The sequence below is a fragment of the Schistocerca americana genome, chromosome 5 (assembly GCF_021461395.2).
Source record: "Schistocerca americana isolate TAMUIC-IGC-003095 chromosome 5, iqSchAmer2.1, whole genome shotgun sequence".
NCBI lineage: Eukaryota > Metazoa > Arthropoda > Insecta > Orthoptera > Acrididae > Schistocerca > Schistocerca americana.
Window position 1 is genome coordinate 495,937,828 of NC_060123.1, and position 72,089 is coordinate 496,009,916.

A 72,089-nucleotide genomic window follows, 5' to 3' on the forward strand; every position below is an offset into this window, starting at 1 on the left:
GCTCGGCCACAGCGGCCGGCTAATCATTTAAATATACAAACGTACTCCCGAAATTTCTTTAGTCTACATTCATTATTTCGTATTCTTGCTACCTTTTCCTGTCATTGTATGATATCGTTTTACTTTTAGATTTACTGTACTGCAAGATACATTCTGCAAAGACCCTATAATTTCATGTGAACGCGGAATTGTTTACCCGTAAAGTAAATCAACGCAGTTGATTTTCAAATGACTGATACGTACAGCAGTACTCCAAAAGGAAAACCAGGTGCTCATTAAAATGTTCGACTGCAATTATTTTATGCTTGAAGGCAGAGGTGCAATGAATGCAACAAACACTGAAATCTGCGAAATGTACGTGGAAATGTGAATCCACGATCACAAGTACTGCTTGGTTATCCACAGAGAAGGAAAGGAGCGAATCGCGTCTCTCGTTCCAGCAAAAAGCTGCATCTTCAGCATCATCTTTCCGCTCTATGTACGCACGTAGTCGTGCCCGTATATTGGGCTGTTACTTCTCTGCGACGGTTGTGTTCTGCCATAGAAACAAATAACGAGAATATTTCACAGGGCCTGAAAGAGAACGAGGTGTTTGCCTACTTACAGATACGTTAACGAGCAGCCTTTCCAAATTACTGACGTCAGTGAATGGTTTCCTGGCGTCTAAAAGTGGAGAAACCTTTTTTTGCTACAGCGATAAAAGCAGATCTTGAACGAGCGTCTCATTATAAATCGTGACCCCCTCAGAAATAATAATTTCCGAAATATAGTGCCTTCTAGAGAAGGACAAAGGTAAGTTGTATGCATTCATGCAAATTTTCTGTCGTCGGCTGGCACTCAGTAATTCGTGACATTTTAAGGTGATGTATGCGCGGCAGCACATTCACCAACATGCCGAAGAAGACTATGCAAAATTTGGTGGCTATGATTAAATCGTGTACACCATCATTTTCGATTATTATTCCTTTTTTCTGGATATTCTCATGATACCTAATATTTTTAAAATGATTTAAGCATTCTTGTTCTCTTATTTAAACATAAACTTTCCTTCTATTACGCATTTTCATATTCCGACCACAATTATCGTTACGTGTATTGACCACTCTTCCTCATGACGACGACCTCACACTTATTTTGAGAAAGTGGGGCACTGTACGCCTTACCTTATGCAGAGTGAGATATGTGTCCACCAATTACAATACCCTAAAAATACTAATCCTGTTGACAAAAACGACAATTTTTAAGCAAAAAATTGATTACAGTTAAAATTGCAGTTATTAACAAAATTCAATAACTAGGGAAAAATATTTGGTAAACTAATTAGTATTTGTGTCTAAAGACAAAGATACTTGCTTTTTATTCTTTATGATTTACTGGACCGGTGTCGTGAACATGCAAATCATCAGCTGCCCCATGAAAATAATATATTATAAATATGTGCCATAGGCTAGATTTATGGGAGTTGAAAGTGTTTATAATTTTGTGTTTTTGGTGTTAGACTGTTTATTACTCAGATATATCTTACGTTCAAACCTTCATTGAAATTTTTGATGCTCCATTAATATTACGTCGTTTCTAGCACATTCCCACGTTAGTACACATGAATCTAATCGTGTTTTACTATTTCAGTGGCATATTTTGTTGAGAAAAACGACAAATACGCCAAAGATATCACTTTTGTATATTAATGATCAGTTTAGCTAAGGTGTGCATTCTCCATGTTTACATCGTCCGCTGCAAATAAAGATGTAAAAATATAGTTAATATAAAAATAAAACATGGAAATATAAATACATAGTGTGAAGTCTGTCATGTTTAGTTTAAAAGGTTGATACATCTTTGGACGATAATATTTGTAAGAAATGTTGATACAAATATTTACTCGTTTAAAAACTACAAACGCACAGCGACTTCTCTAACAGATAGCCTATAACATGCCTGATTCATTACTTTTTTGTATCTTCTATAGAACTGCTAAGAATGATCGTTGCCTCGATATCGGTTCGCTAAATAAAAACATATAAAATTCAAACTCCGTTGTTTCTATACATAAATAAAAATGTTATTTATCAAGTACATCAAGGTTCAAGACACTTTGAATGCAAAACATTTGAGACATATCAGTTTTCTTACAGCTACGAAGGTGCAAATGTGGAATGCGGAAGAATCAAGAAACTTGGAAAATATAAGTCATGGACTACTGTTAAAGAGAAAAGTTATTCCTCTAGCGAGAAACTAGAAAAGCATAGTAATAGCGCACAGGTGGAGTTGATAAAGGTTTTAATAATCTTCTTCTCCATCTTGTGTAACATCTTGGTGGCAATTTTAATGTACGCCTAAGCGCCAAAGAAACGGGTACAAGCATCCATATTCAAATACAGAGATATGTAAACATGCAGAATACGGTGCAGCGGTCGGCAACGCCTATATAAGATAACAAGTGTCTGGCACTGTTGTTAGATCGGTTACTGCAGCTACAATGACAAATTATCAAGATGTAAGTGAATTTGAACGTGGTGTTATTGTCGGCCCACTCGTGTTCCCTTCATGGCCTCACAACACAAAGCTTTAGGCCTCACCTGGACCCGTCAACACCGAGATTGGACTGTTGATGACTGGAAACATGTTGCCTGGTCGGACGAGTCTCGCTTCCAATTGATCGTGCGATTGGACGTGTACGGGTATGGAGACAACCTCATGAACCCATGGACGCTGCATGTCAGCAGGGAACTGTTCAAGCTGGTGGAAACTCTGTAATATGTGGGACGTGTGCAGACGGAGTGATATTGTACCTTTGATACGTCTAGATATGACTTTGAAAAGTGACACGTACGTAAGCATCCTATCTGATCACCTGCATTCATTCATGTCTACTCTGCATTCAGACGAGTTGGACAATTTCAGCAGGACAATGTGACACCCCCACTCGTCTAGAATTGCTACAGAGTGACTCGAGTGACTCCAGTAACACTCTTCTGAGTTTATGCACTTCCGCTGATCACCAAACTCCCCAGACAAGAACATTATTGAGCATATGTGGGAGCCTTGCAGAGTGGTGTTCAATAAAGACCTCCGCCCGCTACTACTCTTAGAGATTTATCGACAGCCCTGCAGGATACATGGTGTCAGTTCCCTCCAGCACTACTTCAGACATTAGTCTGGTCAATGCCACCTCGTGTTATGCCATTTCAGCGCTCTCGTGGGGTCCCTACACGAAATTAGACAGTGTAACAATTTCTTTGGCTCTTTAGTGTTACTATATCATTTCTTAGAAACATGCAATTTGACGGCGGCTTCGGCTCATTGTCTGCCTTAAGACGTGATCTGTAAGCCGTATAGTGGGGCACTGGGTTAACATACCAGTTTCCAGCCCCGTATTTGCTTCTCAGACTTTGACGCCGCTAATCCTCAGTTAACAACAAACAATGAGTACAAAATGTTTTCCATTAAATAAGAAAACAGAATCTAACATTCCCTCTAATATACGTAGCTGCGCAACAGACACTGTTCACTAACTACAAAACGATTACGTTAATGGCTGCGTGTAGTACGTGCAAAACTAGCACTCTTTCGTCGCACACTGACATGAATATTGTGCTTATCATTTATGTTAAGCATATCGCCATCATGGAAACACGACCAAAGGAACGAGGCAGATTTATTGTTGAAAGGAATTACACCCTCCTCGCTAGGAAAGTGAGGGCTTGATCTTTCATCCCTTGTGTCTATTATTAATCTGTTAGCGTACATTATTTACGCTAACTAACTGAAAATCTATTTTTTCATCAGTTCATAATGGAACGTCATTTTTTAACTGCCGTAACTTAATTCATCTCCAGCTCATTATCATTAGCACTGCAGCTTCGTTGTCAAATCATAAAAGAACTATCCGGATTGAAGGTGTTTTTTCACTTTCTAATTCAACTGTTACTTCAAGAAATTGTTTCAGGATATCCACAATTATTGCTGCAAGCTATCATATTCCTTTAACCTGTAGGTGGAATTATTTCCTGTCACTAAAGCGGCAACTTAGTTATACTAAGGGTGTAAGGACTCTGGTATAATTGCTGTTCTAACGCGTACTGACCTCTAGTTTGAAAGATGTTTGTACAGATAAGCAGATATCACTTTTGATCGTGTACCGTATAATGAGAATACAGTCGAACCGCTACGAAGTCTACAGCCAGCTGTATTTATTGTTCCTGGATTGTTCATAGCATCATTAAACATGAAGTTATCTTCATGGGCAGTGTGGCAAAGGGCTATGTTAATACAGTCAGTAGCACAAGGACGTTCGTGATTTTCGAAAGTTTTCATCATATTCGCTCCCTGGTCAGAAACAAAAACAAAGTCATGCAGTATGTCTGGCGAAACGTTCCAATCAGTCATACTCTCTCCTACTTATTTACTGAATTTTCTCCCACCTTAACGACCATGATTTAAGTTACAAGTGAAATATTACTCACTAGAGACCAATCCAGAGACCAATCCATGTTTACGTAATGTGCTTGAAGTGTAAAATAATGCACCTGATTGTGTGAATTAGTTCACATGTAAATTGTAGCAGCATATGTTTTATTAATACATTATCTAATAAAAAACATTATACTGCTTCAGACTGCATTAATCTCTCCTTTGAGAACGCTGCTTATAGTAGAAGAACTGGTGACTAGCTGCGTGTATGCTATCGTGGAGCCCTTAACAGATATGCAAGTTAGTGTGCAAAATCAAGATGTTATAAATCACAATTTCTAAAATCATTGGGGGAAGTGGCAACAAAACGACTATTCACGTTGGTGTGTAGAATATATGAGCTGGCGATATACCATCTGACTTTCGTTAAAGCATCATACACACAATTCCGAAGACGGCAAGAGCTGACAAGTGCGAGAATTATCACACAATCAGCTTAACAGCTCATGCATCGAAGCTGCTTACAAGAATAATATACAGAAGAATGGAAAAGAAAATTGAGAATGCGCTAGGTGACGATCAGTTTGGCTTTAGGAAAAGTAAAGGGACGAGAGAGGCAATTCTGACGTTACGGCTACTAATGGAAGCAAGGCGAAAGAAAAATCAAGACACTTTCGTAGGATTTGTCGACCTGGAAAAGGCGTTCGACAATATAAAATGGTGCAAGCTGTTCGAGATTCTGAAAAAAGTAGGGGTAAGCTATAGGGAGAGACGGCTCATATACAATATGTACAACAACCAAGAGGGAATAATAAGAGTGGACGATCAAGAACGAAGTGCTCGTATTAAGAAGGGTGTAAGACAAGGCTGTAGCCTTTCGCCCTTACTCTTCAATCTGTACATCGAGGAAGCAATGATGGAAATAAAAGAAAGGTTCAGTAGTGGAATTAAAATACAAGGTGAAGGATATCAATGATACGATTCGCTGATGACATTGCTATCCTGAGTGAAAGTGAAGAAGAAATAAATGATCTGCTGAACGGAATGTACAGTCTAATGAGTACACAGTATGGGTTGAAAATCGGAGAAAGACGAAGGTAATGAGAAGTAGTAGAAATGAGAACAGCGAGAAACTTAACATCAGGATTGATGGTCACGAAGTCAATGAAGTTAAGGAATTCTGCTACCTAGGCAGTAAAATAACCAATGACGGACGGAGCAAGGAGGACATCAAAAGGTGACTCGCTATGGCAAGAAAGTCTACTAATATCAAATACCCGCCTTAATTTGAAGAAGAAATTTCTGAGGATGTACGCCTGGAGTACAGCATTCTATGGTAGTGAAACATGGACTGTCGGAAAACCGGAACGGAAGAGAATCGAAACATTTGAGATGTGGTGCTATAGACGAATGTTGAAAATTAGGTGGACTGATAAGGTAAGGAATGGGGAGGTTCTACGCAGAATCGGAGAGGAAAAGAATATGTGGAAAATACTGATAAGGAGAAGGGACAGGAAGATAGGACATCTGCTAAGACATGAGGGAATGACTTCCATGGTACTAGAGTGAGCTGTAGAGGGCAAAAACTGTAGAGGAAGACAGAGACTGGAATACGTCAAGCAAATAATTGAGGACGTAGATTGCAAGTGCTACTCTGAGATGAAGGGGTTAGCACAGGAAAGGAATTTGTGGCGGGCCGCATCAAACCAGTCAGTAGACTGATGACCAAAAAAAAAAAAAAAAAAAACATAATTCAGATTTTGGGCGGCTGAAAATTGAACTGAAACCTTACAGGCCGGATCTGCGTATATTACCGACAATATGGCGCAAGGCGGTGTGCTGATGACGGCAGCTACTCCTGGTCGGCTCCGCCGCATGGAGATGGGCTACGCCGTAACAACCGATAGAAGAATGAGCGCAGAGAATCATCTGTTTGTCCGTTGGCCGGACAAGTGTAACTAAGAATGAAATTATTCTGCACCAATGGCGACAAAGTACGCGACCGACTCCTGCAGCAGCCAGGAACTAGGTCGGTGAAATTCGCTTCCGACCCAACCCCAGAGAACGACTGCTGAAAGCCAGTTATGGCCTTACAACAAATTCGTTTAGACTCTCACTATCATACTCCGTTAATTGTGGGGGCTACGTCTGTCACCTATGCCATGAAGCTCGGCGACCATTTCTCTGAAACGTCCCAAGAGTAACACAGTCGTGGCGTCGAGTTGGCACTTTTCTTCTCAAAATATGAAGCATTTCCGAGAAAACTCCCTCAGCCATTCTAAAAATACCGAGCGTCCGCCGCTCTGCCGCCTGAGAGCCTACTTCAAAAGCGAAAGCCTTCAGCTACAGGTTCAAACTCCGTCCGCAATTCCCCGTGACTAGATGTTCAGTTCGCTGCTATTGTTATCGATTGGTCACCTAACAGCCTAAAAAATCCCTCTGATCTCCCACGTGAAAAGAACTGTGATTGTATGCATCCTATTCCCGATCATGTACATGCCACCACACAGCAACCAAGTACCTACTTTGCACGACAGTATAATGCGGTAGCGAAATTACATTAATTGCTTGCATTCAAATATAAATTTCAAAAATGCAAGATGGGGTGGCCTAATGGTCCTACAGTATGATAGTCCTACCGTCTTGCATTACCCCACCACTCACACTAGGTTTTTATGTAGTGTCTGTGCCTCACTTCCAAAATGGGAGTAGTGTGAAAAATCGCACCTAACTCAGGAGTTTCACAACATGCCCAAAGGAACCAAAGGGCTCAATAAAGAAACAGTGGTGAAGAATTGCCAACCCTCTATCCATTCATCATTAGACAGCAACATGCGGACAGCCTCTGCGATACCACATTTACTGAGCGAGCTCGCCAGCAGGCTTCTGCCCAAGATATTTGGAATGAGCGTGCCAGATTGGATCGAGCCCTTACGATTAATGAGCACAAATAACAAATTACAATAATCAAAACATCTACTTGTGGCAGTAATGAAACACCACAGACGTCCACAGGGAAACAAAGAGAAATGGAGACCAACACACAGTCCGGTAGAATCTCCGTCTAAGGAAGATATTACCCACGAGCAAGTATCCCAGAAAAACGACTGTATAGTGTATAATCAACTAATGTTGATCTAGTTGATCTAACGTCCAATCATGTTCATTCATTCGAAAAACATGTGATGAACAAGAGTTACATATCAAACGTAGACATCACCAAAGTAGAACAAAGTAATATAATAAACTGCATAATGGTGAAATGCTTCCTACCTTAAAGCGAATACAGCATGATGCACATAGAGATGTGGCTTATGACAGAAATTAATGTCTAAAGTGGTAGAGTTGACGTCTATGAGATTATATAACAATAAGAGCGAACGAGATATATTAGTGAGAACACTGAGTATCTGAGTATTTCATGGTTATTATGCACAAAGAAAAGACATTTAAACATGTAATTAAATGGAGAGTTGATTAATGAAAGACATAAAAGAAAACATAATACAGTAATAATGTGCCAATACAGTATGTACAAATGAATATGAGTTGTAACTAGGTTGTGTTTCATTCGCCGCACCAGTCGCATGCTTAGATAATGACTGTGATGTAAAGCATTTTCCACACGCTTATCGTAGCACAAAATATTTGTCATACACAATGTCTGCGTATAGTGTGGTTTGTCCGGGTAAAAAGCGGGCGAAGTCATGTCGAGGCGCGAGAGGTGAAGAGACGAAATGGCGTGCAGTCACATGTACCATGCGCTGAAAAACATACTGGAGCGTTACAGCTATCAACCGCACAGACTCTCATCAGACGGCTGTTTCATTACAAGACATAGCGGAACAGGTGACCCACTACTGCACTGATACCGTCATCTCCGCTGCATGACAATATGTGCTTCCCCATCTGGTACACTATTAGCCATGCACGCAAATTGGGTGCGTGGTCACTCATTGCTTCCGTTCATTTCTCTGACCGCAGGCCAGTGTGTCAAAGGATGGGCAAGGTGCATCGGCTGATACACCTGGACGTTTCGCGTCGACCCTTCTTGTCCGCTTCCACTGGGGAGAACAGTAGTCCTGCAGTGCTGGCGAGTGCCAGCCCCCACCGTGGGCTGTGGCACCGTCGTGTCTGGCACGACACGTTTCTATGAAGAGGTCTCGCTACCGTGTACGACAAGACTTCTCATCGACAGCGGAAGGCTTGTGGCCAGGGATTAGGTCACCTAGGCCGCTCGAAGAATTTCTGCGACCACGCACTGCACTTAAGCCGGCCGCTCAGGTATTCTCTCCCTCCAGCTCACGCTTCTTTCGATCGCTCGGCTACGGAGCCGCGCGACGTCCCTTCTCGAGCTCCATTGTGGATTACTATACAGCACCGATATATTCCGTTTTTCGTGCGTTGCCCACAGCGCTTACAAATATGTTAAACCGTTGTTGAACTGAGTTACATATTTCAATTTACAAGTTCGGGAAAGCAAAATAAGAAAAAAAACTACATATACTGTGGATCCCACTATTTCTCACTCTTATGTGATGCAAAAAAGGAACAAACTGATTAAAATGAGACAAGGATAACTCATAGATATCTAACAATGAACATGACACGCAACTTAATCCTAGGGTGTGCCATAGCTAGTGAATCACTTTCTAAGGTGCGCAAGGAAAGGACCTAGAAGTGAAGGGTAGCGGGGCTGTCTTTTATTACTAAATTAAAATAGCTCTGGTGATTAACGAAATCAGAAATCCAATGCTACCCGGCACCACCTACTTCTAAAACTATTCTTATGAATTCCATGCATAAAAAATCGATAGACAAGTGAATAAATTAAACATGCTTTTGTAATTACCCTAGTGCAGCTAATAAGTAAGTATTGTGACTAAAATATATATATATACATTCTGACCTTCGCTTCTCTTCCGTGAGAAAAGCACCTGTGGATATAGTTGCAACGTATCTCTCAAACATACTATAGTAAAAAAGCAGAATGGACATAGACTGCCACTTTCATCGACATGCCCGAAATTATAAATGAGTATATGTGTACGCAAGCTGAAAACAAATGGAGGTGAAGTAATACCATTTTCTTCTCGTTCCATGTTTCTGAGCTGACTGCTGTCCCCATCTTGCTGCCGCAATGGTGGAAAATTCCTTCGTGAGATGGTTTCTGAGAGTCTTGGATCTATCTGTGGTCTGCAGGTTGCCGATTAGGGTGATTTGATTTCTCTGTAACTCATAAGATACTGTCAGCTACGAAGATCCACTAGATCCTATAACCGATCCAGTGCACACGAAATTTGCCAACCGTGCAAGTTATTAAAGAAGGTGTGAATTGATCGAGTCACAGATCTGGTATCAGTATAGGATAGTATAGGATACTGGCACAACGAACAAGTCCCTATCGATCACGATAAATTGTCCATGTGGTCAAGGGCATTGTGACATAGTGACAATCACAAAACGGTGGGATGACCCTTCGCAGTTACGGTGAACACCTTCAGCATACATCTAAGGAACTTGGCACTCCCAAAACTGGCGAGACCTCATGCTCCTATCTAAAACAATTACCGATAACCCTGTGCATTTGTCACGAGGGCGGGCAGTCTGAGCACCTTAGCATCATAAGCACAAACAGAAACTCAAGGGATGGACCTATGCAGTAATGAGCTGTCGTATTCATTCGAAACAAAATTAAAAGTATGTCACGCTGCCCAAGCGTGCACCCATATCTCACCCATTTACACTCTTACACAGAACGCCTAAACTGCTGAACCAAAACCTCTGACAAAGCCTAGGACAATTCGACTACAAACACGACAGCCTACAGGAAACGGAGTAGTGTCAATCCCTATGAAGTAGACAGTCGGGATATTTAAATGTTCAAATGTGTGCGAATTCCTATGAGACAAAACTGTCAAGGTTATCGGTCCCTAGACTTACACACTACGTAAACTAACTTATGCTACGAACAACACACACACACCCATGCCTGAGGCAGGACTCGAACCTCCGACAGGAGGCCACTCTGCGCGGCTTGGGATATTTGTCCACTACAGAAAACGATGATTCACATAACCAACCCTGACATGTGCACGAATTTTTCCAGGGGCAGTGTCTGACATACAACTGTCATTCACACAAAAGAAACAAAATGAGAACTACAGAAACATACAGAACAACAACAAGAAACAGAGATAATCTAAATACTAAAATGGATCCTATACTACACACAGTAAACATTAAAAAAATTTCGCGGAAATGAGAATACAAAAACTAGTACCATCACCCAAAAATAAAAACAGCAAACGACAAAGTTCCTGTTCTAGAAATGGTCTGACGTGAGTCACAAGGTAGAGGCCAATGGACTTCTTCGACCGTACAACTCCAGCTCCAACGAGTTTGCGCGAGCTATCTTCCATATAGGAAATGACCTGTTGTAAATGGAGAAAACCTTGTCGCACTCCTGCTTTGTTTTATTCGTCAGGTGAAAGGACTTGATAAGTACTTTGTCCCCGATACGAAATTCCAGTTCTCTCACCCCATTATCAGCATATGTCTCTCTGCTCTACACTGTCGCCTGAATCCGTTTAATCACGATTTCAAAACTTTTATGCTTCACGCGAGACCTGTGTGGGAAGTCCACAATTCTGACGAGGTCCACAAACTGCCTGTTGCGCAGTACTGTCACTGGTACCAGTGCAGTGATTCCGTGCGGTGCTTCGTTCAACACATTCCGGAAATCTTTCAGGAAGATATCCCAGGTGATGTGTTGCCTTCTGCAGTATATCCTGCGGATCTTCCCCAACCCTTTCGTCACCAGTTCCGAATGCTTCGAGCTCGTTTGGTGGGAGGATATGCAGACCGCAGATACTTTATGTCTCCTTATCGTATCATTCCACAACGACTCACGGAATTGCAGACCATTGTCGGAGTAAAATCTTTTTGAAAGGCCCTTGAAACTGTCAGCGCTGTCGCCCTCTTGAGTAGGGTTAAAGTGACGAACTTGGACGGTTCAACAACTGATGAACCAATAGCAGCTCTTGGTCTCGGGTAACAGTCCAATGAGGTCTTGGGCCATGAGTTCTTTCAATTTGCGGGATACAATGGTGTAAAGCGGGGTCAGTATACTTGAAGTGGTGTGCTTAACTTTCTGGTAGTGCTTGCTTACTGACGGAACTCGGAGGATACTCCGTCACAGATTGTTGAAATGACCGATCGTTCCTAATTTCAGGAATCACTTCCTCTCCCAGAGTGACCTTAACTGAAGTGTGTGTGCCAGTTAATATTGTCAGCCTGGTGTTTCGGATAAACAGACGCCACACTGCCTCTACCGAATAAAATCTCTTTCTGGAGGAATTGTCTGATGACAGTCTCTCTCTGGTCCTCCCATTTGTGCTTGATCTTGACTATTCCTGAGTCCTTACCCTGCTCTTTTCTTATGTCCCTCATGGTAACTATTAAGTCTTCTTCTCAGGCAACCTTTCCCATAAAGCAGAGACAGAAATGGCCTCCCTCGAATTCCTCATCGTTGTTCTCAACGAAGCCAATCGGCGACCGAGACATGGCGTTAGCTATGATGTTCCTACTGTGCTTTATATTGATAATCTGAAATGAAACTCTTGAAGCAAGAGTAATCATCTGGTGGGCCGCTTATTTAGCAATTATAGCGTGAGAAGGAGTTCCAGAGGTTTGTGGTCCATATAGACCTTTGTCCTCTATATAAAAAATATCTAAATTACTGGAGTCGCCACCCCATAGCGAGTTTTTCCAGCTCGATTACGGAGTAGTTTTTGTCACTTTTCGTGAAGACGCGGCTCCCAAGCGCGATTCCTTTGCCGGCCGCTGTGGTCGAGCGGTTCTAGGCGCTTCAGTCCGGCACCACTCTGCTGTTACGGTCGCAGGTTCAAATCCTGCCTCGAACATGGATGTGTGCGTTGTTCTTATGTTAGTTAGGTTTCAGTCCCTTCTAAGTCTAGGGGACTGATGACCTCAGATGATAAGTCCCATAGTGCTTAGAGCCATTTGAACCATTTGAGCGATTCCTTTCCATACAGGATTTCCACCGTTCGCATAGTTTTGGAAAATCACGTCATGTCTGGTGTAAGCTATTTGTCACCATGTAGAAATCATCCGCGAGGTTTGGGTGTGGAGGAACAGGTACCTCTAGTAAGGCCAGTATAAGTGCCTGGAACTGTAATTCGGCCTCCTTGTCCCATCCCCAGGGTGTATTCTTTTCCATTAGTACAGTAAGGAGTAGACAACTCAGTGATTCAGTGTGGGTGAATCAGTGGTAGAAGTTGATGACACGAAGCAACTGTCGCTAGGTCTTCGGGCGAGGGTAATTCACTACGGCCTCAGTTTTTTTTTTTATTCAATAATTTCTGGAATAAATGTTCTAAGAAATCAACTTTTGTCTAACCGAAACATGAATTTTCAATGTTGGCTGTAACAACGTGTCTGTTGAAGGTGTTCAACAACTCTCCTAGGCCCACGTTGTTCAATTTGCCGAAAGCTGCCGCGCAGATCGATCGGCTAGAAAGCTGACACACCGTGGAAGATCTGAGGGAGTTCGTCCAGTCTCTCTCGTCTATCGGTCTCTGTTTCGTTTGTCGTATTGATTTGTCAGGAGTCGAAAACAATGAGCATCGTCCGGTCTTCCTTATCCACTATCTTGACGGGTTTGTTGTAAGCAGATCTCGTCACTTCTGTCACCCTGTCTTTCGACAACTTTGAGTTTCAGAGCCAACTTTTTTCCGATACACATACGGAATGGCGTAAGGCGGAACGAAGAACTTTGTGTACTATTTGATGCGGAACTTGTAGACAAAATTTCTGATTACGCCTGGCTTTCGCGTAAATACTTCAGTCTTTGTCAATAGCAAACACTCAAGTTCCTTTTGTTCTGTAACCCCTATGTTGCGGACCGAGACCACCTTCTCCTTGTTGCTCTCCTCAGTTTGCCGTTCTGTGCTTACCTTACCTTGCTCATGAACATACTCAGGTTGGATGACCGCTCTAAAACATCCATCGTCCACTTGTGTGTGTGTGCGTGTGTGTGTGTGTATGTGTGTGTGTGTGTGTGTGTGTGAGAGAGAGAGAGAGAGAGAGAGAGAGAGGTAGGGAGAGACGCCTAATTTTAGGCTATTAGCTAGTAACTGAGCCCGAATAGCTTGTTCGTCAAAATTTATACGCATTTTTTGCTTGTTAACCGTAACCAAGCATCTTCCTACGTCAAGAATTGCTTAGCTCTCCCATCCTTATTATGAATTCAATCGATAGATTGGAAACCCCTAAGAAATTTGTATCCTGACGGTGCCCTTGACAAATTCGATTCTGGTCTGCAGGTTCACATTATTACCTGTACCTGCCATGAACGTTTTATTTAAATTGTTTTCATTGCGGGAGTCGCACAGTTCTTGTCTTCCGCACATCGACGGAGCGCCTGTTCTAAATGGCGGTAATACTGCTCTCGCTTTCAAATATCATGCTTAACTCTACATTGACTTTTGTAACTGTAATTACTGGTTGTGGATCCTCCCTCGATGATCATGTCCTTTTATTCCGTAAGCACTTCCTAACCGATTACATTTATGTGGTTCTGACAAATCACAATACAGAGTTATCCTGAACCGTCTCCGCATGTTTCTAGCGTCAGCTAAGATTGTCACTTCGCTGTTGCAATCGACTGAAAGACCCCCTCAGGGATCAGCATTCGTTAGCTGGCTACGGTCTTGGCGACTCCGGGATTTCTGATCTTTGACTAAAAAGTGCTGATAGTCCTTACTGTGAGCTCTGGGCGTGCTTCAGCGACCACCGTGCACTATGGCAGTGTAATGATGCTTATCATAAGGAATTGGTATCTTGGCTTCACTGTCCAGATCGCTAGGATGGTAAAATCCTCTATAAAATAACCCTCAGTCACAAGGTGTGCTACTCGCAGATGAGATGCATGGCTGTTGAGGTGGAACAGTCGGTAGTGGGCAACCTCTGTGGAACCAGCCGCGCATCAGTTGTATAAGGCTTAACTAGCCACGTGGGGCTCTGTCTAGCTGGACTTTCATATACCTAGCCGCTCTTGGGACCGGTATGGAGTCTTCGAAATTTTCCCTTTCTCTTCCTAGCGGAAAGGTTGGGCTATGGGAAGACACCAACACCCATTTCACCAAGAGGACACTCGTAGTCAGTCCTCCTGACTCAGTCAATGATAAGAGAAGTCATGCCGTTTGCAGGATGGGTTTACAATAGTTAAAATAAAAAGGGCAGTTTCGAGGAGGAGGAGGAGGAGATTAGTGTTTAACGTCCCGTCGACAACGAGGTCATTAGAGACGGAGCGCAAGCTCGGCTGAGGGAAGGATGGGTAAGGAAATCGGCCGTGCCCTTTCAAAGAAACCATCCCGGCATTTGCTTGAAGCGATTTAGGGAAATCACGGCAGTTTCGAAAGAGTTTCACAAATCTACGTACAAAAATGTTTAGAGGGCATTGATGGAATCTTCAAATCGGTCAAGCATTTGCGAAATGAAACCCTGCTGGTCAAAACGTCCAGTTCCAACAAGTGATGAACCTCCAGAAGCTTAACGTCTCGGGGAGTATGTAATTGCAACTGAACTGCGCAGCACCTTGAACCACTGCAACCGTGTAGTTACTTGGAGGGATCTGGTTGGCATTCCCAAGAAAAACTTAAGGCTGAGTGGTCCCAGGAAGGTATTATTCATTTTCAAAACATTATGAAAGAATTGGATGGCGATCATGTCAAATTAGACTTCTTTATACTTACATTTTACAGAATCAAACTTCCAGATCATGTCAAGTCAAGTCTCCTCCTATTATACGGCCGTATTTCCCAGTGCGCTATTTTAAATGCCAGCGTTTGGAGAATACTGATCTTACTTGAGTGGGGGAAGCCACTTGCGGTAAGTGTGGGAAAGACGCCCAGAACAGAGAATTGTATTCTTCTCTTCCGAAGTGTGTCAACTGCTCTCCGTATCACCCTGTCTGGAGTAGGGACTTCAGTGTCCTCCTCGAAGAACGGAAGATCCAGGAGATAAAAACAACAAAGCGAATCCGTAATGCTGAAGCCAAAACGAACTATAAGGCCGTGAAGGCGCCCCTTTTTGTTGCCTCTTTTGCTTCCGTTCTCAAAGAGCCAGTCCACAAAACCAACACCGCTACATAAACGAAGGTCAACTTTAGCAAGTGCGTTTGTCCATGCACTTGTGCTGCTGCAGTTACCTCGATGCCTACCTGTCACCCCAGAACTTCAGAAAAGGCAGTCGTTGCTGACTCTGTGGAGCTACCAACTCCTCCAAAGAGCAAGTCTTGTCCACTGTCCAGTGCTGCTACTGCCACTTCCGAGTTTCAGGCTCCGAAGCCACATCAGACAATAAAATCAAAGTTCAAGAATCGCCCACTGACAGAGACAGGAAGTACACAGTCCGACCATGTCAACGTCATCCTCTCTGACCTCTCTCTTGAATCTTGATGTCGGATTGGAGCAATCATCTCACTCAAAGACTGTGCCTCCACACATTGCAGGCTCCCCTGCCTGGCAGAAAGTCGGGATGAAAGTGCTACACCTGTGACAGATGGCTCCAATCCTACAGTGGAACATTAATGAGTTCAAGAAACATGTAAAGGAACTGATAGTCTTCCACTCTATTCTTTTTCCCTGTTCTAGTAAACCGTTGCAAAATGTCCCCCCTGAAACTCTCATCAGACTCTTGTTCTTTCAACTTATCCAGGTCTCTTTAATTTCCTACATTTTTTGCAGTTTCTTCAGTTTTAATCTACGGTTCCTAACCAATGACATGTGGACAGAATCGACATCGATGCCTGGGAATGTCTTACAATTTAAAATCTGGTTCTGTAATCTCTGTCTTATCCTTATATAATGTCGAAAGCTTCGAATATCTCCAGGTCCCTTCCCCATATACAACCTTCTTTCATGATTCTTAAACCAAGTGTTAGCGATGATTAAATTATGCTCTGTGCAATAGTCTACCAGGGGGCTTCCTTTTTCACTCCTTTCCCCCAGTCCATATTCACTTACAATGATTCCTTCTCTACCTTTTCCTACTGTCCACTATCAAACGCCGATCACAATTAAATTTTCGTCTCGTTAAACTATATGAAAAATTCTTATGTATCATCATACATTTCTTCAACCTGTCCATCATCTGTGGATGTAGTTCGCATACAAACATATACCACTGTGGTAGGTATGGGCTTCGTATCTATCGTGGCTACAATTATCCGTTCATTACGCTGACTCTGTGTTCAACTGTACAGAAGCTCTGTTCCTCCAGACACTGAATTTCATTCATTTCCACTACATCTAACTTCAACCTATCCATTCGATGTTTTTAAATTTTCGAAGCTTCCTGCACGGGGAAGGGATTTCATGCTCCGAACTGTAGAACGGCAGTTTTGTTTCTCCTGATGACGACATCCTTCTAAGTAGTTTCCGCTAGAAATTTTAATTTCGAAGTGCTTTCTCTCCTGAATATTTTACCCGATAGGATTCTGTCATTATTTAACCATACAATACAGCTGCCTGCTCTTTGTTTGCAGCCGTTCGTAGTACCAGAACAGCAAGGCTGTTTTGATTGGTGTTACAAGGCTAGATCAGTCAATCACCAAAATGTCGCCCATGCAAGTAGTGGAAAGGCTGCTGACCCCGTTCAGGGGCCGCTCAGTAGGTATCCTCCGTTGTCGATTCACCTGGAGTACAGCTAACTATATTGCTGAGGAACACAAGCCATTCCAGTGACGGCAAGGTCTGTGGAAGACGCATCACACTAATGTGAAACGATCACTTGTTTAAGATAGTGACTAACACAACATCTTTAATTACATACGACGAGGCAGCTAGACAATACACCCCAAATGTATCCAGAATGAATAAATATATTGTGGTGCGGTTTCAACCAAGTAATAGCAAAAAATAGGGCGAATTTACTGACGTTCGCAAGTACTTTATATCGTATATAGTTCTATTTTCAGTTACTGATTTCATAATTTTTCTAAATATGCCTTTAACGGCGATTTTTTCTACTTTTTTTTTTTTAAAGATGTCAGTTTCGTCACCTTAACCTCGGTTGCGGATGAGATGTCGAAAGTAGGTGGATAAGATGTCGAAGGAAACCCCAAATGAATAAGCACAAAAATCATTTGGTTTTAAGCGCTTTAGTCGCATACATATGCCTTACGCTTTGCTTCTGCAGCAGTGAGACCATTACAAGCAGCATTTGGAAAAGTGAGAACAAATATACCAAGTCTCTAAGTGTTCCCGTTCACATTTTTTTTATCTCTTACGACATGAACTTTTTTTTATAATGGGTCTACATACTTTTTTCTATGGCATTTGGAGAGGGCTTCTAAGAGAACTTAAACGACAAAAATGTATGGGATCTGATCACAAAATATCAAGATGATAGCACCGCGGTCCCACCGTCAGAAGAGGAGGTTCCATAAACGTCTTCCCTACAGTATCAGATGTAATCTTGCACGTAACTCAGGGGTGATTCACTTGTGCGCTTTAAGCCCATCAGTCTGTGTAACAATCAGACAATGTGCTCGTAAAACAATTGAGACATTCACAATGTATACGGCAGTCGAAAAAGTGAGTATCGTTTATCTCGAAAGTCATCAAATTACAAAAGGGCAGTGGTGCGGTTGTTTGCTAATGAATGTCCTGATCGTGCCAGGCACTCACGATCTGTCATTTCGAACATTATAAAATAAGGTCTAGAAGTTGGAAGTGCGAAGAATAAAATATTCCAAGAAAAACTAAGAGCAGCTTATGAAAGAAATTAACGTTTTAGCAGCAGCAATACATAATTGAAACGCCACTAAGTAGCACGTCGGAAGCAAGAAATGGATGACCCAAACTAGTGTTCCGCGAACACTACATTCCATCGCATTTCAAGCTCTTCGCGTTTCGCTGCCTCTAGAGCTTCACAGCAACGAATTGCAAAGTTCATTGAAGTTTTCCAAATACCATCTACAATAAATGCAAAGTAATGCGGGATATCTGTGTAAAATTTTGTTTGAGGAAGAGTTTTACAAACCATGGGCAAGTCTATCTACACAGTATGCCCTAATCTTCAGTTTGAAATCCACGGATAATAAACAACGCTCTCAATCCATCAACTTTTGATGCGTGTTTCTCAGGGCCCGCATCATTGGTCCCTCTTTTACTGACGGTAATTTAAATACACTCAAATATCTTAAGTTCCTAAGAGATGCTTCTACAGTTATAGGAACACATGCCACTGGACATAGGGCAATCAGTGTGGCATTAAAGCGACAAACGTCCCTCCCATTCCACAAATGTAATGACAGACCTTCTTAAGATAACATTCAGAGACCATTGGCACGGTCATTCATGAAAGGAAAAATGATCTACACTCTCACCAAACTTTACACTTCTATACTTTTGTCTGTGGCGAAAATTGAAGCTAGATACCTATTAGGACAGACCTGTGACTCCAGAAGATATAAATGCTTTATAACACGGGCCTGTGAAGCAGTTAACGCGAGATGAAAGTCGCCGTGCACTACTGTTTCTCCAGAATCTCCTTATAGCGTGTAGCATTGCTTAAGGTCAAAATTTCGAGCACTTGGTGTGACAGACACGATAATAAACAAACGAACCGTACCTGAGTTACGTGCCTGCTTACGTTTGTTGTAACAGAGTAGGTGTTTGTGGACCTCTTCTCCTGAGGGCGGGGCGGTGGTACACAGTGCTATTACCTTGATACTATTTAATCAAGTATCATACGTGTTCTGTCGTAGAAATTCTGTTATATGCTTCTTTCAAATACCGAAGAAATAGTAGTTTCGTTAGAAATAAAAGAACTTTGTATCGTAATTTGGCGTCTGCTAACGATAAAACTTGCTCGCGAACATCAGGAAGTTTGCCATGTTGTCCACTACAACTTGGTGAAAACTGCACCTAGATATAAGGGTGCCGGTCGAGCTGCCTCACCCAGTAAAATACAGTGTAAATTGTAACATTAGTGTGAAATGCACACGCTCAGTTTTAAGTTAGAGAAGCGCGCATTATTAGTAGGCAAGAAATTTGTTCTGTTCACATTCTGTGAAGCTTCCTTGGTTTTACTTATACTACGCTACAGTCCATGTTCACCTGTAACTAAAAACTGAAGGCATTTGCCCTGATCTGGACATCGGAATGACTACAGAATGAGCGCCAACAAGTGATTTAGTCATGCGTCAATGTGCAAAATTGTAATTTGGACCGTTTCAACGTAGAACTAATTCATTTATTATATAAAGAATAAAGAGATTGGGCAGTTACTTTAACACCGTGAAAACAATTAACAGGGGGCCGATGAGGCTTTCCAGGAGTTGTGTTGGCAGTCAGGCCCAATCCTAAAAATCAAAGCTGGGCCCTGGAAGAACCCTCGATGGAAGATAGAGGGTGGCTACTCAACTCACCAGCGCATCCAAGACTAATTGCACTAGAGTCAGATGATGTCGTCTTTCAGCCAATACATCTGCTGGACTTCCGTTTGTGGGACTTTCAATGAGAATGGTAGCTTTGCCACAGCGATATTGCCGTCCAATAGGATGGGGCTCAGAGCAGATGGACGTCTTAAAAGGGACAATGCAGTAGCATTGCAGCATCTCTATACGTTTTCACGTTAATAATTTTCTTACGATACCAACAATGATATACATTTCCGTAACGACTAACAAAAGTAAGTATTTCAACATCTGTTTACCCCAGTCACCACACAGGACTCACTCTGCAATATTCTATAACTTATCGTCCAGGGAGATTGCTATAAGATTTTTTTCTGCGAATTTCATGTGGAAATCGTCTCAGAAGGAGTAATTTACCCGTTACTTCATTGTCTAATATCAACGTTGCTGTCACCGCAACGAACGATACTATCCCCACACTACCATGAGGGAAACACAAACTACCAGACATTCGGCATACATGCCAACTGAAATAAGCTTCTAAAACACAGTTTGTTGGAGTCTGTGCAACGCCTGCACGATATTAAGACCAGTTCCTTGCGTCCTTAGTTCGGCCTAGTCACGCTGTGAAGTGCCGATATCGAGGCTTTTATCGTACTCGGCGTTGTATTGGTCCACGACAAATATGTTCTGTCAATTACAACTCCGGATAAATACTTGAAACTATTTCTTACACTCTCAGGACTGCTCTATACAGCACGTGTATAATGTGCTTCAGGACGAAGGCGGAATACAGGTCCCAAAAGTAGTAGTAGTGGGTCGACTTGGAAGGGCCCAGGCGGTTGAAGTTTACAGTCGGGTGCTAAGACAGCCAAAGTCGGAACGGAGATGTAGTCTCACCTACATCTACATCTACATTTACATACGTACTCTAGAAGCCACCGTGTGATACATGCGGAGAGTATGTTGTACCACTAACAGTCATGTCCTTTGCTGCTCCGCTCGCAGATGGAGCTAGGGAAAAATGACTGCGTATTTACCTCTGAACCAGCCCTAATTTTTCATAATTTCGTGGTTCTTACGTTATGTGTACGTTGGCAGCAGTAGAGTCAATGTGCAGTCAGATTCAAATGATGTTTCTCAATTAATCACAGTACTACATCGCGAAGGAAAACGTCATCTTCCTTGCAGGGACTAGTTTCAAATCTAACAGTACGCCTCTGAATTGCTTCTATGTCTCCCTCTAATTCGACTAAACCGAAGTCGACCATTGGCCTTCTCTACTACCGTCCTTATGTCGTCTTTCCATTTCACATCGGTTTGCTCGTAGACATTTAATTGACGACAATGCGTCACGCAGCGCTATACTAATGGTATATTCGAACATTACGGTATTGTTTTCCATAATCATCTGCATTAATTTAATTTTTCTGCATTTGGAACCAGGTCCCATTCATCTCTAACTAGAAATTTTTTCTGTGTCGCTTTGTATCCTCCTATAGTTACTCACATGGATGTAACTTGAGTAGTGCCCCAGGGAAATGTGTTGGGATCCTTGTCGTTCGTACTGTATGTTGGTGACCTGGCATAAAATATTTATAGTTGTATCTAATTTTCGCAGATCAATTGTTAAAATGGCTCTGAGCACTATGGGACTTAACATCTAAGGTGATCAGTCCCCTAGAGCTTAGAACTACTTAAGCTTGACTAACCTAAGGACATCACACACATCCATGCCCGAGGCAGGATTCAAACCTGCGACCGTAGCGTTCGTGCGGTTCCCGCTTGAAGCGCCTACTACCGCTTGGCCACACTGGCCAGCTTTCGCAGATGATATGGTTACCAACAACGAAGCTCTGTCTGAAAGAATCTGCACAAACATTCACTCAGATCTTGATCAGATTTCAAGACGGTGCAAAGACTGACCTCTTAAACGTATAGAAATGTAAAATACTGCACATCACATAACATTGCGACAATGCCTATGGTTTACAGTTATGGTCAATCAAATCGTACAAATAGCTTGGTGTAACAAATTGTTTGGGTATGAAACGGAACAATCACATAGGCTCAGTTGTAGGGGAGTCGGTTGGCAGACTTCGATAAATTGGCTGTATAACTGAAAAATAGTCAATCTAAAAATGAGACTGACGAAATCAGTGTGCGTTACATCCTAGAATATTGTTCAAGTGTGTGGGGAGCATACCAACAAGGAGTAACAGTAGATATTATGCCTGATTAGGCCTATTATATTTCAAGAAGCATTATAAAGAGAAGAATCCATAGATCTTCCTTAGCCCTCCCTGGCATGACTTCCTTAGGTACTACGAAGATAAGGTCCGATTAGTTACAGAAGAAGCAGAGGCATTTCAGCAGGTATTTTGCTCGTGATCCATACTCTATTGGAAGTGGATTAAACTCTAACATGTTAAGTACCTCCTGCCATGCACTTCACATTGGTTGGCTGAATATGTACAAGATACAGATGTAGACGTAAGGAATATGAACGTTAAGGAAAGCAAAGACAGAATAACATGGTGATTGGCGGCGGAGAAGCGGCGGTAGTCGTAGATAACCCCCCAAGAAGAAGAAGATAAACTTTGCAAAAATGCCACGGGTGGGGGGGGGGGGGCGGGGGGGACACCTCTGATGTGAAGATTTCTGAGGATAATAAGAGACGCTTCAGTGCTATACTTACAGTTTGGTCAATATTCAGTATTTGCTCTCTACGCGCAGTGATCTTCGGGTTGTCATGAACATTTCCCCTTTCTGTACCAAGCTCTGGTCACAGCAGCAAGACACACGCCAGCATGCAACTTCCCATTAACGTCCGCCGTGTAGCCAGACATCGGTGTCGACCTATCGATCATCACTTGTTGACAAAACGTAATTAAGCATTCCCGCCCCAGCGCGATACATCCTCTAAAATATGACTATAAAAGACGTGAGAGGGCGACTAGCTGTAATAGTTTACGAGGACTCTGTACGTCATACATCATATTATTTTCTGTTTTTTTTTTTTTTTTTTTTTTTTTTTGTCAGCTATTAAAGCTTGTCCTATAGCAGGGTTGCAAACTGAGTATCGATAGTCGTGCAGCAACAGCTAATTAATCTGCATCCAACGAATTAATGTATTCACAATTGCGAATATGATTAGACTTCAGCTGCGCAATGGATTAACGACACTGAAAATTTATGCCAGATGAAAACTCACACCCATATTTCCCACTTATCGCGAGCTGTCGTCATAATCAATTTCTTTTTTCATTTTGTTTGCTACTGGGCATTTGGTGACGAAGGACTCACACGACTTATAACAGGAATTTTTTGCGTGAACTCACCTCTCGATTATGTCCCATAAATGTTCGATGGGACTCATATATGACGATCTGTGTGCCCAAATCATTCTCTCGAATTAGCTAGAATGGTCTTCAGGCCAATAGCGAACAATTTTGGCCCGATGGCCATATGGCTGATAATGTCCATAAACTTCACATTCCACCACATTTTCCTATCGGATGCGTTCGTCTTACTTCCCACATTGATTTCTGCGATAATTTCACGCTTATCGATTAGCACTGACCACGCTATGTACGCTGCTCTCGGACGTTAATAAAAAACCGTCGGCCAGTCCGTGGTGAGAGGTAATGCCTGAAATTTGGTATTCTCTGTATAGTCATGACACAGTAGATTTTGGAATACTGAATTCCCTAATGATTACTGAAAATGTTCCATCTATTTGTCACCTACCATTCGGCGTTGGGAGTCTCTGTTAATCCTCGTCGTGATGCCTTAATCCCGTTTTAAATCTTTTCACATGAATCACCTGAGTACAAATGGCACTGCCCTTTTATACCCGGTGTACGTGATACCACCAATGTCTGTATGTGTACATATCGCTATCCCATGACTTTATCATGTTTTTCTTGCCTAGACAAGCCTGTGGCAATAATAAAGGAAGTCTCTCCTTGTGCGGGAAAGACAGCAACTGTGCGAGTGCAGGACATAAGCACAGAGTGACATACGGAAATTCTGATCGGTGCTGGGGACACACCCGGATACTCGAAATTGTTAAGGGGAACGCTTGCGATAAACTGGAAATTCGGATTCAAGTTCCGGTCCGAAACAAATGTCCATTTTCGCTAATCCAGTATATAGCTGGTCTAATCATATTCGGAACTGCGAATACATTTACTTCATTTTACACAGTTGAAGATCACTGCAATGTCTGTTCCTTCAGAAGTGCACGTACGAGCGTATCTGCAAATCTGAAGGACACTCTATAGCAAATCGTTTCACACAGACACTGCAAATGCGGTTTCATGCCTAGACAAGGCCGTGACAATAATGACAAACTTCTCTGTTTGTGCGTGAATCCCAGCATGCTTTGCAAGTGTGGGCTGGAGACACACAGTAACATACGGAAGTTGGGACCGGATCTGGAACCGTGCTTGAATAGCCTAATGGATATGACGACCGCTCACTGTAAGCGCCAAATCCGGGTTCGAGTCCCAGTCCGGCTCAAATTCTCATTGTCTGTATCTAAAGCCTAATCATTTTGTAGTAGCTAATTTATTTAATTCATATCACACAGCTGTCAATCGCTAGTGTCTGTTCCTTCAGACATGTGCGCATGTGCGGAGGACATTGCATAGAACATCACATAACACACGCCGCAAATACGAAACTGTATCTAGCAGTAAAAATAATCTTAGCCTGCTGACAATACTTTATTAACTATCGTTGTTCATGATATACTTAAGCTGGGCATTTCTAAAAAAAGACTGTTGGTTGGCAGTGCTCATCAGATGCAGATGCATTGAGATGTGTCTGTCTGTCTGTAAGATTATGATCAGTTTAATCAGTCGTGCCCCGTTTATAATTTACGTGAGGTTTCAGTGTGAAGAAACTCATTATTGGTTGTGAAACATGTGATTTTTCTGAACATAAATTGCAGATCTCTATGCACTCTGAATGTACATTAGACATTTTGTTGACATCTTCGGAAATGCCATTTTCGACAGTGTGGTGTTGATTTGAAAATGAGTCTCGGCCCGAAACTAGTCATCGAATGAGAAATAAAATATTTGCAACCTTGACTTATTTTTCGTCCTATTGATTAACAGAACTTGCCCTATCATGTTACTCCAACATGCTGAAAGCTCGTAAAGGTTCAGGATTCGAAACTTTTTTTTTCTTTTTTTTTCTTTTTGCATGCGACGACAACCCGACATCTGGAAAAATGAATAAACTCGTTGTAAACGATTATAACGAATTATCGCACACGAGCAATTAGCAAGTGTATAGAACATTTTGTATTATTGTCGCAGAACATACGAATACTCCTTCCACACAGTTCACAGACGTGTGACACTGATAGACTTCGTTCCTGAGCTTAGAGTTTCTTCAGCTTAGCAGGGGCTTCTGCTCTTTCTCACGTAGCCTATCAGAAGTCGGGAAAGAGACACGCTTTCTTGCACGGCTGTTGTTGCTGTGGCGTCAAATCCACCTTTTTGACAAAGTGAATGTGTTGTAACATTATAAAGCAGTGTTAAGAGTCTTGTTATTCAACAGGCGGATGGCTTTGACCACACGCCACAGCTCACAATGTTTCGTCTGGCAGAAACAAACTTTGGAAACTGCTTGACCACCGTAATCAATGGATGCGTGTAGTTACTCATGAACGTTACAATAATCCGTCTGTAGTCGTCTTAGACTGACAATAAACAAATATCTACGAGAAACGACCTTGAGAGTGTTTCAGAAATACGTGAATACTCGATACATTAGTATTTCGATGCATTTGTATTTCAATCGTAGTAAAGGAACGACGTTAACTGATTTTCAAGACTTTTCATTCGTAAGAGGTCTGGTCAGTATTTGTGTGATGATAGCTTATAAGGGATTGGCTTACTTTCCTTCGTGTGGAACGTAACTTACCTAGTGTCACGTATCATTACTTGTGACTACACAAGCACCGTGGGATGAAGTTTAACTTCATGCTTCTTTAAAGCGATACTCCTCTGATTGGCGGAATTTTTGAGAAACCGAATGTAAAGAATGAAGAGGAGCATCGCTGTGCGCAGGCTTCATTTATTAACGGGTGAGTGCAGTGGAAACGCTGGAAAATTTCGAACAACATATACTGTAAATTTATACATCTAATTTCAAATGGTCCAGATGGCTCTGAGCACTATGGGACTTAACTTCGGAGGTCATCAGTTCCCTAGAACTTAGAACTACTTAAACCTTACTAACCTAAGGACATCACACACAGACAACACTCACATCCATGCCCAAGTCAGGATTCGAACCTGCGACCGTAGCGGTCGCACGGTTCCAGTCTGTAGCGCCTAGAACCGCTCGGCCACATCAGCCGACACAACTAATTTCTTCACTAATACACTATGTGATCAAAAGTATCCGGACACTATCAAAAACACAAATTTTTCATACTAGGGACTTGCGCTGAAACCTACTGCCAGATACTCCATACTAGTGACCTCAGTAGTCATTAGACATCATGAGAGGGCAGAATGGGGCGCTCCACGGAACTCACGGACTTCGAGCGTAGGTGATTGGGTGTCACTTGTGTCATACGTCTGTACGAGAGATTTCCACACTTCTAAACATCCCTAGGTCCACTGTTTCCAATGTGATAGTGAAGAGGAAACGTGAAGGGGTACGTCGTGTTTTTCATGGAGGGGCTTGCACCCCTTGCTGTTTTGCGTGGCACTATCACAGCACAGGCCTACATTGATGTTTTAAGCACCTTCTTGCTTCGCACGACCGAAGTGCAATCCAGGGATTGCGATTGCACCTTTCAACACGATCGAGCTCCTGTTTATAATGCACAGCCTGTGGCGGAGTGGTTACACGACAATAATCTCCCTGTAATGGACTGTTCTGCACAGAGGCCTGACCTGAATCCTATAGGAACCTTTGGGATCTTTTGGAACGCCGATTTCGTACCAGGTCTCACCGACCGACATCGATTTCTCTCCTCAGTGCAGCACTCCTTGAAGAATGGTCTGCCATTCCCCAAGAAACCTTCCAGCGAGAGTGGAAGCTGTCATCAAATCTAAGGGTGGGCCAAAACCGTACTGAATTCTAGCATTACCGATGGAGGGCGCCACGAACTTGTCAGTCATTTCAGCCTGGTGTCCGGATACTTTTGATCGCATAGTGTAGATTTAAAAGTTCAAATAACCATATTCGTTTTGAATGTAGTGAATATTATGCAGGACGATGTACAGTGTCCCCGTTGAAAATGACAAGATTAAATTAGTGAAATAATAACACACTACGCGGTGCCCTTCCTCCGTTTGTGTATGGAATGAAGAGAGATCGTACTAAAGGATATTCATTGTTTGTACTTACTAGTGCCTTTGTAAGCGTGTACATTATATGATCAAAAGTATTTGGAAAACCCTTTGAGATACTGAATTCATCACTAGATGTCACGAGGGGTCAATCCGGCAACACGAAAAAGAGGCAAGAACTAATGTGTTGCTAGTAGACAAGCAGAAACAGTAGACTGAGTCGGTAAGGAGACCTCAGTGACTTGGAACGAGGGCTGGTCGTTATGTAACCGGAGTAAAAAATCCGTCAGGGACATATCAACCAACGTAAAGCTGCTGTTGGCGATGTGATGTGCAGTGGAAACACGGAGGCACAATCAGAGCTGCGTCCAGTACAGATGGCCAGAAAATAGAAGAACACCTTCTACAACGCCACAGTCCAACATGGTGATCTAAGGTAGTGTGCCTCAGAATATGAGCACAGCTCTGTGGTGTCCCTGTTCAAGATGGCTGACTGGATATTACAATCACAGCCTGGATGATTATCATATCACTTGTGCCAAGTATAGGTTTCAAGACTTTGGACCTAGACATACAATCACAGTCTTATAGTTGTCACGTCATTGGTACTAAGTCTAAAAACAGTGCAGCCAACATGTTTAAACACTCCCCCCCCCCCCTTCGCCCCCCCCCCCTGCCCGCCCAACCCTCCAGCGTCACAGTTTAACATTTTTCCCTACGCTTGTGCATTTTAAGGAATTGCCACTTAAGAATGGAGCCGACTTCTTTTAAGTTTAGGCTACATTCATTTTGGCGTATAAACATTTATAGCACGCACAGGTAAAAAAGTTTATGCCTTTCTTTAAGCAAATACTGTGCTGGAGAGTCCTTCTGCTGCCCCGTGCTGAACACATGGCTGAGCTGACAGCTAACCACACAGAGCCACGAAGTCTCACTGCTGGACTGTCTGGTGCGAATTGCAGGCTCAACGTCCCTCATCACCACAGTACATACGGTCCTATATTAAAAAACGTGGAAAATTTAAAACTCCAAGTTGGTGGTTCTAATTTCTACCATGAGAATGATGTTCATGGTGACATTGCAGTCACTAACTTCATAGCTCATGTGACCCAACGTAAAGTGGCAGGCAAATCTGAAAATGCAAGCAGCGCACTTATGCTTCAGACCATCTTGATAAATGGCAGAAAATCCAAAATGACCTTAGTTTTAAATGACTACTGGCCCACACCCAGTTTCTGTAGGGAAACTCAAAACCTCACAGATGCAGTGGCACAGGACACAAGAAAATGATTCAGGTTCTATGTTTTGCAATTCACAATGAAAAATTGATGTGTGAGATGAATGGCAGTTATTGAGCAACCTGTCTTGATCATAACAATCTACCTCAGTTCTCGCCGAAACATTCGAAATTTTGTACACCAGACGAGTAACAAGTGTTATTGGAGCTGTTAGTAAATCTTGAGCTGTTCACGCAACACAGTGGCTGTGTGTAAAGCTTTATTAGCTTTGTGTACTACATGAACAGATATTTCCGTTTACGTGTAAAACTCTTGCTTGTTGTGCTAGTAGTACGCCTAGGCTAGACTTTCATAATAACTTTATTTTTTTTTTCGTAGTAATACATTAACATTCGTGGAAAGTACATTGAAGTGAAAATATTGCACTTCATAATCTGAAAATCTGGTTACGCAGAATAAATTTCTCATTCCTCTAGTAGATTTAGTTCGTAGCACATTCTTACTCGCATTTATTCATTGAACGTTTCCAATACACTCGAAGACAGTTCCCTCAACAAGTAAATACGAGAGACGATGCAACATAAACTGGACTGCTTTTGCTACTGATATCTCATCTTCCTTCAGAAGTGAGATCGGTTGCCACAAAGAATAAACCCAGCTGAGATCAAGTTGCAAATCGAAACGAGAAAAGAAAAAACGATAGATGCATATTCATCTCTTACATGCTACCACCGTGAGCAAACATTCAGAAGGGATATAACGCACAGTGTCTGTGATGTCAGTGAAGCGTAAACAGTCGATACAGTGTAGTGGAACTGCAAAGAAGCTGCGAAGAGACTGGGGCGCTTCTGTGCTGTGTGTTCTTTCCTGAGAAACTCATTTCATTGTTCCTAATAAATACAAAACATCACAAAAGAAAGCAACCCAGTGAAAGAGTATCGTGCTACGTTTTCGACTTGGTGCTCAGTACTATACGTAACAAGGACGTTTATCGTATTTCTTGGTTATTTAAAGGTGATGAACATAGATTTCCGGCATTTCGTACTATGCTAAAGACGAGAGTATTTATATACATTCAAAAGCTGCTATCTCAATCAGCCGATCTATTAGAGAAAGCAGACATTTTTTCCTTAAATTTTGGAAGAAAAAGCACATCGGGTTTCTAAAACGTGTGGTGACTAATAGCTGTATAATTTGTAATGATATACTACGGGCCGCTCGACGTAAGATACGTCCTTAAGGACATAAAAGCTGCACAGGTCAAACAAACATACAAGAACGAAAAAAGAAATAATATACTGAATTGTAGATCCACGTCAAAAACATCAGTAAGCAGTAAACTTTTGGAATATTATAAATATTACGAAATACCTCGAAGAGAGCTACCTATTGACTATCTATTGACACATAGCATCGATTTAGTAAACAGTGTTGTTGTGAATCAGAACACGATCGTTACTCATACGTAGTAATAAGTGCTACGGACCGGGGATCCCAAGTTGATTCCAAAGGACTTTTGACACCATTCCTGTCAAGCAACATTTAACCGAATACCTTGCCTATGGAGTATCGTCTCAGTTGTAGGACTGTATTTGTAATTTGTCGGCAGAAAGGATGGAGACAGTAATATGCGGGCAGTTTTCGAGTGAAACAGGAGTGACTTTTGGCGTTCCCCACATATGTATTAAAAGTCTTTTGTGTTTCTTACGTATATAAACGGCTTGAGAGACACTACCAACAGCCTACTTCCATTTTATGGAGATGATTCTGTCGCTTATCATCTATTAATGTCATCAGAAGATCAATTCGATTTACAAAATGATTTACGCAAGATATCTGTATGGTGCGAAGAGCATCAATTTATCCTGAACAATAAGAAGCGTGAGGTCAACTACATGAATACTAAAGAATCTTTCAAACTTCGGTTAGACGATAATGAATACAAACTAGAAGGTGGTCGATTCTACTTAATACATACGGGGTTACAGTTACGAACACTTAAACTGGGCCGGAAGGTGTGGCCGAGCGGTTCTAGGCGCTACAGTCTGGAACCGCACGACCTCTACGGTCGCAGGTTCGAATCCTGCCTCGGGCATGGATGTGTGCAATGCCCTTAGTTTAGTTAGGTTTAAGTAGTTCTAAGTTCTAGGGGATCGATGACCTCCGAAGTTAAATCCCATATTGCTCAGAACCATTTTTTTGAAAATAAATTGCAACCACCACATATAATATGTTGTGGGCAAGACGAACGAAAGACTACGTTATATTATGGACAAACAGAGGAGGGCGTGCCACGGACATGATACGCGAGTTTGGGTGGCAGTCATTAGAACAATAGCGTTTTTCGTTGGGTGAGATCTTTCCGAAAAATTTCTACCATCAAAGTTCTCCTCCAACACGAAAATATTTGTTGACTCCTATGTTCATAGAGAGAAATGTTCATAGAGAGAAATCATCATAAAATAAAAAAAATCAGAGCTCGTACGAAAATAAAAAGCCTCTGGCGTTCCACAGGGGAGTGTTATGGGACCATTGATTTTCACAATATATATAAATGACTTGATAGTATATCCAGACACTCTGGGATGATGATGGCATTGAAGCAGAGGATGACACGCGTAAAGCTGAAATACTGAATACCTTTTTCCAAAGCTGTTTCACAGAGGAAGACCGCAATGCAGTTCCTTCTCTAAATCCTCGCACGAATGAAAAAATGGCTGACATCGAAATAAGTGTCCAAGAAATAGAAAAGCAACTGAAATCACTCAACAGAGGAAAGTCCACTGGACCTGACGGGATACCAATTCGATTCTACACAGAGTACGCGAAAGAACTTGCCCCCCTTCTCACAGCCGTGTACGCAAGTCACTAGAGGAACGGAAGGTTGCAAATGATTGGAAAAGTGCACAGGTAGTCCCAGTTTTCAAAAAGGGTCGTCGAGCAGATGCGCGAAACTATAGGCCTATATCTCTGACATCGATTTGTAGTAGAATATTACAACATGTTTTTTGCTCGCGTGTCATGTCATTTCTGGAAACCCAGAATCTACTCTGTAGGAATCAACATGGATTCCGGAAACAGCGATCGTGTGAGACCGAACTCGCTTTATTTGTTCATGAGACCCAGAAAATATTAGATACAGGCTCCCAGGTAGATGCGATTTTCCTTGACTTCCGGAAGGCGTTCGACACAGTTCCGCATGTCGCCTGATGAACAAAGTAAGAGCCTATGGAATATCAGACCAGCTGTGTGGCTGGATTGAAGAGTTTTTAGCAAACAGAACACAGCATGTTGTTCTCAATGGAGAGACGCCTACAGACGTTAAAGTAACCTCTGGCGTGCCACAAGGAAATGTTATGGGACCATTGATTTTCACAATATATATAAATGACCTAATAGATAGTATCGGAAGTTCAATCCAGCTTTTCGCGGATTATGCTGTAGTATAAAGAGAAGTTGAAGCATTACAAAATTGCAGCGAAATGCAGGAAGATCTGCAGCGGATAGGCACTTGGTGCAGGGAGTGGCAACTGACCCTTAACATACACAAATGTAATGTATTGCGGATACATAGAAAGAAGTATGCTTTATTGTATGATTATATGATAGCGGAACAAACAATGGTAGCAGTTACTTCTTTAAAATATCTGGGAGTATGCGCACGGAACGATTTGAAGCGGAATGATCATATAAAATTAATTGTTGGTATGGCGGATACCAGGTTGAGATTCATTGGGAGAGTCCTTAGAAATTATAGTCCATCAATAAAGGAGGTGGCTTACAAAACACTCCTTCGGCCTACACTTGAATATTGCTCATCAGTGTGGGATCCGTTCCAGGTCGTGTTGACACAGGAGATAGAGAAGATCCAAAGAAGAGCGGCGCATTTCGTCACAGGGTTATTTGGTAAGCGTGATTGCGTTACGGAGATGTTTAGCAAACTCAAGTGGCAGACTCTGCAAGAGAGGCGGTCTGCTTAGCGGTGTAGTTTGCTGTACAGGTTTCAAGAGGATGCATTTCTGGGTGAGGTATCGAATATATTGCTTCCCCCTACTTACACCTCCCGAGGACATCACGAATGTAAGATTAGAGAGATTCGAGGGCGCACGGACGCTTTCTGGCAGTCGTTCTTCCCGCGAACCACACGCGAGTGCTAATTACAGTGGCACGTAAAGTGCCCTCCGCCACATACCGTTGGGTGGCTTGCGGAGTATAAATGTAGACGTACTTGTAGATGTAGATTATTCAATTTGAATACAATCGCAGCTGGTTCAACATCAAAAAAATAAAAAGTTACGAGATCATGTGGGTTAGTTTGCACGAAAATTCTTTAGCACATTATTTAGAAGACTATGCGAAGTTGATTTGAGGTCCAACAGCACTATAACACCTCCAAACACAGGAGCTGTGTGAAGGGAAGCAGACAAACACTGTTATCTGAGCAGACACGTGTTTTTTCAACCTTATTATCATTCTTCAAGGAACTGTGTAAGTTGTTGGTATGAAATGATCGTATGGCATCATTGGCCGGGATCTCCCAGTCGGGTTCTTCCGCCGAGTGCTTGTCTTATTTCATTCGGCGCCACATTGAGTGACTTGGGGTCAACGATGAGGATGAAATGATGATGAGGACAACACCAAGTCCAAGAGAAGAGGAAATCTGCAACACGGCCAGGAGTTGTACACGGACCCAGTATGTAGGAAGCAAGTACGTTTCCACCCATCTACGCAGGCGGACTAAGATGATGTATCTTGCAACATCTCACTGAAAAAGCTGAAGAATCCATGCTTCTGACACTTCTTGGAGAAGGAACCAGCACACCCAGTTCCAGGGGAATTGAGAACTATTTATCCATGTGCTCAAGAAGGTGCTCAACAAAATACAAATTTGTGTTGCAGACCCAAAAGTTTGTGTGTCCAGAGTTGAAACTACCGAAGTGAGTGGGTGTCACGTTGCAGATATTGTTGGTGGTGTTATAAAAGTTGACGGACCCGGAGAAATGTTACTGCTAACGTCCGACGCTCTCGACAGATATAACAACTCGATAACTGCGTCTTACTTTGACAACTATATGAAGCTAACGTGGTTTGATGGTGAAAACGTAGATAATTTTTTGCTGCAAGTAACATATAGTGCTTCACACATTGCTAAACCAACCAAGGGGCTTCAGATATTCTGCCCAGTACGGTGCACGACACTTGCCTTACACACGTGTTGCACAGAGACCCAGAAGAAGACCGCTGGAATAGCCGTGATGTGGAAACATTAATCCCCTGTGAAAGCTGCGCTACGGGTGCAGAATTTCAAGGAAGAAATATCTTCATTGCCCCTTCACGCTCAGCATGTTCTGACACGATGGCGTTCGTGGGTTAATGGGGCTGGTTATTACTGCACCGACTACCCCAAAACAAAGGAAATCCATTGTAAGCTTAATAGGACTGAATCAAGTGCTATCAAAACCGTGAAACAAGTCTTCATTTGTCTGGAAACTTGGCATCCATCAAGCCAAACCTTTGAGTGGTATGGAAAGCCACCACACGACTAGAAGCCGCTGGCATTCAGTTGTGTAACGCCCTCGATTTTACGCGCCGCATGCAGAGTGAGTTCGCTTGAGCTCGTTGTCATGTGGTTGACTAACAACGAACTGCAAAGTGTTCTCCAGCGGAATCGTGGATATTCTACCATGTGCAAAATTAGTGAGTGTTTTTCTGGGAATGACACAACACTTGAAGATAATGAATCAAAGCTGGGCTGCAGTGCACTTGTAGTCCTCGAATACGCTCCTACGACGTCCGGTGATATGCGAAGGAGCTTTTCCAGGTGCAAAACCGCCCTCAGCAACGACCGTTTGTCTTTCAAAGTGGAAAACCTGGAAATGCACCTTGTGATCTAGCGCAGCTTGGCCAAAACTGAAAATTGACAGGAAGTGTTAACTAGTACGAAATACTTTAAACAAGAAGTGTGCAGCAGTAAAGATATGGTTTTATGGTTTGGATAGTTGTTATTATTGTGAGTGCACTTCGTGTATGTGGTCTTGAAATCTGGTTTCGCAGGACACAGTGGATCACGTTACAGTTGTGGGAAGGGGCCAAAATCAGTTACTGTCAGTTGCACAAAACATAAAGTCTTAATTTTCCTAAAACACTTAATCACACATGCCGTTAAAAGCAATCAAAATCAATATCGCTGAAGGCCCAAACACAAGTTATTGAGAATGAGATTTTCACTCTGCAGCGGAGTGTGCGCTGATATGAAACTTCCTGGCAGATTAAAACTGTGTGCCCGACCGAGCCTCGAACTCGGGACCTTTGCCTTTCGCGGGCAAGTGCTCTACCAACTGAGCTACCGAAGCACGACTCACGCCCGGTACTCACAGCTTTACTTCTGCCAGTACCTCGTCTCCTACCTTCCAAACTTCGCAGGAGAGCTTCTGTAAAGTTTGGAAGGTAGGAGACGAGGTACTGGCAGAAGTAAAGCTATGAGTACCGGGCGTGAGTCGTGCTTCGGTAGCTCAGTTGGTAGAGCACTTGCCCGCGAAAGGCAAAGGTCCCGAGTTCGAGTCTCGGTCGGGCACACAGTTTTAATCTGCCAGGAAGTTTCACAAGTTATTGAAATTGCCTTAAGAAATACACACGGCTGAAGGCCTTATTTACAAAATTTTACATAAAAACTCGCCTGAAGGCCACACACTGGATATAGAAGAACTGAGGGCTTAACGCCTGGATAACAAGAATTTCGGATAGAGAAGAAAATTTTAAAAGGTTGTCAACAAACGACTTTTCAAATTTTAATTTTAGATGGCTGAAGGCCTTGTCTTAAAATGTTTCACGTAAAGTTCGGCTGAAGGCCACATACTGAACGTAGAACAACTCAAGGCTTAAAGCCTGGATAATAATAAGGATTTACAATGGGCAAAATCACCCTTTTTTTAAAATAAAAAATTACTTTAAGCAAGAATCTTCAAAGTTTTAATTTAAGACGGCTCAAGGCCTTATCTTAACATTAAAACAAATTAATAGATGGCTGAAGGCCTCGCACAATACTTGAGACTGAAAGAAAGTCACAATCTAAAACAACAGAACAGTGGTGCTCAGAAGTGCTCCAAGGGTCGGCCTGAGGAGGTAACTCTACCATAAGTTTAGGTGAGACAGGCAGCCAAGCGTAATCGGATGGCAACCCGACCCAGGGACGGCGGAAGGACCGACCAACAACCTAATCAATTCCCTTCTGCCTGACCAACAGCACGACAACGGAAAAATCTGCGAGAACGAAGATAGCAGCAGCACTATGTCTTGAAAATTGGAGTCTAAATACAGTCAAGACACAATAACCACTCAAAAGTATGAACAATACCAAAGGATGTCGAACTACACGCCATGCCGGACAGCATCAACATGGTGAGAAAAACACACTGCCAGGAAACTGGGCTAACGACCAGTGCTGGTATGTGGAACGTCAGCTGCCACAAGGCAGAAGATACCGCTGGTGCACTTCACTAATAAGTATCAACCAGTTCAATAGATAAACACGACACAAAAAAGACGGCTGTAAAATTTCGCTGACTCCCACACACCATACATTGCTGCTTGCGGGAACGGGCCAGAAAGCAACAACTAGCAATGAACGAAGAGATGTCACAGCAGTTGAGGTTTCATAACAGGTTAACTGATCACTCAACTTCAGTGCTGAGGTTCAGTGGGCGACGATCTTTGTAGCTCTCGCAGCTAGTGCCTCACAAATCTGACGGTGTGTGCATGCTGCCAGCGACCCCATCCTGACCTCCGGCCGTAGAAACTTCCTCGCTGCTCTGTCCCAACCGACTCACTACCACACACCTCACACGTAAATATAGCGGTCACACCAAAGATGGTACAGCAGTACTAGTATCGTTAAGCGCTACTGCTGCCACTGACAGAGGCAAGTAAGCAGCTCGTTATGGCAGTAACTCAGGGAGAAATAAGACGCCACTCGACTGTGACAAATGCCAAAGAACAAGGCATCAATGCGAGCCGGCCATGGCTCTGGTGTGTTTTCTTTTTTTTTCTTTTACAAACATTCAAAAATAAGTGCTAGTTAATTCTAAACAATGCAAAAGTTAAGTACTAAACTATCAATTTGTTCCAAAGTGAATTTTGTACTATGTTCTATATAAAAAATAAACAAGAATCATTTTAAATAAACTTATATGAAGTCATATATTATTTTTGAGGTCGTTTTTGCATAAGTTTTAGGTCATAAATGCTTTTATATTTCGCTCTTTTTTCAGGTCATTAAAATCTGCGGTCTAATAATAATACACCTGAAGCGGTTTTCATTCATCACTGATAACAATTTCAGCTGTGGTGCTCAACATGATCAAGATGATAGCCATTATGGTGTCCCAAAGTACTCTTCATTGACTTTAGTACACTTAAGCAGTGTTTATTACGCTGCTGGAATCTGTCAGGCGAGGCTTCTTTTGGAGAAAATTGGGGATTTGAAGTCAAAATATTTAAATATACAGTGGTACCATCTACAGTGACATCGCTTTTAGCAAGATATTGGTTATAAGAGCGAAATCTAACTGTCCTGTCTAAATCCTATGTTAATGCTGTATTGAAAAGTCTCTCAATGCGACATCGTTTATTGCGACTTACCATATAAATCTAATTTTTTTTTTATATTTTCACAGAAATAGGTCGGCTATAACGTCCAATGCTCATTTTTGTTTGTTAACGATTTTAGGATTACTAACAACATTGTAGCCCTTATTTTTAAAATCTTGTTTTGTGTAGATTGTCGATTTCGAATGAGGCGTTAAAAAGAATGCATCGCCAAATGCTAAATGAGTATACACATCTCAAATACAGAAAGTGTACGAAGATAACTGATTACCTTAAATAGGACACTATACTGTACTATGCGTTACTGCATTGTATTTTAAAGTTCTAGCAAGTGGTTAAAACTTAAACAATATTGCCTCAGATGTGTTGTAGGAAACTAGAAAATTAAATTTGAATGTGTTATTTTTTTCAAAGTACAGAAGTGGAATTATTTTGTAGTCGTTGGTCACATTGTCTTGTTATCTGTGTTTGTCGTTCTCAATGTGTTAGGTATAGCACATGATATTCGCATAATGTTTTGAAGTTTTGAAGACAAACAGTTGAAAGTGTAGACCTTCGTGTAATTTATGAATAGAATACTTTCTTTCAATTTCGGTACTGGTTAAATATTACAACACAGTAAGTTGAAAGAAGTTTCGACATGCATGGCTATTGTGCTATACAGCACTTACAGTAAGTTTCAAGCATGCTCGCTTGTTGATGGTTTTTACATTTTTCTGGCATTTTATTTCTGTATGTACTGTATAAACATAATAAAAAGCCTTCTTCAATCTCTCTCCACAAATACTATACTATAAATACTGTAGATGTGCTTTATTCCTGCTACTTTTTGCAGTGTTAACTCTATGGCCGCCTAAGACCTACAGATGCGAAATGTTTATCGAAAAACAAAGCATAAACCCACTTTGTGTGACTATCGACCATGACGACCGTACACCATCGGCTCATTCGACGTCGTTGTAGCCGATTTCGACTCTAATAACAAAGCTTTGGTGAACGATTTGTCTCATTGAGTGTTCTCGAATTATTTTTTGTATATATGCACCATCGTACTCTTCAGAAAACCAAATGACAAAAGAATAAGCAGCAGAATCACACAGATGTGTCTGATGTGGTAGTATGCATTGCAGCTAGAGATTTTATCGGCTCCTACGATGGAAAAGCCCTTGCAGCGTCTTTGTTTTCTCAGTGACGTATAATCAGAGGCTAGCGAGATCACTGATGTAGCAAGATGTTATAATTACATTAATGCTTCTTGTATACTATATCTTTACTAACTCTAAGATTCTAGGCGTCTGCGAAACTTTGAAAGCGGGAGTGACGAAATTTTAAGGCAATGTGGAAAAGGGAGGTGATGAAAAGATTGTGTCCGCCTCCAAGAATCGGAACCTGGATCAAAACCAGCTCACTATCGGCTCACCTGTTATTTGGCTCTACAACAGGTCATCGTTTGAACAGCCACCTCTGCCTATTATACGAAAACGCCTTCAAAGATTTCACTTTGATAGTGTTGAAGCGGTGAAACTAGAGGTGCGGCTATGGCACCGTGAACAAAGTCAAACATCCTATAGTGACGGTATCAACAAAATGATCTCTCGAGGGGTAAAATGTGTTCTTCGCCAGGGTGACTGCGATGAGAAATAAATATGTAGATATGAAGAATAAAAATGTAGAATGCTAATAGCTTTATTTATTAACGAAGCTTTAAGAGTTTTCACATAAAAAATTCGGAGCTATTACTTTTCAGAACGCCCCGGCATGACGATAAAATGTTGTTTGAGTAGATACCCTTTCTAGTTAATACCTTAAAGTAACTGGACTTCAGCACTGATGATAAACATAATTTGTGGTGTTCTACAATTCCTTGCTGTTTTCTAGATTCTATTTTCATGTCACTTTGTTAGCAAAGAAACTTGGAAATCATTATGTGGGAAAATTTAAACGTTTACTAAAACTTTCTTATTTTGCGGGCTGGATTGAGGGGGGGGGGGGGGGGGACACCACGTAATACTGCCGAATAAAGTAATACATAGAATTTGAAGACCAGTTACGTCAACGAAATTTATGTCTTACGGATTTCTCTTGCAGTGGGAAAACAAAAAGCAGTCGCAGAGGCAATAGTTACCACAAAGGTATCATAACCTGTAGACGGGCGTTTCACATGCTATGCTCACCTTTGCAGTAGAGTACAACTTCGGCCAAGTAAAGCAGTAGCATTGAGTACGGTACGGCGTTGTGGATGTGAATTCCTCTTCTATACTATCGGTGTACCATACCACAATTTACTGAAAAGAGTAATCAGTGTTGTCTTAATGCTGGACTCAAGCATACAGCTAATTCCTGGACCTGGAGAAGCAGGTTGGCACTACTCCGTTGATTTTTATCAGGAAAACGGATGGAAGGAATCGCACCAAGTTTCTTCCCCTGTGGCTTTAGTTTACAGAGAATTGATGTCTATCACATTTTTCGCACTTTCTGTCATGTTACCTGCTACTCGTCAGGTTGCTTTTTGATACGTTCTTCCAGCATTTTTAATTATCGCTGTCTTCGAACTCGCTGGCCGATTAAAACTGCTAGTAGCAGTCAATGAACTTACTGACAGAGCTATCCAGGCATGAGTCAAGATCCGTCCTTTCAGTTGCGGCTGTGCCAATTTTTTTTTCGATGCTTCACAGAAGACCTCCTACTTACATCTTTGGACTTGTAGTTCTACCGCCGGTTTCGTATTTGGTATCAGTACCCCATGTTTATGTCAGTCCACTGAACGACGGTACAAGTCATCACAGTCGCTTCAACCAATCGTTCTCAGTTCCCCTAATCTCAGTCTTGTTTGGCATACTGGATGTCACAGGACATTACTCGGAACTTCACTTCCAATTAAAAGTGATCGTACGAATTTTTAACATCTTTCGACTTTTAGGTCAATGTTCACTGGACAGACCTCACGCCTGAGCACACAGCGTAAGATTTCACGGTCAGTACTTACTGGATGACCTGTTGTTGAAAAGCCAGTCATCATGAAGCATGTAGTGTCTCGGGGCTAGGGTTTATTGAAAAACTGACAGAATAATTTTTTTATGTGTGTGACAAACTGAAAGTATTGCAGAAAACGAAAGAAATTGTGTGAAGCAAGTGATAAAATACGATCAGCGACGCTGATGTACAATTTCATATGACTATGTGAAGTCTGATTCTGTCTACAAAAGACATTAATAATTACTATTCTTTCCATCTTTGGTCCAGCGAGCAAAGACTGACTCCAGCTATCTTAAGATTACCGCTGACTTAGACGGAGGTAATTGTTATAACGCTTATTGAAACATAAATATGAATTAAAATATAAATCTGCGTAAGTATTCTCAGAGAAACCTGACAATATCACAGGACACATTTAAGATATGCAAGTCTGTGATCACCAGACATACTGCCATGCTGTATACTCAGTGCTGTGGACACAGGAAGACGCCATCATGAGACGAATTCGCAAAATATTAGAATGGGGAGTAATAAGAACATCGTACTCACCATACAGTAGTTTTTCCTAGCAGAAACTAAAGTGTATGATAGCATTAGTTTGGTGCTCGATACATGAGACTTCAGGAAGATCATCCCACCAGGGAGAATCTGACAAATCTTGGATGAAGAGATCCAAAAGCTTTTTGGTACACAAAATTTAAGCTCGATCGATATCCGTTCTTCTTACTGGTAAATAAGGTTGTCTGAACCATCAAATTAATACATAGAGTTTATTTTCTCTGGCAGGATTACCCGTTTAAGGTTTTAGCATTTGATCAGAATATAGGTGCAGGCATATTCATTCCGCTCTTGACACAGTGCTAGGGCCACAATTCCTCGGTCTAGTCACAGTATATGCATAATATCTACTTACAGCCGCTGATACCCGAGAGGAGCATGTGGAACTAGTAGAAAAAGTTTTGAGGAAATTTGCGAAAGCAGGGCTGACTGATTATTTAAAGAAATCCTTGGTCAGACATCAGGAGATAAAGTTCCTGGGCCATGTAGTTTTCAATGTACCCACACCAAGGAAAATGAAACTATTAGGGAACTTCCCATACCCAAGAACCAGAAAACAATTAAAAGCATTCATTGGACACGCTTCTTCCTTTAGACATTGGACACTTAAGACTCTAAAGAAATATACAAACTGGTGCTGGTATGATTCTTGTAAAGAATAACTTGACAAGATCGAACAAGCTCTACTGATATAAGATATATTACAGCACCCTGATGCGACTAAAGATTTCTGTCTGCTGACGAATGAATCGATTTGCGGAGTTGGTGAAATTACTGTAGAATTGGCAGGAAAACGAGATGTGCATATTATTTGGTTCACAAGTACAATCTTATGAGACTGTGTAAGAACATGTACAGTAACTCAGAAGGATGCTTTAGACGTTGTATGGGAATTCAAAAAGGTTCCACTATTATGTGCACAACACGCATATAAAAGCCTATTGTGACACCAGCTGTTAAGTTTCTTATTCTCGTGCAAGTTATTACATGCTAGATACCGAGATAGACGCTGGGTCTGCAAGAGTATAGTTATGAAATTCACCACATTAGAGGGAATGATAATATTGTCGCGGACGCATTGCCTCGCCTGCCACGATGTCTGCCAGAATTCGCAGGCATCGTCGAAAAATCGACTGAATTTAGAGTTTTGCTTATAAAGGACGCTACGTGCCGGCAACGATTTTTAAATATTTGCAAAGATAGTGACAAAGTGCAAGTTACAGACCCCTTGTGGAGGAAAGTTAAGCAAATTATATTAGCAGACTCCACAAATAAGTTGTATCAACATTATTAGTTACAGTACGGGTCAAGGACAAGTGGTGTGTCTGCATAGCAGATGATAGTCATGAAAACTTCGCCTGTTATACCCTCGGCTCATGGGGTCATTTTGGTATAGTAAAATTTACGAATAAGATCGCTACCTATTGCCACTATCCAAATTTATACAAGTGTATGCAACGGGTAATTAGAACATGTATTATTAACCGAAAATCTGAACCCACCTATGTGTGTTGCCAAACTGAGCGGCGTCCTATCGCACCTACTAAACCTCTGCAGTTCACTGCCCTAGATGTCGCTGGACCTCTACCGACAGCTAGACGGTATTTAGTTGCTTTGTATGGTCTCCTTACCAAGCACATTAAATTATGCCCTGTTGGGTCCGCAAGCTCTCCGTCTATAAGCAGAGAAACTGCCTCTAAACCTGCTGCCATCGTGTCTCATAATGCTTCATACTTCATCAGTAGGAAGTGGAAATATCTCATGCAAATGGGTGACATTACACATATTATATCGTGCTTTCCTCTGAGAAGTAACCCAATGGAAAGAACCTTCAGAGAATTCAATTGCTCCTTTAGAACATATGCTTCTGGCAAGCAAAATAGATGGACCGAACGCATTGTCTGTTTTGAAACAATCTACAGTGACTTACCCCACAGACCTACTGGCTTTCCACCTACTGAGCTAATGCATAAGACAGTAGACCCATGTTAATGGATTAACCATGTGCTGCATATCCCAAGCGATAATGTACCACAAGAAACAAATATACATCAAGATGTTGAACAAGTTCATTTTCACAAGATAATGTTTAATAGAAATGTAACAAACAAACAATTTCACCAGATAGGCTACCTAGTATTACTGAGGTCGCACCCTAAGTCTTCATAACAAAAAAGGCGAGTAAAATGTTTAATATATTCTAGACCACAGAAAATAATAAGTATTCATCACAAAGGATGTTTCGTTCTGGCTGATCTAGAAACCTTGAAAGTTTAAGGGCTGTACCCTCATGTCGATTTGAAAAAGTTTGTAATGTAGATAATCCTGTTGAAGCAACAAACATAAGGATACAGTTACTAAGGAATTTATTTTCTTGTACTTACCAAATAAGATTTATATGTTTTCTCTCGTAAATAAGTTAGTTTTGAGTGTAAATATGCATTTGATGAAGTGAAAGTGGCACTCTGGCGAGAAATAATTTTGAGTACATCCGATTATAAACGAATTGTGGCTTTATTGTGACAAACTACAGATCAGCTAAGTAATTAGAATCATAAACTTTTTTCTCCTTATTTAAATATTTATGCCCTTATCATTGGTTCATGTGCATAATATCGTGTATGGAATGTGTAAGCATACAGAACCCAGTAATCTGTATGTTTGAAATCATAAGGTTGCATAACCACTATTGTAATGATGATAAATTATTGTACCCTGTAGAGATGCTCCTGAGCGGTAGACCTGCTGGTAGCAATCAGATTAGTACCGTGATTTTACTTAATAGCACTGGAATAATTTTAGCCAATTTGTGCCTATTAGATTCTGTTGTACTCAATTAGAACTGTGTTGTCAAATTTTTTTCCATATATTTATTCTGTAATAGGATAATTGTATGCATATTAACCATAATTACCGCGATAATGACCAACACTGGTCCTTTTGAATGAAGCAATGAACGGAAAACAACAATGTACAATATACTCGGCACGTTTAATGTGGTATGATGAAGTGATCCTAATTTCAGCACAGGACGCCATACAGTCAAGAATCATCATGGGTTGTAATGCAAAAATGGATCAATGCACAAACTGCAATTTCATCACATGTGTTCACAGAAACAAAGTCTAAAAACATTAATAATATTCACATCAGGTGTGAAGAACGGGACGTAAATGTAGATTTGATGCAGAAAGACTTACGTATGACAGAACATGTAGATATTGCGAACAGTGCAGTGTTGTCAGCAAGAAGTGTAAGTGGACTTATTAACCATGTTATGGAGTACAATCAGTGAGATGAGAAACGCCGCGCGTGATTAGGCGAGCAGTCTAAGGCGCTGCAGTCATGGACTGTGCGGCTGGTCGCGGCGGAGGTTCGAGTCCTCCCTCGGGAATGGGTGTGTGTGTGTTTGTCCTTATGATAATTTAGGTTAAGTAGTGTGTAAGCTTAGGGACTGATGACCTTAGCAGTTGAGTCCCATAAGATTTCACACACATTTGAACATTTTTTTGAACAGAAACGCTCTATGACTCATACGAACATTTAAACGCGAGCAAGGAGACGTTCATTCGCTAATTAATTATTTATAATTGTTAAGTTGTTGGTGAAACTTCGGCAATTTACAAGTCAAAGTCAACGCATTGACAAAAGTTTGTGGAGCAGGCTGTACTGATTCAGCGGTTAACAATTCACATCATCGTGCGGCTGCTGCAAGCGCCATCACAAACAACGCCCATCGTTCACGGATCTCAAAGTAGTGCCATTCAGTGATGCAGTATGTTTTAGTTTTATAAAATGAGTGTACGAAAATATCCATAACTGCAGAAACTAAGATGGAATATACGTCGTCAATACAGCTACATACAGACACGGAAACTACAGACAAAAGAAGTGTGAATCAGAAACGCTAATTCCCTTCCTTGCAGGTATGTCAGTATAATCAGCGTAGGCTAATGCTATTGTTCGTTATTGCATGATTACCCGGCGTACTGAGACGTAGGAGAAGCTTCTGCCTGAACTGCAGCGGTGCGCATTCCCCTCCTCCTGTTCACCATTGAACCACACCGGAACCAGCTCTAGGAGTGTTCCAGACCTCCACACTAAGTGAGCTGAAGACTGTCAACAAGACCATAACTGTCATAAAGAAAGTAAAATGTACAATAGTAAGAGTTCATTGTAAAATTCTAACAACATGGACAGAATTGCAAAAATGTAAAACCTAAAAACTTCGAAGACATGTAAAAAATATTGACGACTGATATTCGAGGAAAAATATATAAAATTTGTATGAAACTGTACAAATGAACCAATATTTATCCGCGTTTTCTAAATCAGTTCTTTAAATATATAATGAAAATGTGTATCTTAATGACGGTAACGTAATGAAAATTCGTAACCATGAACGAAGTTGAAGGACACAACACTAGTGAATGTAGTCTGAAGGCTCTCGGGTGGTTTTCTTACTGGGTTTACAACGCCCGTATATGGGAGCAAAGATAATTATCCTGGGAAGTCTATGAAGTCTATTCCAGACTATATTCACTTACACTATAGTTACACAGTAGCATACACCGTGTTTAACAGAACGAAAGAAAAAACCTTTTGCTAAATTACAAGAAATCTTGCACTACACGATAATATTAGAAGAAGTAACTTCGTGTAAATACTTTTATGTATCTATGTATACATTTAGTGATGGAATAATTGGCACTTTATATATTTGTTTACTACAAATGTTAATGAAGTTATCGAACTACTAGCCACGAATATTTCATGTTAGTGACATTAACAGCCCAGAGGGCAATGTACTGTCTTCTGGTTAGAATTTACTAAAAAGCAACAGAATAATTTTTGATTTGTGTCTTAATCTGAAAATACCGTCGAAAAGTAAAGAAATCATGTGAAGCAAGTGATGAAAGGTGATCAGCAACGCTGATAAACAATTGCATATGTGTATGTGTTCTCTGATTCTGACTACAAAAACATTAATAATTACTTTTCTTTCCTTCTTTTATCCGCTCGCTTAGACGGAAGTGACTGTAATAACCCTTATTAAAATACACGTATGTTAATAGTAGTTTTGCGAATTATTTGGCTCTGAGCACTATGGAACTTAATTTCTGAGATCATCAGTCCCCTACAACTTAGAACTACTTAAACCTAACTAACCTAAGGACATCACAAACATCCATGTCCGAGGCAGGATTCGAACCTGCGACCGTAGCAGACGCGTGGCTCCAGACTGTAGCGCCTAGAGGCGCTTGGCTACTCCGGTCGGCGCGAATTATTTACTTAAGCGCTTTCGGAATACAATAGTATACTCGTTAATTATAAGAAATTTCTTTTGTTTCTAATACAGTGCCCTGACCTGGAAAATTTAAGATTTTTTACTTAGCTTCAGTTCTCTATTTGTGGCCGCCATTGCTATCGGCCTAAGTAACTTTGTTCACTTAATGCTCTTAAGCCCACTTACTTGTGAAACTGTTCATTCAATATACATCCGAGGTTGAAGGTACATATTTAATAACGAAATTTCCCGTTTTTCTTTTGTTAAAAAACGGTGGTCGTGCCCGACATATTTGCTGAGTACGTCCAGCTTACCGTATTCGCCATCACAGCGATCACAGAATATTAATCAAGAATAGAGGCTGGTTGCTAAGTGAGTATTACAAACAGTGCAATACACCTTTACATACAACCCAATTTTTTCCCGAGTAATATCCCTAATAACTTTATTAATTCATGCTGGACTGAAATTTATTTCTCTGACGTGTGTAGATGTAATTTACTCAAACCCATTGCGCTTTTTCCCACAAACACTTAGAAATATTGACCACCATGAGAGTTTCGTTGGCGTCATAATTGTGTTCGAGTAATGCAAGAAATAACAATAGTAAGTTTAACTTTCCTTTTGCATTTGAAGCACATTTAAAGATCGTTCAAAGCACAACGCTAAACAACACGCAAACACCATACGACACGTCAGAAGCAGATGTATGGTGCACGTGCAGCTAAAATAAGCAAAAGACGAAAAATGAAGTGGAAGGAAGAAGAACAGTGCTGGTCAACTGCAAGATGCCGTAGGAAGGGAATTTGTGGAAGCTGTATATTTGGTGGCACGATCTGGACTGGTTACAGCATATAGGAGCTGAAGCTATGTTACCTTCGTCTGAGATCACACAAAAATTACAGCGCGTATTGGATGTAGGTATACATGAACGAGGGGGTGTAATAATGAGCTTGGTGTCATTTCGCTGTTGTGGAGAAAGTGTCAGGAGGAATCAAACATGCTACAACTCAGTACTACAAGTGCTGACTGGCCAAAAACATTCAACCAATCACCAGTCCGGGACACATGCGTCACATTGTGACTCTTCAGGCTTCACAGTTCTAGAACCCTACACTTTATGCTATTAGTTCTGGAGGTAAACCAGAATTTCCGACTGCAGTTATACCGCGTCATAGTGGAAGTTTCACCTATCTGTCAACTTTTGGTTGTCACTCTGCTACGTCGACACTCGGCAATGGCAACAGTTACCTGTCACACGTGTGGAAGGCCACAGCTCCCCTCCCGGTAGGGCACTGAGTACTCGCTCCCGTCACCTGTCTGCAAGCAAATCGGCTGCGCATACATGACTTTCATTTTAGAGATTTCTCATTTGAGGCCAATAACCAGAATAGATGTTGTTGTTCAACTACGAAAGAAATGTAATTCTTTTACACCTGAGAGCAGAATGGACTTGTTATGAACAATGAAGGAATAATAAAATTTAATGCACGCTGACTGACGGACTATAATTGACAGTTGGGAAGAGGATTAACAGAGAAATATTTTAAAATTAGACCGAATTTGGCCAAAACAATAATTTCAAAATGCCTGAAGAAAAGACACAATTAGTGGCATTCCGAGGAAAACAAAAGGTACGCTCTAAAATAGTGACAGAAAACAAAAGCATCGAGGAGGTAGGTGATTTTAACTTGGACTGCGCCATTGCTTTTTGTGTTAAACACATAAAGAATAAAGCAGCAAAATATCATTGTGACTGTCGAACAATAAAAAGAACGTTAAACAAGAGACAACTAAAGAAAGGCGGCTGAAATTCTATAAATCACTAGCTGTCCCAGTGCTGCTTCACAGATCTGAGGCTAGGATAGCAAACAAAGAAGACGTAAATTGAATCATAACATCAAAAATGAAATTACTCGTATCCGCCAAGGCATGTAAGCTAGAAGATAGAATCAGAAACGTGGACATTAGAATAAGCAAACAATGCTTGCAGTAACAGGAAAAATCGATACATACAAGTAGAAATGAGAGTAACGTATAGACAGAGTGCAACAAGGCAGGTACAAGAAAAGTTTTGCAATGCGCACCCAGAGGGGTAATGGATAAACGTCGGCGTTGGATGTGATTTGCTAAACAGGAACAGGTTAATCGAACCTAACACATGATTGTAGATGCTGAAGATGATGAAATTTATATCTTTAAGGTAGCGATTAGATTGGATCTTGCTGTTGAACAATGAAGGGAATTTAATACATTTTCCACAGCAATGAACAGAATGGACCTTGTTGTGAACACTGAAAGGAAAGCAATTTTTCTTTACATAACAAATTTATTTACAGTACTTTTGTTTGTTTTTCCCCTGTTCATCTATGACTAATTATGTAAATAAATATTTAAGGTACTCAGAACAATAAGAGGCCAAAGTTTTGAGAAAAATAAATCTTTATGAAAATCAAATTTGTAGGAAAACCACTAGCGTCATAGGTTTGACTTGTTTCTTTAACAAGGTCGTAAGTCTCAACATTCTATAGTCTCTATAAAAAATTACTTACCGACTATTTGTTGTGAAATTTTAATTAATATTTAGGATTATTGTTATTAATAGTAGTTCATGAAGTTTTCGTATATAGGGAAAATTATGTCTTTTCACTGTCGTGTAGTAAGTAATTTAGGCGAAACTAGAATCTGAATATAAAGAACATACACTAAACGCATCACACACACATTTTTGAAGTATCCCAACACTTAAAGGCCCCTCGTTATCACCATTTTCACTAAGCACATTCTCTGGCATGAGGTTCAGGTAAAACTGCCTGTTCACTTCTGGCATGAAATGTAGTGGTATTGTTAACTCTGTGTAAGCCTGATCCAGTATTTTTGATAAGTTTTCATGTTTCAAGATTGATATTTGCCTTCCATGGGCACTTTATTTTGCAAGGCATCTACAAAATGTGGGGTAATGACAGATTGTCGTCTCCCTCGATGTAGCACGAAGAAAATTATGCCCTCCCACGACTCCCACGAAGAGCTCTTCTTTACTTTGAACAAAAGTTCATGGTAACCTGTTGAAAACCTCATCATTGTAAACTTTTTTAAATGTACATTGTTACCATGAACACCAAGGCCGCGCGGAGTGGCCGCGGAGTTTGGTGTGCCCTGTCACGAATTGCGCGGCCCCTCCCGCCGCAGGTTCGAGTCCTCACTCCAGCATGGGTTTGTGTGTGTTGTTCTCAGCATAAATTAGTTTAAGTAGTGTATAAGACTAGGGACTGATGACCTCAGCCGTTTGCTCCCTTAGGAAACCACATATTTGAAAATTTTACACAAAGTTCTGATTTGGTAGTGAGGTCGGTAACGCTCTTAAGGGTTTTAAATATCTCACAGACCATTTTAAAGACTAGAGTACTGAAACAGTGGAACGTGAAGTTATAGTGGTGCATTCGTTCAAGAGTTTCAGTGAGACAGGGTGTCAGTCAAGTGATAATTTATGCTTTGGTCCCATATGGAAGTGAATATCAGACATATCAGTGAGACAGCTTTTCGCAGATGTTCGGGTACACGATGTAGCTATACAGCACCGATAAAGCTGGTTCACATGAGATCAGCAGAGGTCAGGAGATTACCACAGTCTCAAAATCGAGGACGGTGTGCATTAGGGTCTTATGGTTCTCAGAGTCTCATTTTATCATGGAGACCTTCCCTTGAAGCGACCTTCTTCTCGTTACTGACTCCACTGCAATCAGCTTCAAAGATGAAATAGCTAAAGAAATGCATTTGTCAGTAAACATAGTTTATCCAAGGAAAAGCTTATTATGAATGCCGGGTAGGTTGACTTGATTGCATATTCCAAATACAATAAAGGTTGCAAATATTTATTAGCTGTAGTTGAAATAAACTTCGAATATGTACTGGTCACAGCTATAAAGACTAAAATTGCTACTGACATCGCAGATGAGTTTAAAAAATTTATACACATCAAAAAAAGTTTTGCGTCACTTCGGTTTCTAGAGTGCCGGAACCTTTACAGAATATTGGATTAGAGATCAACATATACATCATTTCGGCCCTTTTTATTGTTCATGGAAACCACACATTGCATGTTGTACCAGCATACAACGAGAATTTCAAAGGTGGTGCTCCAGATTTCTGCACACACCGGGATCTCTAATACCCAGTAACATGTCCTCTTGCATTGATGCATGTCTGTATTCGTCATGGTATATTATCGACAATTTCATCAAGGCACTGTTGGTCCAGATTGTCCCACTCATCAACGCCGATTCGACGTAGATCCGTCAGAATGGTTAGTGGGTCCCGCCGTCCATAAATAGTCATTTTCAATATGACGTGCGTGTTAGGTAGGGTTCATGCCTGGAGAACATGCTGGCCACTCTATTGGAGCGATATCGTTAACCTGAAGCAAGTCATTCGGAAGACGTGCACGATGGGAGTGCCAATTGTCGTCCATGAAGACTAATGCTTCACCAATATGTTTCTGATATGGTTGCACTATCGGTCGGAGGATTCCAAGTATCGTACAGCCGTTTCGGCGCTTCCATGACCACCAGTGGCGTACGTCGGCCCCACGTAATGCCATCCCAAAACGTCTGGGGAACATCCAACCTGCTGTACTCGCTGGACAGTGTGTCTATGGCGTTCAGCGTGACCAGGTTGCCTCCAAACACGTCTCCGATGATTGTCTGGTTGAAGGCATATGCGACACTCCTCGTTGAATAGAACGTAATGACAGCCCTGGGCGGTCCATTCGGCATGTTCTTGGACCCATCAGTACCGCGCTGCATGGTGTAGTGGTTGCAAAGATAGACCTCGCCTCCAGTAGTAGGCCTTGGGCGGCCTGAATGAGGCATGTCATCGACAGATCCTGCCTCTCTGTATCTCCTCCATGTCCGAACAACATCGCTTTGGTTCACTCCGAGACGCTGGACATTTCTTGAGAGCTCTTCCCGGCGCAAATTAACAATGCGGACACAATCGAACCGCGGTAGACGGTCAAGGAATGGTTGAACTACAGACTACACGAGCCATGTACATCCTTCCTGATGGAAGGACTGGAACTAATCGGCTGTCTAATAGGAGTTGTTTATGCATAGTTGTTTACATCTTTGGGTGGGTTTAATGACATCTCCGAACAGTGAAAGGGACTGTGTCTGTTATCAGTATGCACAGTCAAAGTCTATCTTCTGATGCAAAACTTGTGTAGATGTGTGTACAAAAGGAGGAATAGGGTTCCAAATCGTTCACAGAGAAGGTTACCTAAGGAATTTCGCAATACTCACTTTCATAATCTCATGAAATAAGGTTAACCACTGCTGATGATTTTCAAGTTTGAAAGCTTCGAGTAAGGAGCGGTTCAACAGAACTCTTGAAGGAAAATTGCGTAAATGTTTCACTGCTCGGGAATCTATCAAATGGATTGATATGACGCAAGAGCTTTCAGTCAGTACAGTCACATAAAACACAGACCAATTAACGTGAGACCTGTTCGGAAAGATAATAGCACATTTTCTAATGTGTACAACAAGATGAAGTGATAGATCCATCAAAAACTAAATTCGAAGTTAACGATTTTATTAGAGTTGGTAAACATAAGACTATTTTCACCCCTACTGGCCCACTGAGACATTTACATTTCGAGGAGTTCAGAAAACCAAGAACGTATCTGCCAGAATATTACATGTTTCAGCAAATGGCAAGAGTTTCCTGTAGCACCGAGTTAGAAAAACAAAAACAAAACAAAAGGCATCAAGCAACATATCTATACCAATCCGAAAAAATCATACAGAGGAACGGAAACCCAGATTTCGTAAAATATCTGGGTTTTGATAACTCTTGAATTACTTTAAAGAGAGAAAGAGAGAGAGACCAACATTTGTTCTGGCATCTCGTTTTCTACAGTGCCTAACAGCGAAGCGAGATTCTGTTATGAAACACCTCTTGCTGATGTGAGTGCTCCTTCTTGTAGAAGCCTAAGATCTCTCTTTCTTTATCTCTCTTGTTCTCTCTGCCTCTCTCTCTCTGTCTGTTTCCCTCACTCTCTCTCTCTCTTTCTCTCTCTCTCTCTCTCTCTCTCGATTATCAACCGGAAGCCACACCGTGGACTATACGTTTGTCAGATGTATGTGCGTGTTTTCGACGTGGAAATATTGTAGTGTTGATAAATATCGTAGAACATGAGACTATCTTCACTCAGTTCAAGTGAATTTTACACAATTAGGCACATACATTCTTTTAATAGCTGCAAAAATCGGCAGTGATTAGCTGCTTCATTTTAATACTCGCTAATATACTATTATGTGGTTGGATGGAGGGCTGTGGGGAGGTTATGGGTGAGAGTTGAGGAGGGAAAACGATATGTATCACAATTGGACTAGTTTCCCCATCTTCGACTTTTAAATTGTCCGCCACCACCGCCTTACATTTTTTAATTTCCTGCCAGCGCCATTTTGGATATTTCGGCAAGTGCACAGCCGCCTATTGTTGGATTCTTGAACTGTGGTTTCGAATGCCTGTACCAATACTACCATAATGTGTTTCGAAAATGTGGGGTTTAAGTCAGAAGCAGTCATGAATGAACAGGATTGTACGAGTATAAGAGAAGTTTAATGAGGTGCAGAGTGATCTATAAAGACGGCATAACTGGTGATGAAATATAGTTGTATGGCTACAATGTGTGAGTATGATAAACTACGGCTTAAGCTTCCAGACTAAAGTTTCCTGATATGCGAAGAGAAAGGAAAAGGCGTCATGTTCGATCAACTGTGAAGTTTTTCCACACTATGTTCTTAGATTTAAAGTGTGTTGTACCATGAGTTTCCTATCAGCTCTTACAGTGAGGAAGTACTGCCTGGAAGTTCTGCGTCGCTTGTGTCTATAAATCTCAAGAAAACTTTTGGATTTGTGAGAAAACAGTTCCTGGCAGTTGCATCACACGCACACGTGGGCTCACACTTCACCGTTAGCGAATTTTTTGAATATCCAGCTTTTGCATTTGGCGTAAATGGCCTCCGCGACCTCTTTCTACTTTGACACTACCTACAGCAATAATAGAAATACGTATTGCCAAAATAGCTGATTACGTACCCTACCAGATTGTGAAAGAGTGACTCAAAGTCAAATACAATAATTGCTTATAGGAAAGAGGTCCTGACATGTTAAAGAAATATAATCGAACGTTAGTTCATTATAAAATCAATGATTTTTAATTTCTATATGCATAAATTGAGCCAGTACGACGACGTAAACTGATGCTGGCAAACGAACAGTCCAATTTTGAGAATCTGGTGCACCTAATCATATTTCTTTTGAATCTCTCAAGTGAATATCCTTATGTACGTCCATATTTACTCCAAAAGCCACCTTTCTATGTACTGTGTCATTTCCTTCCTGTCCTGCTCTAGTCAAGCGGGGAGCCTCCATGCGAGCTCGAATGTTTGATTTTACTTTCATGATTGGTTCAAATGGCTCTGAACACTATGGGACTTAACATCTGAGGTCATGAGTCACCTAGAACTTATAGCTACTTAAACCTAACTAACCTAAGGACATCAACACATCCATGCGCGAGGCAGGATTCGAACGTGCGACCGTAGTGGTGACGCGGTTCCAGACTGAAGCGACTAGAACAGCTCGGCCGCACCAGCCGGCTTTACTTTCATGGTTTTTAGCGAGATATAGGTATTAGAAAGCAATACATTTGTTGGCTCTTCTGGGAACGCATGCTCACTGAATTCATAGTAAACCACATTGTGATGCAAACCGACTCTTGGAGCATCTTTCACTGGCGTTGACTGAGAAGCTCCGTGACGCTTTCGCGCTTACGAAGTGAACCTGTATCGAAGTGTCCTGCTCTTCTTCGGTTCCTGTTTCCTCTATCAGTCCCAGTCTAACGACCAGGCAAAGGTGGGACGAACGTTTCGTATGATAACTCTCAATCTGACATCAGCCTTTCTTTCCGCTGTGATCGTTGCACATAAAATCGTTCCTTACGCATACGCGCAGAAACTTAATGTACCTGACTGCCTGTCGCAATTGTTGGGCAACCGTGTAATCCTCTAAGAAAGGAGTCTAGCCACATATTTAAACCCAAAACTTCGCTTTTATGCTGTAAGTCGCCTGTCAGCCCATGCACCGAGCGTTCATCCTTTGCACGTTTTCCTACATTTCGCTACAATTTTCTGACGTTGCGACTTCTCTGTAGGCAACCGCAACATTCGCAAACAGGACCACGGAACTTCGAATCTTACACACTGCGTCATTTGTACATACTGTGAGCAGTAATGGTTCTGAAACAGAATCAATTCAATTGTCCTGAACAGCCGACAATATTTCGAAATTTCATGTGCGAGGAAAGCCTAAACTCAGAGAAAAAATACTCTATGGGCAGGAAATGTAATTGAGCCGTGGAAGGGGAACAAGAGGGGAACAAATGGTAGCATCAAAATTTTTCTTTTAACAGGGTGGCTTTATTGGAGTGAACAGTTACACTAATTCTCAGTCTTCCAAAATCAGCTTTAGTTCTTTAAGGCAAGCATCTGCGATGAATCAAAACAACAAACACTATTAATGCAGTAGCAAAGGGCAAGCTGGGGAAGACAATAAAATTTAAATAACAACTCTCCACAAATAAGGCTTCACAGGTAAGATCAAATTTATGATTGTTAATTTTCTTTAAACTTTCGACAAATATCCTTTAATGCCTTTAGTAAAACAATAAGTGATATGCCTAAAGAGAAAGTGCAATCCACCCAACATTTCCATAGATCATAGACACAAGTTGCATAATTTAACCCCAAGGATTTGCGAAGATAAAATTTCCCCAAAACGTAAAAGATAATTCATTACACTAAAATGCTGCATCAGTTATCAACGTAAAAATTCACAAGGAGCCCAAGGCTGGATTTTAACATTCCTGACATCGTAGCAGTAGGCAAGATAAAATTAGCTCAGTTAACACATACAATTACACCAAAACTCAAATACAAGTTAAAATTTAACACACACGGCGACTACCGCCAGCTTACAATAGTTCAAAACATTATTCAATCTCATACGTGCGCAGATATCATTACCAAGGGGAGTGTGCGAACCAACATGAAGCAACTATAACATGGCATAGACCAAATTACAGATTCGGCAGTCTATGTAGAGAAGTCGGCAAGAAACGGTAAACAAGGCAGGAAAAGATCACCGTCGCCCACATATACACTCGCGCACGGGCACGGAGGAACCAACCTTAAGCCAGGAAAAAAAAAAAAAAAAAAAAAAAAAAAAAAAAAAAAAAAAAACAAAAAAAAAACAAAAAAAAAACAATTCGTCACGGGGCCCACCGAACCACTGGACGGGAACTACCAAAATTCACTCAACTTAAACTTTACGTACGACGACCGGGCGAGGAAACGGGAAATCGTACGGGCACAGGCCAGCAAAAACCCCAGACAAACACACTGAATCCCATAAATTCCAAAACATAATTTAATTAATTATCCTCCAAAACCCCGGAACTTGTCATAAGCGAAATTACAGGCCACAGGATCCAAAGGCACTCTGCAGAAGAGTATGGAGGGAAAAGGTTAAACAAAGTTCTGCAACGGCACAATAGAACGCCAAGAAAAACACACTAAGTAAGGTACATTACCCCCACAGAATGCCGAGAAACACGAACACTGGGATTTTCCCACGTTACCGACACAATCATAACAACGAAGATAATCTTCTTAGCCATAGCACGCTGAAACACACAAACAGCACCACACTTCCGAGGACGGAAAAGTACTCCCCTGTAAACTATATCTGGGAGCAGCACAGCCACAAGCTCCTGCCAAGGCGCGGTCCAGGGAAATCGCCGCGAGAAAGGTGATCCAGCACGAGTAGCGTCACCCAGACCTCGGCAAGGAGTAGTCAGCGAGGGCAGGAAAGCTGGTAATCAGGCGACGGCTCCAACCACCGACCAGGGGAGCAGCAAGTAACGCCAGCCCCGGCCAGCGACAGCGCGGAGGGACCCACCGTCCGACGCAAAAGGCAATGCTCGCACCGCTCGCGCCCAAGCTTGACAGCCCGCGCACACGCCACCGGGCAGAGGCGGCGCCACCCGCCGCCAGGAGGCGCTCCGCAATGGAGAAAGAAACACCACTCGGAGGCCCCACGATCGAGAATCGATCGGGAATACCGCCACCACGGCACAGTAATGTAAACTGACAAAGGTAGACGAGCTTTGGAGTTTATGCATTTGTTTTTTATTGCTTACTATATCAACACCCGTCATCAGGAAGATATGTGGGTCGTATTTCCACATAGTTACAACTTACTATACATAATTCCTGGTTAGTAATGTACGTTTAGCACTTACAGTAAACAGAGATATTTAGAGTAAAGTAATAATGGATAAACCACCTAAAACCGGTAAATCGTGGTGTAATCATTTGTACCTCAGAGTTAAGGAAGTTATTCTTCAGTTATCCCTTTTGCGGAATTCTACATCTGTGACTACTGGTGTCATGTAAGTCCCTGATTGCTGCGGACAACATGCTAAAGCTGTAGAATCGAACATCTGGGAAACCGATGCCATCCCCGAACACTCCAGAACCCCTCCCCCGCCCTCTCCACCGACCCTAAGTCAGCCTGGAGATGCTGCCACAAGTGAGTTGGCAAGGCGGTTCCCAACTAATGGGACTTAACGGAATTCGTACCCCCTCCCCCACACCCCGTTCCCCATTTCCTTCTGCTGAACGACATGCATGAGTCGCCAACATGTACCCACACATTTTGCTGTTTCTGATATAGCGGACACGTTCTGAAACATATATACAATGCTTTTGGTCGTCCCCTGCGTATTCACTGTACTCGCAGTATTCACTCCAGCATTATCACTTAAATTAGAGTTTTCTCTAAAGGCGCTTCCAAATATTTTCTATGCTCCCTCTCGAATACCTTATTTCTTACTTCGCTCATCAGGTGCCATTTACTTCTGTTTCCAACAATGTCAGTGTTCCAAGGAAAGCAGATCTTCATAAGCAGGATACTACTTCAATACGATTTGGTGTACCAATGGTGCCACTTATGTCAGATATTTATCGTATGCGAATAGGTTACTTAAGATACGGCCCTTGGCCCGAAGGGCAGTGAATCATACCTCCATATGGATTACATGCCTCACAGACATGCTCTCCTTGATGTTTGCAATACGCCGCATAATTTGCTATCTGTTGTAATACTGACCCAGGCATTTTGCCACTAGAACAGTTTCCATAATTTTGCTCTGGTTCTTTATTTCCTGTCCAGTAATTTTTCTCGCCTTGAGAAGTTTTTCTTTCCGAAGGCAGTAACTAGAATACCTGTATTTGTCAGTAATACCTTTTGCGCTTTCGTGTAGTACAGCTTACAGCGCCTCCACTGGTATTGTCCCAAAGCCTTCTGTGAGCCCTAGCGGCAAACTATTCTGTATACGCCTAACAATTTTTTCGATGTATTGCAAGTTGTGTGCCCAGTCGCCTGGCTGCAAACCCTGTGACTGCAGTGAGGATAGCATCACAAAAGAGTTTCAGTGGGGCCTTAAAGTAATCGATTCCAGTCATTTATACATAACTTTGGAAGCTTTCTAAGAAATACACGTGTGATAGTTTCGCTTCCCATCATCCAGGTGTATGCTGCAACACTTACATAGTTCACAGGCGTGAGTCAGAGTCCCCGTCCCCCCCCCCCCCCGTCCCCCATGTCCCAGAGTAGTATTCAGTGACTGAGTAGCAAGCAGGTAATTTGCTGCAGTTTCTAATTTCAGTTTCTAATTTATTACCTAGAAACGATTTCTGCATCTGAGCAAGCACATCACATGCTTTTCTTTCCAACCTGGCTCTTCAGTCCTCTGCAACCACAACCATTGTGTCCTCTTTATAAACTGCTATGTATGATACGTGACACTTGAGCTTTGTAATGGCAAGTACTTCCTAGGCTCCTTACGCTCTTTCTGAGATACCAGCAGACTGAATAACGGTAAAGTTATTATACGCTGGTAAATATTAAAACTGTTCAGTAGGGCTTGGTTTTACGCTCTCTTGGGCTTCTCCGCAGGCTACTTTTACATCTGAGTATTTCTCTTCGTTAAGAATGATATGGAATGTGCTTTCTGATGAAACTTCTGAGTTGTAGGATCGTGATCCACGGAACTTCGTGGATCCTGACGTACTGTCCTTAGCAGTGTTGAATATCTGCAGAGGTTCTCCTGTCTCTGCTGAGTCGGCAAAACGCAGTGGAACCAAGGCTAATTTTGAACTTGTCCATCGCAGCTCTGTAAGAAATGACAAGCATTGAGTTTCTAGGAAGACCACCAGTTATTCCGGAAGTTGCACCGTCAGGTAGGCGTTCTTTGTATGATGGTGTGTGGCACTTGCAGGGAATTCTTCAATTCTGTCACAGCTGTTGGGAAACTCATCACTTCGGTTCTAGTTGCTTTCACCTGCATGCCCTTCATACGAGATGTATGTAGGAGGAAGCAATCTATCGTTTCAGTCTTCTAGGAACGTATGACCTGGGAAATTTAACAATGGACCACACGTGGATCATAACGCCTCTTCCGTAACACCTGCATCAGCTTATCCGTGAAGCTTTCATGCTAACTAAATGTATCCGTTACGGCACATGTTACTCTTCTTCGTACCTTCTCCGTTTCCGGTAAGGTAAGCGTTCCACACTGAAGAGTAACACTCTAATATTTGTGGAACGATGGTTTTGCAAGCTGATATCTTTATGGGCGCACTACAAACTATGAGGATTCTTTCCATGTAGGCTTTCACGGCCGGCGTCTTTATCAGTAAACTCTTCCGGGCTAAGTTGCCGTGGTCGATCTGTAGAACTTCTTCTCCCTGACGTTTCGTTCTCAACTACGGAGAACATCTTCCGAGGTGAGTCGACGACTGGCTGCTAGGAGCTGGGGCCGCCGCTTATATAGAGATCGTAGGGGGCGCCACCACACGTCACATGGCGTCGATGTGCAGCTATCTCTGGCTATCGTCTGTTCTCTCGATTGCAGGCAATCGATTGTCACGTGATTGATGCAACGTCGACCGCCATATCTTATCCAATTTTAATCCTTCTTCTTTACGATTAAAATTGTATTGATGTTTGTGGATTTCAATTGCCTCTCTATACATACGTGTATAATAGTGCGACGTCCTCGCTAGCACGCTTGTTTCACCAAATTTTATGTCGTGATCTCCATCCTTAAAAACATGTTCCGCTACTGCCGATTTGTCGATATGTCCCAAGCGACAGTTTCTTTTGTGCTCCGTCAACCGTGTATTGATGCTTCTTTTGGTAGTTCCTATGTAAACCCTGCCGCAACTACACGGAATTTTATATACCCCTGGGGTGGCTAGGGGGTAACGAGCATCTTTTGTTGATCTTAGGCATTCACTAATTTTCTTAGTAGGCCTAAAAATGGTCTCTACCTGAAACTTGGCTAGTACTTTTCCAATGCGATCCGTGATATTATGGATGAACGGAAGAAATACTTTTCCAGCTGATGGTTGTTGCTGTCTCCCATTTTTAGGCATTTTTCTATTTGGGTGAAGTGCTCGATTAATCTCGTTTTTTGTATAACCATTTTTCGCAAAGGCCATTCGTAAATGATTTAGTTCTTCTTGTAAGTAGCCTGGTTCACAAATATTATTGGCCCTATCCACTAGTGTTTTTATGACCCCCCTCTTTTGCCTAGGGTGGTGGTTTGAGTTCTTATGGAGGTAGCGATCGGTATGTGTACCTTTCCTGTAGACCTTATGGCCTAAGGTCCCATCCGCCCGTTTGATAACTGATACATCCAAGAAGTTAAGTTGTCCATTCTTCTCCTTCTCCATAGTAAATTTAATCTTTGGGTTGATGCTATTTAAGTGTACCAGAAAATCATTCAAGTCTTCTTCCTCATGATTCCATATTACAAAGGTATCATCCACATACCGATACCACTTCGAGGGGCTTTTTTTGGCCGACTGCAATGCTTGATGTTCAAAATATTCCATGAATAAATTCGCAATTGCGGGACTTAGGGGGCTTCCCATGGCTACCCCATCGATCTGTTCATAAAATTCACCATTATACTGAAAATAGGTTGAGGATAGACAGTGTTGGAACAAGGCTACTATATCAGTAGGGAACATATTGGCTATATGGGAGAGAGCTTCATCAACTGGAACCATCGTGAACAAAGACACTATATCAAAACTGACAAGTATGTCATTAGGACCGACAGTAATTTCCCTCAATTTCCCAATGAAGTGTAGAGAGTTTTTAATATGACTCTCAGTTTTGCCTATGTGAGGTTGTAACAAAGAGGCAAGGTGTCTGGCTAGTTCTTGGGTAGGAGCTCCAATTGCGCTGACTATTGGTCTCAAAGGAACATCAGGTTTATGTACCTTTGGTAATCCATATAATCTCGGAGGATAAGCCTCCGTTTCACAAAGATACTTTATAACTTCTGTAGGAATTGAAGACTGTTTTATCAGACGCTTGGTGGCATTCAGCACATTCGTTGTGGGATCCTTTTTCAACTTCTTGTATGTGCTGGGTTCCAGGAGATCACTGATCTTCTTGTGATAATCCTCAGTATTCATTAAAACAGTAACATTTCCCTTGTCAGCGGCAACTATAATAACATTCTTGTCTGCATTGATCTCCCGCAATGCCTTCCTTTCCCCTTGAGACAGATTGCTGCTGGGTGGCTTAGCTTTGCGTAATATCCTGGAGGTTTCCATTCTAATTTCATCAGCAGAATATGATGGTAACTGACGAATTCCTGCCTCTATATTAGCAATAATGTCCTCCACAGGAATCTTGGATGGAGTTATTGCAAAATTCCCTCCTTTAGACAGAACAGAAAGTTCTTCCTTAGACAATTCTTTTTCCGATAAATTAATAACCGTTTGGGAATTGTTTGGAATCGCTGTTTCCTGTCGACCCTCTTGTAGACGATCAAACTTGTCCTTCTGCCTATTGGAAGACACTTCTGCACTAATCTCCATAGATCTAAATGTTAAACTGTCCACTTTGTTCCAATGACAAAACTGCATAGTATTGCTAATAAGTAAATGAAGATTTAGCAGTTGGTCATCACATACCGCCAGTCCTCGTCGTGTCTGATGTATCCGCTCACGTAGTAATGCCAGTTCCATACGAGAATAAATACGGTTAGCTTGTGGCGAATGAAACATTCTTCTCACTTTTAAAAACTTGGGAACTATACCGGTATCACGACAGCGTAGCAGAAAAGTGAGTGAGCAAAGTTGTTGACCTTTCTTCTTGCGTAGGTTCTCCAGTCGTCGTACCCTAGTTGAGGATTCTTTCAATGAATTTCAATCTGACAGTTATATCTTTACGTTTATTTTTGTGCAGCGCCTCTACTTGAAATTTCTCAGTAGGAATGTCTCAAATTATGAATGTGAGCTTATCAGCAAAGGCTATTTAGGATAATTTATGAGTAAAAATTTATGAGTGCACTTACATATGTTGATGGTTAACGGGCAATCCTATACAACTGTTCATGCTTTTTCTTGCGTCTCAACTATCCCGTGTACAATAGAATTATCGGCCAATAGATTCATGAACATTTGACTTCGATATTCAGTACGATCGATAACTTTTCCATTACAGTATCAATTAAAAATGACTCTAACGCGACCCCCGCCCCCGTGAGTGCACCACTGATGTTTGAGAGACATGGCCACATTAAAGACGGTACACCCAGAGAAAGAAAATATTGACGTGTGTGTTCGCACTTCTGGAAGGCTCTCGTCGGCCAGCTGTGAAGGCAACAGACGTCTCGGAGGATCCACTCTGTTATCGACGGCTCCTTGGAGATGTGCGGGTGGTGAAGGGGCAGGGTAGGGAAGTGGGCTGTGGAGCGCCTGTCTTCTCGACAAGACACGAGGCAGGCAGAAACTGGAAGGTAAAAGGAAAGGGAGAGGCACCACCTGCTACTGTCTGCGCGGCGCTCCTTCCACAGATATGAACCCGGTGAGACGCACGCTTCCTAGCGGCGCTCGCGGGAATTAAAACTACTGCTGCGGGCTGGCAGCCACTTCCGCGCCGGTGAATCCCCCGCGTGGCAAAGATGGCCTCCTTGTGGTCCCAGGCGGTTCCTCTCCGTCCCAACTCGTGCAGTAGGCGCCACACCGAAACTCATATTTTCCCTTGCAGCGTCTTAATATTCTGTTATTAAAGCTCTTCCGCACTAAGCAAACAGAAATCCGTAAGGAGCCTTCCCTAAGGCCCAAAGAGTTTAATACAGGGCTTTCGTCTACAAAGAGGAAACGGCAGTGTATCCTCTGCCTGTCACTCTCCATCGTCCCCTTTCCCATTCCCTGCGCCTCCTCCCCCCCCCCCCCCCCGCACCCTATATACAAACACTTGCTCTTTTCTCACCTAATCTGCGCTCGATACTTGATCTTGTAAATATATTTCGAAATTTTCTTCATGTGTTAGGAATCTTAGATTACCCATCATATCTTTTACTCTCTCCCGAGGAGTAAACGAGGCCCCTGTCCAATCTGACTCTCTTACTTTGTTTATACGTTGGATCTCCTCTGTTAGTGTAACTTGACACACTCTTGAGCTGAGCTTACCGCTTGAGCTGTTCTTAACGTTCGGACAGAAAAATCTCTCCTAGTTAGTTGGATGGCATGGATGATTCCTAAAACCATTTGGGAAGTGCCGACCAAATGAAAGTTCAAGTTTCTTTGAAGAATCAGTGAGTCTGGAGACACCAAACCTAATTTCGGAAAATATCATCCAAACAATTCCAAAGAAAGTAGGACAAGATGCGTGCGAGAACTGTACCACAATCAGGTTAATACATGAATGGGTGGCATCTATTCTGTTAGACATGTCCTAAAGACCAGACACCACGTTGACTCCGCAGCTGTGATACATATTATGTAAATTGAAGATGGAAGGAGGACAAATGATAGGAAAGAAAAAGGAACTGATGATATCAGCTGATCGGAACTTTACGCGTAATCAGCAGCGAAGAGTGAAATTGTATGCCAGTTCGTATCTGTAGTTGACACTGTGTCCGGGTGGTGCAGTGGTTAACGCAACTGTCTAGTAAGCACGACGTCCTGGGTTCGAATTCTGGTCCTAGATTCGATTTAGATTCGCAGGCTTCCATGGCCGGTGCGTTTCTGAATAAAATAATTTCGGGTTCCTGGCGGCATCCTTGTAAACTACTAAAGCTGCCGAGGTTTCGCTCGACTTGCTGCTGCCTTCTTCAGGATGGTTCACTGCTGTATACTGGTGGTGTCTTCCATTATATACTGCCATTATCTAGTGGCTACCGACGTCACATATCTGGGATGTTACTGGACATTTTGAAGAGAGGTTGTTATGGAGGGAGTGGCTGTACGATACATTATTGCCTGTGCTACCCTGGTTGCTGATTAAAAGGCAGCTCTAGTAGTTTATCGGCTGGCTGTTGGATATGCCACTCTGATAAATGTTTGGCATGCAATCTCGATGGTGACTGGAAATGTAATGATAAAAGAAGGGTGCAGGTGTATGACCTAAACGCCGGCCGGAGTGGCCGTGCGGTTCTAGGCGCTACAGTCTGGAGCCGAGTGACCGCTACGGTCACAGTTCGAATCCTGCCTCGGGCATGGATGTGTGTGATGTCCTTAGGTTAGTTAGGTTAAATTAGTTCTAAGTTCTAGGCGACTAATGACCTCAGAAGTTAAGTCGCATAATGCTCCGAGCCATTTTTTATAACCTAAACGTTGAAGTACAACTACATTAAAATAAAATTACCATCTAGAACTATGAAATAGATACAAGCCAGTCGGAATAAGAAGCTTGAGAAGACTAAAGAAATGATGGGAATAAATCTTATTAAAAACAGGGCCACATCCGTATTAGGGATAGCAAGAAATGAAGAATTTGAAATCCGATGGTTACTCATTTAGGCCCAGTGTGAGACATAATTATCATTTAACAGCTTGCTTAGTAGATATGCTGAAGTGTTTAAGCAGAACTGATTTAGGCTGGAAAAAGTTAGTTCTAATTTTGGCCACCGGATGCAAACTGGAGTCCTACGCTGTTTGTGTGAGGGTATAGGCACGTAGCTGTAGTGTGTTGCTGGTGGAGGTCTTCAGTAGTAGAGATAAAGACTGTCACGATTTTATACGTTTATTGTTTTGTTTCAATGACTGCCCAACTGTTATGTACTATGGTTTGGGAATGTGAATATTGTGGTTGAATTTCTTATGTGGGTTGGTGCCAGCGCTTATGTCACAGGGGTGGAAAGATGTTTAACTTATCTGTAGGTATGAAGTATTGCTTATGAAGGTTTTTATTTGTTGGGTTACGACCATTTCTTTCGTAATCATTAGCTCGAGGCAGAATCTTGTAGATTTGCATAACATGCGTTGATATTACTGTGTTTAAATAAAGATACTTAAGTTGTTAATAAATGCTTTCACTAAATAGGCCCAAGATTGTAACCCCTTCCCCGCTTCGACCCGAAACATCACTCCACCAAATTCCAGGGCTCCTATATTTCTTAATTAAGAACTACGAGATGCCTCACATGAAACTGCTGTTTGCTACGTTTGAGACAACGTATGCTAAATAATAAAGTAATTCTAATATATAAAGTAGTTGTAATATATGAATCGCATGCTCAGCCCTATGCACTACAATGATCTGATGACGGCCTCTAGATACAGTTGAAACCGATATTCTAAAAATCACAAATACTGTTTGGTCTATCTAAGAAAATAATTGTAGAAAATAATTTTGTGCGGAACAAACCCGAACTCTAAAAGAATCTCATCATGTAAAATACCACGTGCACGAAAGTTCCACAACACCCGATATCTGGCCGGCCGGTGTGGCCGTGCGGTTCTAGGCACTTCAGTCTGGAACCGCGTGACCGCTACTGTCGCAGATTCGAATCCTGCCATGGGCATGGATGTTTGTGATGTCCTTAGGTTAGTTAGGTTTAAGTAGTTCTAAGTTCTAGGGGACTGATGACCACTGATGTTAAGTCCCATAGTGCTCAGAGCCATTTGAACCAAACCGATATCTGTTCAAATGTGAATTGAAAGAATGTCGTATCAGAACATTGTCGAAAATAATGTTCATATTTATTGTAAAAAATTTTAAGTTAAAGATTCCAGCGCAGCCTGCGCCGGCAGTTTCTGAACTAAGTAATAACTTGACACCGGGACCCTAAATTTAGCGTTCTGTGCATCAGCTGTGATTCAATGTCATCATGTGCCCCATTATCAGAAACGTCTTCTCTGATACGTACAGCCGGCCGGTGTGGCCGAATGGTTCTAGGCGCTTCAGTCTGGAACCGCGCGACCACTACGGTCGCAGGTTCAAATCCTGTCCCGATCATGGATGTGTGTGTTGTCCTTAGGTTAGTTAGGTTTAGGTAGTTCTGATTTCTAGGGCACTGATGACCTCAGATGTTAAGTCCCATAGTGCTCAGTGCCATTTGAACCATTTGATACGCACAACAAGTATCGCATAAATATAAGACTGATTTATTGCCATTGCCGAAACCACTACCGGATGATACATCATAGGTAACTACATCATCTACGAAACATCAAAGATTTCTCCCCTCTGAATCAGTAAGGCGTGAAATAACCACTAGTGCTAATCTCACACCTGCTGAGTGCAAACTTAAGTTACAGGATTCCACCGCCTGAAGATAACACTCCATAGAAGGTACATCCAGCGTGTTTATAACTCTTCAGTCAATCTAAGACAAGCTAGCTATACAATACGAACATATTTTCTGTTGTTGACAATCTTTGATTTTAACATTTCTGACAGACATGCTTAATACACCGTAAAAACTGAAACTTTGTGCCACGTTGGGATTCGAACGCTGATGACCTCCCCGCGCATTTGTTTTCAACATAGAAGCTACCAGAATCAGTTCACACATTACATCTCAATATTACTTCCTGGCACTAGTAGTGTTACAGGAGCCTCTGGTTTCCATTTTTTGTGAGGACCGTCGACTATGTTTCATTTTCTTATTTTGTTATTATTTTCATTAGTCTGAATATTTTTCACTATTCTATACTACGACTATGAGTAGATTCTTCTCACATTCTTAACCCAAAAGGAAGATAAACATCGCTATATAAACATACATCAATTGCAGTATACATTACATACCCTCACTAGAAATAAAAGCCGAGTTTCAGAGATCGTTATATCAAACACTGGTGAAAATTTTTACAACTGCTCGGTCTATACAGGTGAGCCAAAACATCACGCTTCCTGTTACACGGCGTGATGGTCCACCTTTGGAATCCATACAGCAACAGTGATGCGCAGTATAGATTCGAAAAGTTCTTTTTAGGTTTTCGGAGGTATGACATTCCAGATGCCTACGCAGAGCTAGGGCAATACCCGTAAATTCCCGGCCGGTGGTGGGTGCACAAGGAGCTGGCGAACGATAGGGTCCAAGATGTGTTTCACTGGGTCCAGACCAGAAGACTATAAATCTCAATATTGTTACTTCTCTTATTACTTCTGGACACTAAGGTGGCAAAAATATCGTTGACGGAAATGAAAGTAGCGAAAAATCTAAGAAAATATCTTAGGCTATATTGATCTCGGATGCAAAGACGATTTGTTATCCGACCTGTCCGTAGAGAGTTGAGCTACCCGTTGTTGTAGCAAAGAACAAAAGAGGAATAACTACATCAATGGATCTCCTTTTTTCAAATCATCAGTCTTCTGACAGGTCTGATGCTGCCCGCCGCGAATTCCAATCTCTCCATCTCATAGTAGCACTTGCAACCTACATCTCAATTATTTGTAGTAAGTATTCCAGTCTCTGTCTTCCTCTACAGTTTCTACCCGCTGCAGCTCCCTCTAGTACCACGGAAGTCATTTCCTGATGTCGTAACTGAGTCCTATCACCGTATCTCTTCTTGTCAGGGTTTTCCATCTATTACTTTCCTCGTTGATTCTCCGGAGAAATTCCACATTCCTTACCTTGTCAATCCACCTCATTCTTCTGCACATCACATCCCAAATGCTTCGATTCCCTGCTGTTTCGGTTTTCCCACAGTCCATCTTTCACTACCGTACAATGCTGTGCTCCAAACATACATTCTCAGAAATCTCTTCCTAAAATTTAGGCCTATGTTTGACACTAGTAGACTTCCCTTGGCCAGGAATGTACTTTTTGCTAGTGTTAGTCTGCTCTGTGTGTCAGTTTGCTCCGTCCGTCATTGATTATCTTTCTGCGTAGTGTGCAGAATTTCTTAACTTCATCTACTTCGTGATCACCAATCCTAGTGCTTAATTTCTCACTGCTCTCATGTTTTCACCTTTCATTACTTTCGTCTTCATTAGATTTATTCTCAATTCATAATCTGTACTCAGACTACTCATTCCATTCAGCATATCCTTCACTTCTCCTTCACTTTCACTGTGATAACAGTTTCATCAGGGAATCTTATCACTGATACACTTTGAAGTTGTACTTCAGTAGCAGTCTTGAACCTTCCATAACTGTCATTGCGTCTTTAATGTACAGACTGAAAGGGCGAAAGACTACATCACTGACTTACTGCATTTTTAAACCGAGCACTTCGTTCTACGTTATCCTCACATAGTCTTTCTTCTTGGCTCTTGTACATATTCTATATTACCCCCTTTTGCCTGTAGCATACCTCAATTTTTCTCCAAATTAGGAATATTTTACACCATTTTACATTGTTTGACACATTTGCCAGCTCGACAGATTCTATGTAAGTTTTTCTTTATATGTGTGTCTTTACTTTTCCCAAAGCCAAACTAATCGTCATCCAACACATCCTCAATTTCTTTTCCTTCTTCGGTATGTTATTCTTGACACTAAGTTGGATGCATAAGCTGTTAAGCTCATTGTGCGATAATACTCGAACTTCTCGTCTCTTGCAATCTTAAGAACTGCGTCGACAGCGTTTTTCCAAAAGTCAGATGATATCGCCAGATTCATGCATTGTACACACCAATATGAATACTCATTTTGTTGCTACTTCCGCCCATGATTTTAAAGATTCTGATGGAATGTTATTTATCCCTTCAGACGTATTCGATCGTCAGCCTTCCAAAACTTTTTAAATTCTGACTTTAATACTGGTTCAACTATCTCTTCTACATTGAGTTCTGTTCCTTCTTCTATCACGTTATCAGACAAGTCTTCCATCTGATAGAGGCCTATCTATTCACTCCCTCCTCTACATTTAATGGTGGAATGCCCATTTAACTCTTAATGTTACCACCCTTTCTTTTAATTTCGCGGTAAATTGTTTTGATTTTTCTTTATGCTGACTCAGTCCTCCCGACAATCATATCTTTTTTTACTTCTTCACATACCTCTTGTAGGCATTTCGTCTTAGCTTCCCTGCACCTCCTATTTACAACATTTCATTTCAAAGTGTCCGCCCCCCGTAACTGAGTAGTAAGCGCGACAGACTGTTAATCCTAAAGGCGCGGGTTCGATTCCCAGATGGGTCGAAGATTTTTCTCCTCTCAGGGACTGGGTGTTGTGTTCTCCGCATTATGATCCTTTCATCCCCATCGACGCGCAAGTCGCCGAAGTGGCGTCAAATCGAAAGACTTGCACCCGGCAAACGGTCTACCCGACGGGAGGCCCTAGTCACACGATATTTACATTTTTTACATTCTAAGTTATTTGTATTTGTGTGTTTATGAATTTTCCTGAACATTTTTATAAATTCCTAAGTTACTTATATTTATTTGTTTCTGAATTTCCCTGAACACTTTTGTAGTTTCTTCTTTCATCGATCAACTGAATTACTTCTTCTGTTCCCCCTGCTTTCTTCGCAGTTACCTTTTATGTACATATCTTTATCTTTACCGTTTCTGTGATTGCCCTTTTTCAGACGTCAATCTATTCCCCTCTTCAACTCAACTTTCTGTTGGCCATTCCTTACGACATTACATATAGCCTCAGAGAACTTCAAGCGCATATCTTTAATCCTTAGTAGTAGGGTGTTTCACGTATTTGCATATTTATTCTTCCTCATTAGTCTCTTAAACTCTACTCTTCATCGGTGCTAAATTGTGATCTGAGTCTGTATCTGTTCTTGGGTACGCCTTAAATTCCAGTACCTGATTTCGGAATCTCTGCTTGTGCACATTGTAACGTAACTGAAATCTTCCTGTAACTCCCGGTCTTTACCAAGCATACCTCCTCTTCTCGTGATTCATCAACAAAATAATCGCTATCAATAGATCAAATTTATTGCAGATCTCATTTTATCTTTCTGCTGTATGAACCCCGTACTCTCCCGAAACCCATTTATTTTACTCCTTTCCCTACAATCGCACTCCAGTCCCCCATAACTATTAGCTTTCCATCTCCCTTTAGTTACTTAATTAATCATTCAGTATCCTCATATACTTCCTCTATCTCTTCGTCTTCGGATTGGGGCGTCGGCGTGTATACCTGAAGTATTGTTGTCAGTGTTGGTTTGCTGTCGACACAGATGAGAACAAGCCTATCAATGAAATGTTGACATTGACTCCCTCTCTGCCCTACCATCCCATTCATAACGAATTCTACTTCCGTTATACCACTTTCTGTTACTGTTGATATTACTCTATACTCTTTTCAACAGAAATCCCTTTCATCTATCTATTTCACTTCACTTACCCGCACTGAATCTAGAACGCATTTCGCTTTTCAGACGTTCTAGCCTCTCTACCACATTCAAACCTCTAATATTCCAAGTCCCGAGTCGTAGAACGTTATCCCTTCGTGGTTTATTCAGCCTGTTTCTCACGATAGCCTCCCACGTGGCAGTCGGCCGGTGTGGCCGTGCGGTTCTACGCGCTTCAGTCTGGAACCACGTGACCGCTACGGTCGCAGGTTCGAATCCTGCCTCGGGCATGGATGTGTGTGACGTCCTTAGTTTAGTTAGGTTTAAGTAGTTCTAAGTTATAGGGGACTGATGACCACAGATGTTAAGCCCCATAGTGCTCAGAGCCATCTGAACCATTTGAACCTCCCCCGTGGCAGTACCCTCCTGCAGATCCGAATGGGGGACTAGTCCCGAATATTTTGCCAATGGAGACATCATCACGACCTTTTTCCACAACATGGCACGTTATGTGTCATTAACGCAGTGGCTTCCATTAGCTTCTGCATTCTCATTCTGTTGATCATTGCCCCATTAGGGGCAGTTTCGAAACCCCATAAACAAGAGAGTTCGCTGAACCTCTGTCCCTTCCTCCGCTATGTTTGACAAGGCCATTAGCCGAATGAGGGTGACTTCTTATGCAGGAAGTCTTCGGCCGCCATTGCTGATAATTTTCATTCAAAATATGAGCAAGCAGTGTCAGTGTTCGATCCCGGAATGTAGGAGGTTTTGATTACTAATCAAAGATGCTACACGCGTATCCACCATAATTCCTAACACACCATTTGTGCTGTTGTTCACCAGAGGGAAAAAAATTAATTAATTAAAAAATAAACATTTAAAAAAAAATAACAAAAATCGGAATACTGCGAGTTGGATTCGTGTTCTGAGGGTTCAGCGTAAATTTAATTATGTATAAAGAAAACAAAAATAATAACTTCATGTGGCGCATTGGTCTGGTGGAAGTCTTTCGACTGGACGCCACTTCAGAGACTTGGGTGTCTCTAAGCTATCCCACTTATCCAAATAAGGAAGGAGACCTACAGTTTAACGCGAATTCTAATCCCGTGTTCTATCTGACGAATCCTTGTATAATCGAAAGGTGAAGCGAATGTTAAAACGAAGGATTAAAAATCTGTGGTACTACCGGTATTTGGTCCCCGACGTCGCGGCTTCCCATCATGCGCTTTACCGCTAGACCACCCGACCCATCATGTATATCTATGTATATAGGAGGGCCGTTCAATAAGTGCTACACATTCTTCCTGTCCTAATTTAGTTGAAAAAATGCGAAATTTGTAGTAGTGGGACAGCGTGAAATATTTCCCCATCAACTCCTATAATTTCATGAAGTTCCAATGTGCTAATAGTAAACTGCAGGAGCGTCTATAGAAAGGTCCCAGAACTGCTCTCATTAATAAACGGTCACAACACCCATATAGTACTAGGGACAGAAAGTTGGCTGAAACCAGACGTAAACAGTAATGAAATCCTAAGCTCAGATTGGAATGTATACCGCAGAGACAGGCTGGACAGGGAAGGGGGATGCGTGTTTATAGCGATAAGAAGTGCAATAGTATCGAAGGAAATTGACGGAGATCCGAAATGTGAAATGATTTGGATGAAAGTCACGGTTAAAGCCGGCTCAGACATGCTAATTGGCTGTCTCTATAGACCCCCTGGCTCAGCAGCTGTTGTGGCTGAGCACCTGAAGGATAATTTGTAAAATATTTCGAGTAGATTTCCCCACCATGTTACAGTTCTGGAAGGAGATTTTAATTTGCCGGATATAGACTGGGACACTCAAACGTTCATAACGGGTGGCAGAGACCAAGAATCCAGTGAAATTTTTTAAAGTGCTTTATCTGAAAACTACCTTGAGCAGTTAAACACAGAACCGACTCGTGGCGATAACATATTAGACCTTCTGGTGACAAACAGACCCGAATTATTTGAAACAGTTAACGCAGAACAGGGAATCAGCGATCATAAAGCGGTTACTGCATCGATGATTTCAGCCGTAAATAGAAATATTGAAAAAGGTAGGAAGATTTTTCTGTTTAGCAAAAGTGACAAAAAGCAGATTACAGAGTACCTGACGGCTCAACGCAAAAGTTTTGTCTCAAGTACAGACAGTGTTGAGGATCAGTGGACAAAGTTCAAAACCATCGTACAATATGCGTTAGATGAGTATGTGCCAAGCAAGATCGTAAGAAATGGAAAAGACCCACCGTGCTACAACAACCGAGTTAGAAAACTGCTGCGGAAGCAAAGGGGACTTCACAGCAAACATACACATAGCCAAAGCCTTGCAGACAAGCAAAAATTACGCGTAGCGAAATGTAGTATGAGGAGGGCTATGCGAGAGGCGTTGAATGAATTCGAAAGTAAAGTTCTATGTACTGACTAGGCAGAAAATCCTAAGAAATTTTGGTCTTATGTCAAAGCGGTACGTGGATCAAAACAAAATGTCCAGACACTCTGTGACCAAAATGGTACTGAAACAGAGGATGACAGACTGAAGGCCAAAATACTAAACGTCTTTTTCCAAAGCTGTTTCACAGA